Here is a 72,089-nt window from a genome sequence, read left to right as displayed (position 1 = left end):
TTACAATTCAATAGAAAAGAGCTTTTTAATTCCATTTAAATACCGGATTAAAAGATGTAAATTCTGGGGCACCTGGGTGGCTCAGTCGGTTGAGAGACTGACTCTTGGTTTTAACTCAGGTCATGATCTTGTGGTTTGTGGGTTTGAACCCCACATCAGGCTCTGCACTGAAGTCTTGGAGCCTGCTTGTGATTCTCTCTCTCCCTCTTCCTCTGCTCCTCCCTGGTTTGCACTCTCTCTCTCTCTCTGAAAAATAAATAAACATAAAAAAAATTTAAAGATATAAATTCATCTATAGAGAAGAGCTTTATTAGCTTCAGCTACACACAGCGAGTGTCAGGCAAAAAACATATATATATATACATATATATATGTATATATGTATATATATACACACACACACATATATATATATATATATATATATATATATATATATTTTATCCCAGTGTTTTTGGTTAACATTTTTGTTGGTGCTGGTGTAAGCATAAGAAGCTACAACTTAGGCGTTTGAATCCTCTCAGGTATCTTATGAAATGTCTCACAAAACACTCATAGACTCAACGAAATGAATTGTTTTTACCAATTTTGAAATACCTGTGATGCAAATACTAAGTGGGATCTTTTTGTGGTTAGGTCCATCAGCTGAGACAAACACAAGCACTGTTTCATCACTGTCTCTGATTTTCATTAAGTTAACAAATATTTTTTCTCAGTCTGTGACCACCCTCTTTTTGCTTTTTCAGCTTACTCTCTCTAATATGTCACCACCTACAATCCAAACATCTTAATAAAACCTGTGAAGAATTTATCCATCACCTTTCACCATTTCTCACCTTATTTGTTTTCTTTCCTCCTAACCCAGCTTTCCGCCCATGGTCAGCCATGATAACTAGTCCTGTGCACATACCAGCATTTCCTTGTGCCTCTCTTACTTGGTTTTACTCTCCTGACTACCGTGGCCCTGGTGAAATCCAACTCTGTTCTTCCTTGGTGCTTGCCCTGCACAACAGATATATACATGTCTCACTTTAAATTCATAATTATCTTTTACAGTTTATTTATTTATTTTGAGAGAGAGAGAAAGAGAGAGAGAGAGAGTGCATGCCAGTGGGGGGAGGAGCAGAGAGAGAGGGACAGAGAGAATCCAAGCTGACTCCACACTGTCACCACAGTGCCCGATGTAGGGTTCCATCCCCTGAACCATGAGATCATGACCTGAGTCAAAAATCAAGAGTGGGATGCTTAATAACTAAGCCACCCAGGTACCCCTAAATTCATAGTAATTTACCTCAAGAGGCCCATAAATGTTTTCAGTAATCACTCTGTATTTCCCAAGTCATTTCTTAGTCCTATTGTCCTAAATACCTATTTCATGTCTTCTCTCTCCTCTAGTCTCCCAATACTTTCTCCATCATCATCACTCAGATTTTATCTTGTAATTCACTGAGAAAATGGAAACTCTTAGAGGAACACTTCCATCAAGGTAGCCACTCAACTTAACCATTTCTATGCCCATATTCCCTACCTTTCTTTTGATAATACAGTTGAGTGTGTGCTCCTTGCTAACACCAGGTACTCCTCTTGTGCACTAGATCACAGCATTCTTGTCTACTCAATTACAATTCCCCCCTCTTATCTCATCCTCACATTTCCCTCTCTGTTGGATCATTGCCATTAGCATATAAGCATGCTATTATTTCTCCCATTTGAAAAGAATTCTTGCTTGATTACACTTTGTCTATAGCGAATACCCTGTTTATTTTCTACAATTGACAGTAAAGCTCCTCAGAAGAGTTTTCCAACCTTCTAGCCTCTCCTCTTCCATTGTCTCTTGGACGCTCCATTTTATTTTCACTCCCAGATGACTCTACTTAAAGAACTTAATCAAAGTCACCAATAGCCACTGTATTGCTAATTCTAAATGCCAATTCTCACTTATTTTATCCATCAACAGCATTTGACCTACTTGATCACTCTCTCCTTGAAACATCTATCCTCTTTTTTTCTTAATTTTTCCCCAGTCTTTCTGGACGTTGATTTTCAGTCTTTCTTGCAAGGTCTTAATGGCTCAGTCCATGGACTTTTCTCCTCTATCTATACTTGTCCCCTTGGTAATCTCATCCTGCACAGTATTTCTTGCTGACAAATAGGAATTCATAATATTAAGACAGATATAACATGATTGCTTTTTACTCCCTCCCACATGTTTATATAGTTCAGAGTCATTGTTGCTAATGCACTATTGTTTTGATCCCTTTCAACCCATGGACACTGCTGGTTTGTTTGTTTGTTTGTTTTGTTTTGTTTTGTTTTTCATTTTTTGTTTTTTTGTTTTGTTTTGTTTTTTGTCTTTTGACTCAGGGAATAGAAGAGATAGTGGTGGGGAAAAACAGAGGGAGGAAAAGAGAGTGAAATGAAAGGAGCCTCTTGGTTAAGTTTAGGAACTGAATTATTGCACTGGTAAAAAGGAGAGGTGGTTGACTTTTTTTTTTTTTTTAACCAATGACTTCATCTAGTCACAGTTACTAGGGGAAACATATCCTAAAGGTTCTAAAAGGATACAAAAGGATACAAAGTTATGAGATTACAAAATTACTAAACATATTCATATAGACAGGTTTGCTAAACACCAATGGGATAGAAATCCTTTGATCATGATAAACTGCTCTCATCTTTAATTTAGTTATACATTACAAAGTAATAAAAATCTATGATATTTTATATTCTTGTGGAAAAAAGATATTAGTTTATATCTTCACATTTTCCATAGCTGGTATTGTGGCCTTTGGACAATTCTAACACAATTCTCGTTTTAATTCCTTCTTGAGGGGGAGGGATTTACTTTAAGATTTAGTAAATGGCCCCATCCTCTAGGTTACTCCCCTTCCCTATTGCTCTGCTTAGTATGACAAGTTGAATGACTCTGGCCTCCTTTCCTAGGCTCCTGTCATAGACAGGTATTCATACAACGAGTAAACTTCTTCTGGGGCTTTTCCTACCATGTTTCCCAGTCCAGCTACTTCCTCAGTACTTCTCTTCAGCTAATGCTAATTCCAATACTGTAGCCTTCATTAACTCTACTGCTGCCTTTGTCAAGATGCCACTTATGCTGGCTGTCATTGGATTCCTTCAGGTGTCTACCAAATTCCTGTGAGCCAAAAAACAGGGAATCCTCATGACATATGTTTTCTATTGTCCTCACCATTGTTCTCTTGTGAGTGAGAAAGAGCTGAAATTGCTAAATAATTGATTTGCCCAAAGAAGTCCTTAACTGCCATTCTTAAAATTTTCAGCTTAGAAGAAAAGGGATTAAGCAAATTATTCCATGAAGACTCAGAACTGTTCTTTAGTCACTCTTTTAAATTGTAGAGGTTTTATCTAAACTCTTCTAACTAAAGTTTTTCCCCCAATTTTATTTTCTTCTATAACCATCCTGGGTTTATAACCCCAGTTATCCCTCATACATACCCATTACCTGGATTTATTCCTTCAAGTGTCCCAATGTCCAGAACATATCTGGACACTGGGTTTATTTAATACAAGTAGTAAAATATCTTCTCAGGCTGGGGAGATAAAAGAAAGTATATTGAGTTTGGGATCAAAGAAATCTGATTGTATTCCAGCTGTACTGTTCACTAACTGTATATATTTGAGCAATTTTTAAAGCCTCTATGATATTCCATTTAGTTTTGGCAAAATATCCACAAAGGTGGATATTAAGGCCTATCATAGAAGTGTTGTAAGGATTATGTAAAAATCGTATAGCAAACACTTGGCAAATGGTAATTATTATAATTATTTTGAAACCAAGTGAAGTGACATAACAATAATAAAAGTAAAGTTTGTTAATTTTTACTAAATTATTATGTATTTTAAGATTAGATATTTGCCTTCATTCAGACTCAATTCTCAGTCTTTCCCCAGTGATCCTGATTTTTTCCAACTTTATCTTGACAGATGTTAGATTTTGTTTCTGCTTCCTCTGTTTCAGTATAGTAAATTACCCTTTTGGTGTTACTAATAAAAATCTGGACCAGGACATATTTATAAACTTTACACTAAACTTGTTAGCCTTTTATTTTCTCATGCAGGAAAATTTCCCATATTTTAAATAAGACATAAATTATTTTTGTAACATTGGGTTTTTTTTAAAAACAATGCACATTTTTGCAGAAACTTTAAAAATTACATAATTGCATAAGGAAGAATGTAAAAACCAGTCAGAAACCAACTAAACAGAGGCAATCTATTAGGAATTTGACATATAGACATCTGTAAAAAATGCTTATGTTTAATCAAAATGTGGGTCTACCACACATACTATTTTATAACTACTCCTTTTTCTTAAACTTCTTAAGAAAGGGTGATACATCATGTTAGGAGAAAACCTCCACAGCATCATTTTAATGAATACATGATATTCATAAAATGGATGTACTGTAATTTATTTAACTATACTCATATTGCAGGATTGGCTATTTTCCATTTTTGTTATAATAAACAATGCTACAATGAACATTATACACATAAATCTTTATCCACATCCTTAATCATTTCTTTAGGATAAATTACTAGAAACAAAATTGCTGTGTCAAAGCATATGCATATTTTATTTATTTATTGTAACCCAGTTTTTAATCATAACGTAATAAATTCACTTTGGAAAGTCAGTAGTGAAACATAAAAAAATGAAGAATAAAGATGTTTTTACCTAGCATCACACATTTATTTATTTATTTATTATTATTTTTTTAATGTTTTAATGTTTACTTATTTTTGAGAGAGAGAGAGAGGAAGATGGGACAGGCAGAGAGTGGGAAAGAGAAAGAATCTCAAGCAGGATGCACCATGTTATCAGCGTGGAGCCTGATGCAGCGCTTTAACCCATGAACCATGAGATCCTGACCTGAGATGAAATCAAGATCAGACACTTAACCAACATCCAGGCACCCCAATAACACTTATAATATATATCCTCTTCTGGTTCTATTTCTGGGGTTAAAACTTGTTAAATACACTAGGTACACTAGATAACTCAGAAATATCTTTTAATTACATGTTTTGGAGTACATGAATGACCAAAATATATGTTATATGACTCAGAATGATGGTATAATAGCACAGTGACTTTTGGATGAGTCCTAACCCCTGGATAGCTTGTGTTTCATCCTAGTATTTTTATGGGCTCTCTCAATAATTGATAAAACTAGACAGACAACCAGAAAATATATGGAAGAATTAAACAACACCATCAACCAAGATGATCTAATCAACACTGATAGAATACAGCAACAGCAGCGGAATATATGTTCTTTTCAAGTTCCCATAGAACATATGTCAAAATAGACCAAATCTTGGGCCATAATGCACATCTCAACATATTTAATGTAAGTTAAATCATGCAGAAGGTCTTCATCAATAACAATAGAATAAAACTAGCAATCAATAGCAGATAGACAACAGGAACACATCCATTTACTTGGAAACCAAGCAACACATTTCTACATAATCCATGGTTTAAGGAGGATGTCTCAAAGAAATTTTTCTGAAGAAAATCACCAAACACATTGAACTTAATGAAAACCCAACATACCAAAAATTTTGGATACAACTACAAGAGTGATACAGGGAAAATGCCTAAATTAGAAAAAAGGAGAAGTCAAATTAATAATGAATGCTTTCATCTAAATAACCAAGAAAGTAAGAGCAAAATAAACCCAAAGCCAGTAGAAAGAAGGAAATAATAAGAGCAGAAATCAATGACCTTGAAAACAGAAACATTGAGTTTCACTGAAAATAAATGAAAGGAAAACAAAAACATAGTTTCTTGAAAAGATCATTAAAATTGACAAGTAAAAATGACAAAGAAATAAACAGAAAATATACAAATAATAGAACTGGGAATGAAACAAAGGATATCTGCCAACGTCAGAAGGAAATACTATGAAAAACTCTACATGCATAAATTTAACAATATAGATAAAATTAACCAATTGCAGCAAAAATCCAAATTTCCTCAATTCACTCACTATAAAAGGAAAATTTGAAAGTATCTACAGCTATTAAGAAGGTTAATTTTATAATAAAATATCTGGAAAGAGAAAATTCTAGGTTCAGTTGATTTCACTGCAGAATTCTATCAAACATTTAAAGAATAAAAACGAACCCTACACAATCCCTTTCAGCAAATAGGAGAGTAGGAAACACTTCCCAGTTGACTTTATCAAGTTAATATTACCCTTATAACAAAACCCAACAAATACAATACAAAAAAGAAAAATAAAACTACACACTGATATTCCTCATGAAGATACACATAAAAATTCTGAAAAATATATAAACAAATGTAATTCAGCAATATATAAAAATAATTATACACCCTGAGTGAAGTCTACGCTACAGAGGCAAGGATGTTTTAAATATTTGAAAATTAATTTATGCAATTTTCTATATTAGCAAAATAAAAAAAAAAGATTACATGATTATATCAATCAATGAAGGAAAACATTTGACAAAATTGAATATCCATTTATGATAAAATCTAACTCTCAGAAAAATAAAAATAGGTAGGAATTTCCCCAATGTGGCACAGAACATTTCCAAAACAAACAAACAAACAAACAAACAAACAAATACTAGTGCTAACATTATACCTAATGCTAAAAGACTGAATGTGTTCCCCCTTAGATGGAAAGAAGGCAAAAATGCTGGGTTTCACAATTGTTAATTTTTTCTAATGTTTATTTATTTTTGAGGAAGAGAGACAGAGTGTGAGTGGGGGAGGGCAGAGATAGAGGGAGACCCAGAATCTGAAGCAGGCTCCAGGCTCTGATCTGTCAGCACAGAGCACGATGCAATGCTCAAAGCCATGAACCTTGAGATCATGACTTGAGTTGGGGTCAGAAGCTTAACTGACTGAGTCACGCAGGTACCCCTGTGTTTCACCATTCTTATTCAACTTCGTGTTGGAAGTTCTAACCACTGCAATATGGCAAGAAAAATTAATGAAAGGCATATGTTAGAAAAGAAGAAATAGAACTGTTTTTTTTTTTTCAAATAACATGATTGTCTATGTAGACATTTTGTAGAAATTTACACAAAAACCTCTTATAACTAACAAGTGACTTAACCAAATTTTCAGGGTAAAAAATAAACACAAAAATTAATTATATTTCTGTATACAACCAGTTAGCATATGGACACTGAAATTAAAAATAACACCATTTAAAACCACTAAAAAATGAAATACTTAAGTGAAATATAACAAAAACATGTACATAGTTTACAAATTGAGAACTACAAAGTGTTGGGGCGCCTGGGTGGCTCAGTCGGTTAAGCGTCCGACTTCAGCTCAGGTCACGATCTCACAGACCGTGAGTTTGAGCCCGGCGTCGGGCTCTGGATTGATGGCTCAGAGTCTGGAGCCTGCTTCCGGTTCTGTGTCTCCCTCTCTCTCTGCCCCTCCCCCGTTCATGCTCTGTCTCTCTCTGTCTCAAAAATAAATAAACGTTAAAAAAAAAATAAAAAAAAAACTACAAAGTGTAGATAAAAACAATTTCAGAAGATGTAAGTAAATGGAGAGGTATACCAAGTTTATATATTGAAAGACTTAATAAAGATATCAATTCTCCCAAAAATGATATATTGATTTAATAGCAAGTTGTATAAAAATCTCAGGAAGATATTTTATAGATATAGGCAAAGTTATGTAAAAATTTTTATGGAAACCCAAAAGAACCAGAATAGCTAAAACGATTTTGAAAAAGAATTGTAAAGTGGGACAAAATCTGTCTACCTGATTTCAAGACTTAGTATAGCTAACTAACACTGTGTGGTTCTGGTAGAAAGATTGACACATAGATCAATGGGAACCAGCAGAGAACCCATAAATAGATCCACATAAATATCCTTAATTGATTTTTGACAAAGGTGCAAATGCAGTTTAATAGAGGAAAGATAACCCTTTCAAAAATATAGCATTAGAGCAATTGGACAGCTATAGGTAAAAAAAAAAAATGGTCTCAAATTAAATCTTACAAAAATAACTCAAAATGTATTATGAAATTAAAATATAAAACATGAAACTATAATAACTTTTAAAAATGGGAGAAAAATCTTTGGGATCTAGGGCTGGGCACTTGCCACAAAAAACATGATCCATAAAAGAATAAAATGGTAAATTGGACTTCCAAATTAATACTTTTTCTCTGTAAAAGACCCCGTTATGAGCATAGACAGGTAATAAAAAGATTAACTGCAGACTGTGAGAAAATATTTGCAAGCCACATATTCAACAAAGGAATGGTATATAGAATATTTAAACAACTCTCAAAACTCAACAGTTAAAAATAAAACAACCTAATTAGAAAATTGGTAAAGACAAACATTTCACTGAAGAGGACATACAGATTGCAAATTAGCACAAGAAAAAATATTCAACATCATCATCCATTAGGGAAATGGAATTGAAAACCACTATGAGATCTTACTATATGCATATCCGAATTGCTAAATGGAAAAAAAAAATGATGACAACATCAAATATTGGTGAGGATGTGGAAAAACTGGATCATCGCTCAGTATTATTGGTGAGAATATAAATGGAACAGCCACCTGGAAATTAGCTAGGCAATTTCTTTACAAACTAACCATGCAATTTCTATACTACCCATCAATTATACTCCTGGACATTTATCCCAGATAAATGAAAACTTATGGTCTCACAAAAACCTCTGCACAAATGCTTATAGAAACTCTATTCAAAATAGCCCCAAACTGGAACCAACCCAAATGTCCTCCAATGGGTGGATGTTAACCAGAGTGTGATATATTCACACCTGGGATATTCCCCAGCAATAAACAGGAACGAACTATTAATAAAATACGACATCTTCAATGAATCTTCAGAGAATTTTGTTGAGTGAAATAAACTAATCCCAAAAGATTATATAGAGTGATTATATTTATACAGCAGTTAGGAATGACAAAGTTAGAGAAATGAAGAGATTATCTGTTGCCAGGAATTAAGGAGACTGATGGGGAGGGAGTGCTTAGTGAGATGGAAGTAGGTGTGGCCATAAAAGGGTAACATGACAGATCCCTATGGTGAAAGAAATGCTCTGTATCTTGACTGTCTCAATGTCAACATCCTGGTTGTAATATTGTATCAGGGTTTTGCAAGATGTTACCATTGGGAGTAAATGTGTAAATGTAAATGGAATTTCTCTTGTCATATTTCTGAAAAATGCATGGATATAAAATGCATGATACAAAATTTTGTAAAAGTTTGATTTTTATAAAAACTAAATTCACAACATTAATATCCTATATAATATCACTTCTAAATTCACTAAACTTTCATGAGTGCTAAAAATAGCAGTTTTTGCAAATATATAGATTTTATCTCTGTTTCAACATATCCTTTATTTGAATCTGGCACCACCATTTTCTGCCTATTTGAACCCATATATTCATTTGTTAAATATTATTTCAGTATTCTCAACAATATAAATTTTAAAAGTTTTTAAAAATTATTTATTTATTTATTTATTTTGAGAGAGAGACAGAGAATGCCAGCTGAGGAAGGGCAGAGAGAGAGAGGGAGAAAGGATCCCAAGTAGGCTTCACGCTGTCAGTGTGGAGCCTGACATGGGGCTTGATCCCACCAACCACGAGATCATGACCTGAACTGAAATCAAGAGTTGGAGGCTCAACAGACCGAGCCACTCAGATGCCACTAAATAAATTTTATCATGCAGGATTTATATTCTTCATTATTATTTTTCAAAACTAAATTAAGTATATGCTTTTCTTGAATATATGTGCTGACATTTCTTAATTCTAATATAAATTACAAAATAATAACAGATCTAATAATAGTAATCTATGAGTCATTAAAATTATTTTGTCCATGAATAGTATAACAAGGAAAGTATAATGTATTACACACATTTTGAGCATTTTTCAGTATAAAAACTATATTAAAATATTTTGAACAAATGACCTTTTGAATGTTTAATGGGATACTCCATGAACATTTACAGTGGCTTTTGGTAGTCTGTCAAACAATTTTAATTAAAGTACTTACCTTAGTGGACAATTGTGTCATTCATAAAAAGCTAAAATATGTATTTAAGACATTTTAGGCATATAGTAATTCAGGTCTATTATGTAAGAACAACTAAAATAATAGTGATACTAGTCTCAGTTATAGTATCTTCGTTAAGGGAATACATAACTTTGTGTAAAAGGAAGTTTGCCTACAGTTTTCCCAGAAATAGTGACATGAACTTTGGCAAACATTATTTTGCAAATGCCATTCTTAAGAACAGTACCACCAGCAGTAACCTGACATTTATAACTATTCTAAATAATGCAACAAAAGCATTTTCAAGGTTCATGTGCATCTTTTCATATGCAGACTTTGCAGTTCTCTTCAATAATTTAGCTTGTTTGGACACATCTTACCGAATCATGTTTTTTGAATTGGAGACGTACATTATCTTGTGAGTCAGTCAGGCATGTGCAGAGAGTCCTAGTCTTGATTCTCTGTTTTATCTGACCCTTTTTTGGTTTCATTTGGCCTCTCCTACTATTCTTCATCAGGTGTTAGAGCCTTAGTGGATAAACAGATTTATGGACCACATTTACCTATTAGATATCTGCTCAATTAAGCAAGTATTCTGTAGAGTCTGTCTAGTACATTGGATGAAAATCTGAAGTCTTAAAATTTTGAATGTTAATATTTTAGACTTTTCTGAAACAAACCAGCCTCTCTTTTGGAACCTTGACTCAGACTCCTTTGTTACTGATTCACTTGACTGTGAATCTCACAGTTTCTAATTCTCCTCCTACTTTAATGGAATCTGCCCATTCATTTCCATATTCTAAGCATAAACTAATTCCTACAGTGGCTTGATTCACATTCTCTGACAATACTGAGAACTGAAAACTTAAAATAATAACTATAATGTGGGGGAATACTATTGTGTGCAACTATAGGTCACTATTAAAAATATTGACAAAATAATTACTCAAATGTGAAATATATTATTCTATGTGAGCCAGAATATATTATCATGATTAAATTTTAATAAGATGTGGGTTTTTTTGTGTGAAATTTCTTAAAGTTTATAGACAAATTCATATTTCTTATATAGTATTTCTTTGGTAAAGGTGAAAATTTCAGTCAGACAGACTAGGTGTTCATAACCTACTTTTCCCATTTAATAGCTATAGAACCTTAGGAAATTTCCTTAACCTCTCAGAGTGATTCATGTAAGCCAGTGCTCAGCATATAGTAAATGTTCAAAAAGTGATAGTTTTTACTTATATTATTGTAATTGTCAGTAAAACCACTATTTTAGTACCAGTACTCCATCCACTACTACTTAGATTAGAAGAAAAAGAAAGAATAAAACTCATAGAAATGTAAAAGATATTGATGAACATACATAACTGTAAGATGGACTAAGTTATTTAGTTGTTCTTATGTCCTTTGGTATTTTATGACTCAAAAGATTGAAATGCTCTTTTATCAGACATTATTCATTATTAAGCCCAATTTTTAAAGCATTTTTATTGCCCCAGCTCAGTACTCAAGGTATGTATGATGTTCTTGGGCTATGATAGTTCAAACATCTGACAGTTAATGTTACTCATCATCAAATGAAATTCCTTTAATTTGGGTTGCCATTGGTTTGGTAGATAACAAACCTCTCTTGCACTGTGAAATAATGCAGAAAAAATTTATGTTATCCAAATTTGGTTGAAAGGAAGAATTTTAAGTGTCATCAACTGCTTAAACATGATTGCTTTTAGAAAGAACATTAGCATTCAAATTCCTAATCAGAAAGACAGTGGATATTTGTAATAAATATTATGTTAATACTTGTACAAAACCCAAAATATTCTGTGGTATATTTGAGTGTGTAATTCCAGATGAACTTTGATCCCTGGATATATCTGTTTTCTAATGTGAACTTTCTCCCTTTGTTTCTTATTGAAATAAGTGGTAATTTTAAAATAATTGCATTTTATTTCTTTGTGTTGTCTGGTTGTAGAGGCTAAGACTTCCAATACTATGTTGAATAACAGTGGTGAGAGTGGACATCCCTGTCTTGTTCCTGACCTTAGGGGGAAAGATCTCAGTTTTTTTCCCATTGAGGATGATATTAGTGTTGGGTCATTCATATATGGCTTTTATCATCTCGAGGTATGATCCTTGTATCCCTACTTTCTTGAGGGTTTTTATCAAGAAAGTATGCTGTATTTTGTCACATGCTTTCTCTGCATCTATTGAGAGGATAATATGGTTCTTGTTCTTTATTTTATTGATGTGATAAATCACGTTAATTGTTTTGTGGGTATCGAACCAGCCCTGCATCCCAGGTGTAAATCCCACTTGGTCATGGTGAATAATTTTTTAATGTATTGTTGCATCCGGTTGGCTAATATCTTGTTGAGGATTTTTGCATCCATGTCCATCAGGGAAATTGGTCTATAGTTTTCCTTTTTAGTGGGGTCTTTGTCTGGTTTTAGAATCGATGAAATGATCTCTTCATAGAAAGACTTTGGAAGTTTTCCTTCCATTTCTATTCTTTGGAACAGCCTCAAGAGAATAGGTGTTAACTCTTCCTTAAATGTTTGGTAGAATTCCCCTGGAAAGCCATCTGGCCCTGGACTCTTGTTTTTTTGGGAGATTCTCAATTACTAATTTGATTTCTTTACTAGTTATGGGTCTGTTCAAATTTCTATTTCTTCGTGTTTCAGTTTTGGTAGTGTATATGTTTCTAGGAATTTGTCCATTTCTTCCAGATTGCCCATTTTATTGACATATAATTTCTCATAATATTCTGTTATTATTGTTTTTATTTCTGCTGTGTTGGTTGTAATCTCTCTTCTTTCATTCTTGATTTTATTTATCTGGGTCCTTTCATTTTTCTTTTTGATAAAACTGGCTAGTGGTTTATCAATTTTGTTAATTCTTTCAAAGAACCGCTTCTGGTTTCAGTGATCTGTTCTACTGTTTTCTTGATTTCGATAACATTAATTTCTGCTCTAATCTTCCAAATCGGCCAGGAGGAAGTCAAATCTTCACTATTCACAGATCACATGATACTCTATATGGAAAACCCAAAAGATTCCACCAAAAAACTGCTAGAATTGATTCATGAATTCAGCAAAGTTGAATAAAATGAATGCACTGAAATCGGTTACATTCTTATATACCAACAATGAAGTGACAGAAAGAGAAATCAAGGAATCAATGCCATTTACAGTTGCACAAAAAAAACATAAAATACCTAGGAATAAATCTAACCAAAGAGGTGAAAAATCTATATGCTAAAAACTATAGAAAGCTTATGAAAGAAATTGAAGAAGACACACACACACAAAGGAAAAATATTCCATGCTCCTGGATAGGAAGTACAAATGTTGTTAAAATTTTGGTACTACCCAAAGCAATCTACATATTAAATGAAATCCCTATCAAAATAACACCAGTATTCTTCACAGAGCTAGAACAAATAGTCCTAAAATTTGTATGGAACCAGAAAAAAACCCTGAATAACCAAAACAATCTTGAAAAAGAAAACGAAAGCGAGAGGCATCACAATCCCAGACTTCAAGTTAAACTACAAAGCTGTAACCATCAAGGCAGTATGGTACTGGCACAAGAACTGACACTCAGATCAATGGAAGAGAATAGAGAACCCAGAAATGGACCCACAAACGTATGGCCAACTAATCTTTGACAAAGCAGGAAAGAATATCCAATGGAATAAAGACAGTCTCTTCAACAAGTGGTGCTGGGAAAACTAGACAGAGATTTGCAGAAGAATGAACCTGGACCACTTTCTTACACCATACACAAAAATAAACTCAAAATGGATGAAAGACCTCAATGTGAGACAGGAAGCCATCAAAATCCTCAAGGAAAAAGCAGGCAAAAACCTCTTTGGTCTTGGCTACAGCAACTTCTTACTCAGTACTTCTCTGGAGGCAAGGGAAACAAAAGCAAAAATGAACTACTGGGACCTCATCAAAATAAAAACCTTCTGCACAGTGAAGGAAATAATCAGCAAAACTAAAAGGCAACCAATGGAATGGGAGAAGATATTTTCAAATGACATATCAGATAAAGGGTTAGTATCCAAAATCTATAAAGAACTTATCAAACTCAACACTCAAAAAAACAAATAATCCAGTGAAGAAATGGGCAAAAGACATGAATAGACATTTCTGCAAGAAGACATCGGATGGCTAACCAACACATGAAAAAATGCTCAACTTCACTCATCATCAGGGAAATATAAATCAAAACCACAATGAGATATCACCTTATACCTGTCAGAATGGCTAACATTAACAACTCAGGCAACAACAGATGTTGGTGAGGATGTGGAGAAAGAGGATCTCTTTTGCATTGTTGGTGGGAATGCAAGCTGGTGCAGCCACTCTGGAAAACAGTATGGACGTTCCTCAAAAAACTAAAAATAAAACTACCCTATGACCCAGCAATTGCATCATTAGGTATTTATCCAAGGGATACAGGTGTGCTGTTTTGAAGGGACACATGCACCCCCCATGTTTATAGCAGCACTCTCAACAATAGCCAAAGTATGGAAAGATCCCAAATGTCCATTGATGGATGTATGGATAAAGAAAAGTGGTGTATACACACACACACACACACACACACACACACACACACAATGGAGTATTATTTGGCAAGCAAAAAGAATGAAATCTTGCCATTTGCAACTATGTGGATGGAACTGGAGGGTATTATGCTAAGTGAAATTAGTCAGTCAGAGAAAGACAAATATCATATGACTTCACTCATATGAGGACTTTAAGAGACAAAACAGATGAACATAAGGGAAGGGAAACAAAAAAAACAGGGAAGGGCACAAAACAATAGAGACTCATAAATATGGAGAACAAACTTAGGGTTACTGGAGGGGTAGTGTGAGGGGGGATGGGCTAAATGGGTAAGGAGCATTAAGGAATCTACTCCTGAAATCATTGTTGCACAATATGCTTAACTAATTTGGATGTAAATTTTTAAGAAATAAAAAATAAAATTAAAAAAATATTTAAAAATACATTAAAAAATAATAAAATTGCAGGAGCGCCTGGATGGCTCAGTTGGTTAAGCATCTGACTCTTGATTTTGGCTCATGTCATGATCTCAGGGTTCTTGAGATCTGTGCTAGCAGTCCAGAGCCTGCTTGGGATTCTCTCCCTGCCCCACCCTTGCTCACACGCATGCACTCTCTCTCTCTCTCAAAATTAATAAATAAACTTTTAAAAAATTCCAAAATTTTTAACTTCAAAAATATTATTGGGGCACCTAGGTAGCTCAGTTGGTTAAGTGTCTGACTCTTGGTTTCGGCTCAGGTCATGATCTCACAGTTCATGACTTCAAGCCCTGCATGAGACTCTACACTGACAGTGCAGAGCCTGCTTGGGATTTCTCCCGCTTTCTCTCCGCCTTTTTCTGACTTGCGCTCTCTCTCTCTCTTTCTCTCTCTCTCTCTCTCTTTAAATCAATCAATCAATCAATCAATAAACATTTGAATAAAAAATATATTATTGCCCCAAGCCGATTCTTTCTGTTGCAGCATATTCATACCTACATTGACTGTTATTCTATTTAGAAAACTTACTAAATAAACATTTGTTGAATAACTGTTAAATTTGAATTGCTATACAAAATGCAGTTCTGTGTACAATGCCATAAGGTAAAGATAATTGTTATACAATCTGCTCTCCTTTCCAGCCACCATGTGAAGCTGAATTCCCTCCTTACAACTTTATTAACATATATTCTTGTCCCCATGTTCTCAAAGTTCGAATTTAAACAAGCCATCTCAAAAATAAAATTCTGGAAAACATATTTTGCATGTGATGGAAAGAGATGACTGCAATACTACAAAGCTATTGTAGTAGCTTTAATTTTTCACCAAATAGAAAGGTTGACTACCAAGGTTGCTGATTGCTCTGGTACTATTATGGTGTATTTGCCTTCAAGCTGCATTTTAGTGCACAAAAACGAACCACAAATAACTAGCAACATGAGTATCAGGATATGAAATGTCAAATTTAATTTCACAATTGACTCAACAATTTCTACATTTCTAGGGAAAGAGAGTTAAAGAGCTATTCAGTAGGTATTCCATATGTAATATGGAGGTAGTATGTTAGATGTTTGCAAAACAACCACTTCTCTATGCAATTCAAACATTGAAATATTTTTTTATTGAAAAATGATTAACATATAATAGTATGTTTGTCTTAGATATATAACAGTGATTTAAAATTTATGTACTTTACAAAATAATTAACACAATAAGTCTAATTACCATCTGTTACTGTATAAAGTTATTACAATATTATTGACTATATACCTATACATTATATCCCCATGACTTATTTATTTTATAACTAGAAGATTATACTTTTTAATCCCCTTCACCTGTTTTGTCCATCCCCCTCATTTCTCTCCCCTTTGACAAGCATCAGATTGTTCTTTGTATCTATGAGTTAGTTTCTGTTTTGTTTTGTTTTGTTTTGTTTTTATATAGATTCCACATATAAGTGAAATTGTATGGTATTTGTCTTACTCTGTCTCACTTATTTCACTTGGCATAGTACCCTCTAGGTTGTTGTCACAAATGGCAGGATTTCATTGTTTTTTGTTTGTTTTTTTTTTCTTGGCTGAGTAATATATAATGTATATAATGTATATTTATTAAATTTAGTTTACTTCCATATCTTGGCTCTTGTAAATAATGCTTTAGTGAATATAGAGGTGCGTATGTTTTTCAAACACTTTTCAAAGTGTTTATGTTTTCTTTGAAAAAATACCTAGAAGTGGAATTGCTGGATTATATGCTAGTTCTATTTTTAATTTTCTGAGGAACTTCCTTAACATTTTCTATAGTGGCCGCATCAGTTTACATTCCCACAAATAGTGCACGGGAGTTTCCTTTTTTTCACATTCTTGCCGATAGTGGTTATTTCTTGTCTTTTTGATAAAAGCTGTTCTGACAGATGTGAAGTGATATTTCATTGTGGTTTTGATTTTCATTTCTCTGATGGTTAGTGATGTTGGGCATCTTTTCATGTGACTATTGACCATTTGTATGTCTTCTTTGGAAAAATGATAATTCAGGTTCTCTGCTCATTTTTAACTCAGATTATTTGTGTCTTTTTGATATTGAATTATAGTGTTCTTTATATATTTTGGATATTGACTCCTTATCAGATATATCACTTGTGAATATCTTCTCCCATTTAGTAGGTTGTCTTTTCATTTTGTTGGTGCTTTCTTTCACTGTGCAAAAGCATTTTGGTTTGACCTAGTCTCATTTTTTTATTTTAGCTTTTGTTTTCCTTGCCTGAGGAGACCTCAGATCCAAAAAAACATTGCTAAGGCTGATGTCAAAGAGCTTACTACCTGTGTTTTCTTCTGGGAGTTTCATGGTTTCAGTTCTTACATAAGTCTTTAATCAATTTTGGGTTTATTTTTGTATAGAATGTAAGAAAGTGGTCCAGTTTTATTTTGCATGTGGCTGTCCAGTATTCCTAACACCATTTATGGAAAAGACTATATTCTCCCTCTTCTGTATTCTTGCCTCCTTTGTCATATAATAACTAACCATATAAGCAGAGGTTTATTTCTAGGCTTTCTATTTCGTCCCTTTGGTCTATGTATTTGTTTTTTGTTTTTTTTTTTTTGTGCCAGTACCATACTGTTCTGATTACTACAGCTGTGTAGTATAGTTTGAAATCCAGAATGAACATGTGTCAATGGGCAGCTAAAGTAAAGATATGTGTTCACTTATTTTTCTAGTCTAGAACAGAGACTTTGATATGTGAATCAGTGTTTTCCAAATATTTTTACACATAAGGATCATTTGGAAAACTTAAATGCAAATGCCTGGACCTGCCCCAAGATATTCTGATTTAGTGAGGACTAGAAATCTACTTAAACTGATTCTCTAGGAGATTCTGAGGAAGTTGGACTAAGGTGGAGTCTTTTAGACTATCCATCCAATATATTGTATTCGAAGATCTAAGATGTCATCAATTATAAGAAACATCTTTCAGTACTTCTAAGAAAAATAAATGTCAATTATACAATCTCATTGATTGCAAGATGCATCTTAATTTTAGGGAAATTAAACTGTGTTCATCTTAGAATTGTAATACCATATAATTTACCAAGTTTCTGACATCAACTGAATAGCAATTGATTCAAAATTAAACTGATAAATTTCTGGTTCTATCAACCAAACTTATTTTATCTATACCTTTTTATCTGTACCAAGAGTTTTGACAGGCATTCATTCCTGTTGTCTTTTGCTGCATAAAAACTACCCCCAAACTCAGGATGCTTAAACAATAATTTACTATTATTTTACTTGGTTTTTCTGAGTTGTTTGAGCTTAGCTGGACAATTCTTACTTGGGATGTGTCATACAGTTATAATTAATACTGGGTGGAATCATAGTAAAACTAAGACTCAACTGAGCTGGGCTTCCAAGATTACTCATTCACAAAGCTGACAGTTGATGGTAGCTATTGGGTTAAATAGAACTCAGCTGAGGATTTCAGCTGGAATGCCTTCATTGACCTCTTTGTGTGGCTTGGGCTTCATAGAATGGGTTTAGTTTTCTGAGAGGTAGCATTCCACAAGTAAATGCTCCCAAGAGTCTCTGTCTGAAGCTATAAGGCTTTTTCTGATTCAGCTTCTGGGCATTATGACCATAACATCACCTCCTCTGCATTCCTGTGGTCAAGAGTGAGTCACAGTTCACTTATAGTCAAGGGGAGTGTGGACACTACATAAGGGCTTGGCTACAGGAGGTATGCTTCATTGGGATACCATCTTTGGAGACAGCTATGCAGAATTTTTATATATTATCTAATTTAATCTTTTTTACAAATCCTAGAAGTAACTGTTAGTCAAATAGAGCTGATTCTTTGACAACTTACTGGAAATTAACACATTTTAAGAATAGCAAACCTTTCATATAGTCTGTTGGCTTAATCACTGACAAATTCGTTCTCTAAAAGGTTGCTTATGTATAGTGACCTGCTTAAAGCCAACATTTGCTTTCTCAGCCCATTTGGTCAGTGAAACTTTTTTTTTTAATATTTATTTTTGAGAGAGACAGACACAGAGCAAGTGGAGGAGGGGCAGAAATAGAGGGAGACACAGATCCGAAACAGGCTCCAGGCTCTGAGCTGTCAGCACAGCCTGATGTGGGGTTCAAACTCACGAACTGTGAGATCATGACCTGAGCTGAAGTTGGACACTCAACCAAGCCACCCAGGTGCCCCAGGTCAGTGAAACATCTTGAATATAGAAAACTCATTCTGGGGCAAATAGGTGGCTCAGTTGGTTAAGCGTCCGACTTCGGCTCAGGTCATGATCTCACGGTCCGTGAGTTTGAGCCCTGCATCGGGCTCTGTGCTGACAGCTCAGATTCTGTGTCTCCCTCTCTCTCTGACCCTCCCCCATTCATGCTCTGTCTCTCTCTGTCTCAAAAATAAGTAAACATTAAAAAAATTAAAAAAAAAAGAAAACTCATTCTGGGCTCCCCATAATTCCTCCACCTTCATACCACACACTCCTATTTCTTCATTATTGCGCCCTCCCCTTCCTCTATTCCCATACAACTAGAAAATCAAGGGTCATTTTAAAATTAAATTAGCACGCTTGATTGGGAAGGCATAAAAAATATCTAAACAGCATATCAACCAATTATTGCTGAGCTAGTATATGCCAATAGTGTGCTAAATACTTTATGTTTCCTATCTAATTGAATTTCCACAAAAAAACCAGTGAGGCAGACATTATTATCCCCATTTTCATGAGGAAATTGAGGTCAAGAGAGGCAAAGAACACTCCAAAAACTAAAAATGTGTTAGGGAATTATATCAGATGGTGTCTACATGGAAACTTAAGTACATCTGTCTCAAAATGGATATTTGAGTTTTGGCTCATTTGATGCTGAAGTATTCTTTCTCCTAGTAATTATTCAATATTTCCAGTTGTTTCCTAAGGCAGTTCTTGATTTATGATCACAAATTGTAATTATCAGGTTAGAAGAAGAGACTTGTCTTCCCATTGCTGTCGTGGCCAAGAAAATGTATGCAGCTCCTCTTAGTGCTGCGTCAGTTTGCCCAAATAATCTTACAAGAGGATGTAGAATTTAGCTTTGCTGTGTGTTGTTAGAGACAAATTTTGATATGCTAACATTCCATTCTTATCCATTCTGACACTTGTAGCAATATAATATTGTAATCTTAGAAGCTATGTTATGTGTCCATATAAATGCTGTGGGGTGAAATCTATGAGTTTATCCCAAGGATAATATAATCTAGAAAAATCAAAGACTAATCAGTAAAATAATGCCACAAGTTCTTATACTATGTTTTTCTGGATTTTTTCCTACATTTTCTTGCTTCTTATGGCTTTTTTTTTTTTGCAGCTTTATAGGACTGAGAAGAGTGACACCAGGTTTGGAAATAATATCCTATGAAGAGTTGGGTGTGTTAGTTAAGATGATAAAGAATTAGTTTTTTCAAGCAATTTGCTGGTGATGAGTTCAGTTTCTCTCTGGACAATGTCAGTTTGTCCCCCAACTAAGCTGAACTTCTTTACACATCAATCAATACAGGTCAATCAGGCAATCAACCACTTTTCTCTCTCTATTTGTGGTAGCCCATAGGTCCTTATCATGCCCCCAGTATTGTTTTAGGTCTTATGGAAAAAGTATACTGCAGTCCCCATCTAAAAAGTGACTGCCTGAGATCTGCAGCTGATTTAGAACTCAGAGATATTTACTTCCATGTCCTCATTCAGCAAATACTCTAGGCACAGCCATTGTGTGTAAACAATAATCACCTATGCCATCAAGAGTCTAGCCCTTTAGGGGAAACACAGACAAGTGAAGTAATCAAATGAAAGGAGGGTAAGTATCATACTATATGGAAAGTAGGCAGCAGCAGGAAAATACAAAGCAGGGCATGTCCTGCAGTATTTGAGGTCCAGAGAAGCCTTCCCCGAGGAAGTTACTCTAAAGCACAAACCATCATAAAAATTAAGAATGTATCCAGCTAAAAGGGGTTATCCAGAGGAACGAGTTTATGCAAAGACACACCAGTGGGTGACGGAAGGTAGGGTGGGCCTGAAAAACTGAGAGATGATCAGCTTGTCGGGAACATGCAAAGTGTGGGAGGAAAGTAGAAGTTAGCTTGGGCCACGTCATGTGGCTAGGCTAAGTATTGTGAACTTTATTCTGGAGACAGAGTGCCAATAAAACTCTTTTAAGTGAGGAAAGAACAAAAGGATCTTTGCGATGATTAAATAAATGAATTACTCAAAAATGGAGAGAGGAATAGTAGATAGGAAGAAAGATAATGACAAGATGAGGTGGCCTTGAAAAATGCTTTTGGGCCATTTAACAGATGACTCAAATAAAGACTTAAGGAGAAGAGTTATTCCTTCATTCATTAATTCAACAGGGATTTATCAAGATTCTACTCCAATGTCAAATTCTTTTAAGTCTTTAGGAGATATATGAATGGATAAGCCAGACAGCATCTTTGGCATTATGGAATTTATGTACACATGGGAATAAATGGCAGGTGTTGTGCTATAGGGAAAACAAAACATAATAAGGAGATGGAGACAAAGATGTTCCTATATTGTATAGGGTGGTGATGTACATATCCCACTCATCTTTTTTCTCTGCTTGTTTCTTGCCTGAGGAAAAAAAAATTATAAAGCTTGTTTCCTCATTCATTCAATAGTTATATGGTGCCTCTGTATATTAGGCATTCTGTGAAACTATGGGAGTGTCATGGCAGGTGTAGATGCAGGAAAGAATAAGCAAGCGGTACTTTGTAGACCATGTTAAGAGTTAAAGGTTTAGATGTTTTTCCTATGGACAATGGAAGACATTGTAGTGTTTTAATTGAGCATTCCATGTGATCGGATTTGTATTTTTAAGAAGAGCGTTCCGGCTTGAGGGAAAAGAATGATTTGATTAACAGATCCAGAATGGGTTGTTTTCAACTAAGGGGAAAAGAACAGATTTTCCCTTGCTTAGCTATTAGTAGTGATGGCCAAATTTCTTTCCACTCAAGGATAAGTAATAATGTTTTACTATAAATGAGTCTTTTTCTCCCAAGTAGAAAAAAAAATGCTTAAGCTAAAATGAAATCTCATATTTAAAAAAAACATTGTCATCACCCAATCCTTTGAATTCTTGACATTTTTTTCAGACCCACAAACACTTATGAGTACACTTTTTCCTCTTGAATGATAAACTTATTTTTTTTGTGAAGGCTTAGATTGAATCTGTGAACCATGTAAATTTACCAAAGAAATTCTGATGTGACCTTATGTCTCTAAGAGAGAGTAATATTGTCTTTAGCTATGACACTTGGTTGGCAGAAAACACTCATTTTATTATGAAAACACAGAAGACACACTTTTGTTTCTGCTGCTAACCACCTTATTAACATTTTATACAAGTGGAATGATAAAATATTTGTTTGTATAACATTATATAAGGAAGTATCTTAATACAGCTTTGGTCATATTAAAAATGCCTTATGTGCCATGTTGCTCAGATGGCATGTTTACGAATAAGTTTTAAAGCTCCATATGTACAAATATGAAATATGAAATCTTTCTCCAAAAACTAAGAATACAGCTCACTCTACATTTGCTGGTTTATAGTGCTAACATTTATCTGCATCTCCGTATTCCAAGATTTGCAAATGAGATAATTCTGTTGCAGTATGCCACCAAGTATAAACAGCTGGCTCTCTTTGGCAAGCAGAATATCATCTGAACATTTAATGTAGCCCTTCCTCTAGGATGCCTTTTATCATCAGAATTTAGGGACAGACATTTGCTTAACATGTTTCAAATGTGCTATTCTCTAAAGTCTTACAAGTCATGGCTTCTCTTGATAGCTATAATAATGAGACTGGTAAGGGCAAGATATTAATATTAGGCATTGTGACTAAAACCTTGTTAACCTATAAGAGGGACATTCAGGGAAGCCCTCTGAAAAGCTAAATAGGCAGTTTTATATAGTGATACTATCTTAAAGTATTCCCAAATGGAATGAAATTCAGTCAGTGAAGTTTTGAGGAGCCACAGTGTATCCAAAAACATAACGGGTAAAGAAGAATTTTACCACAACATGATGTAAAATATAAATAAAAGAACCAAGTAATTTCCTCTGGATCCCAGAAATCCATACATGGAGTATATTATTGTCATCCTTCCACAAGTGGAAATGATATTCATTGACTTACATTTATAAAGTTACAAATAACAACAAATGAGAAATCAAGACTAATTTGGGAAGGAAATTATATGAACAAATATAAGAACAAGAAGTCAGTGTTGACTAGCTCTCATTATACCCTGAAAATGGTCTGTAATATTTGACAGGAGGCTTTGTGTCTGTTTTTGTTCTTTCAAGGTCTAGGTCGGTGCTAACCAGTAGAACTTTTTGTAATGATGAAAATGGTCTATATATTTTTTATCCAATCTGGTGGCCACTGCCCACTACTGAGCGTATGAAATGTGGTTCATAGTACAACTGAGGAAATACATTTAAATTTTTATTTAATTCAACTTAAATGAATGAAAACAAATTTAAATGTGGCTATTGGCATCACTTTGGACATACATTTTTAGGCCATGAGAAAGATCTTTCCTTCTGTAGCCATAGGGCATAGGCAGTAATTCAGAGCTGGTTCTAAAGCCACTCTAGCCCATACTTTATAGTAAGGCTGAGAGCTGCATGAAACAGTGGTTCCAGACCCTGTTGTCTATTATCTCAGGATGGGTGACAAACTGTCTTGGGTGACTCCAGAAAACTATTTGTCATTCTAAAAGTTCATTCAGAAGTATTGGTAGCCTAGATGAGGAGACTAGGTTCGCTATCCAAATAAGCAATAATCATTATCTTCACTGAAAGTCAAGTGTTTCACAGGGAATATATGGTTAGAAGAAAGAAACTTATTGCTGATATTGTAGGGTATACTTTATGATGTTTCAAAATGTTTGTTTTTCTGCTGATAATTATGATTTATCTATCTTACTGCAAACACACTACGAATTTTGATTCATCTACATTTATTTTAACCCTGAAGGGTAAGCCTATATGACAAAGTGGTTTTTATTTATTATTTTAATAGTTCTTTCCATTTTAAAACAACTTAAATGCAAATTATCTATCTGAAATATGCATGTTAATCAAACAAAAGAAACAGCAAAAGTAACAAAAATTGTACAAGGAAGATAAGATTATCTTACAAATCTTAATTGCTAATATGTATTTGAGATACTTATCAATAGTAGAACTAACTTAAGCTAAAACCAATATTTCCTTTGTATGTACTATATGCCGGACACTATCAGTGCTTTTTTTTTTTTAATTTTTTAATGTCTATTTATTTTCTAGAGAGAGAGACAGAGAGAGACAGAGCATGAGTGGGGTAAAGACAGAAAGAGAGGGAGACACAGAATCTGAAGCAAGCTCCAGGCTCCAAGCTGTCAGCACAGAGCCTGATGTGGGGCTCCAACTCAGGAATCAAGAGATCATGACCTGAGCTGAAGTTGGACGCTCAACTAACTGAGCCACCCAGGTGCTCCTGTGAGTGCTTCTTATAGATTATTTACTTTAACAAATCTACAAAATGAGTGTTATCGCTATTTTCCAATAAGTATATCATTTTTCCAGTATCTTACTGGGATCTAAATATATTAATCAGTGCTCCCAAATCCACATAGCAGGTGAGTGAAATGACCAGAATCTGGATCTAGGTTTTCACAATAAATCACTTAAATGAAAACTTCAAAAGATCTAAAATAAAATAATCTCATTTGGTATCACAGACTGTTGGAATAAAAACTCGCTATAGTCAAAGAATGACTCTACCCAAGAAAACAAACTGACAACAGAAAGCCTGTATTCAAATACATATACATTAATACATATTAGACATTTTAATGTTAATATATAAGGATATGATGTTTAATGTTGATATAAGGGATACTATGTTTAATGTTAAGATATAAGGGATACTATATTTATGTGTATAATTTTAGCATAACACACCAAATCTGTGACAGTGAAATCAATTATAGTGCTGCAATAGTGATACTAGAAAATCTGAAGGGAACAAGAGATTGTTTGGGCTGCTGCTGTAATTTAAGGTTCTGATTTGCCTCAGAGAGCTGGAGGGCACTGTGTGTCCACTTGCCAACTTGGCCAGGTGCGTGACGATATCTCTGAAATCAATGCAGAACTACTTCCAGAGGAATTGAAAAAAATGTTTCCTCTATTCCTTTTGACAAGAAGTCATTACTAGTAGCCTTTGGGAAAGAGTTGCAGAAGCTTCATGAAAAGTACAAGGCCATTATTTACTTTTGATACTCCAAGCCTAGGTCTAAAGGAACAGATAATAAGACCTTTCACTTATAGTAAGTCTCATTGTGACTCTCAGCAATTTTAAAAACACAGAATTGAGCTCAGAACATGGGTTTTATTGTAGACTTGTTTTTCATCCATTTGGGGTTTCTAATTCTGTTGGTAACACTGGTCTTAATATAATGTGCATATGATATCACTGTAATGTCTTCTTTTATACGTTAATACTATTATAATGAGGGCTCACTGATTATTATTTCATGATTAGAAGATAACATTAGAAGGAGTTTTGGCATTATATATTTGAAACAAGGTTAAGGAGAAGAATGTAGGACATTTATACAACACATTTTTTTAAAAATAACTTTTCTTTCTAAGAGAGGCAAGTGACACTGTTTCATTGGTATATTGAAAATTGCTCTAGATTTTGATTCAATTTCTATGGGTTCTGGTTTTAGCCCTCAGTTTCGTCTGGTACTTACTTGTTAGTTGAATCATTTTGGGTACACTGCTTAATCTCTATGAGTGTGTTTACCTTTTTGTAAGTAGAGATACTAACCTTTCTTTGTGATAAAGATCAAATAAACAATTAATTTTAAAAGTAAACTGTAAAAACATAGACATGTAAAAGAGTGTTATTTTATGATTTAATGACATGGGAGTAGTATTTAAATTTAATAAAAATTTACACAGCGTTTTTGCTTTAAAATCTTATTTTTGTAGTTCTTCTGACCACTGAGCATATGAACATGCCTATATGTCTAACTTCTTCAGTTCTGAAAACATTACTGCAGATATTTAGGGCAGGGTGTTATTAAACATCAGGCTGATTTATTTCAACAGCTGAATAAATGCAAAATTGAATTTTGTGAAAAATTCAACCTAAAACCTGTTTAACCGAGATTACTATACATAAGAATAATTTTGGTGACATAAGATGTCATTAGTGATTTTATCCATGATCATTATTTAAAGGATTAGCAAGAGAGAAGTTTATTAACATCAGTAGCATTACATCAATATTTATTTAGTTTCTCCTTATTGGTTTATATACATTCAAAATACAGGGGTTAATCAGATCAATGTCACGTATAAGATGTTCACAGTATCTTTAGCATTGCAAGTGGAAATGTGGATGTTCTCAAAAGGTTGTAAAGGAGCTTGAGAAACTTCCATCTGCTTCTGCGTACCAACACCAATCATAAATCTGAAAGTGACTTAACAATAGTATGGGGCATGATAGAAAATGTAGATGGTAAATGTATGATTGTAAGCTCTACTGCCACCACTTTCCTCCAAGAATTTGGAAATAAGAAAACTAAGATTGGATAAGAGCAGAGGCAAATGGTTCTCATATTGGAGATAGTCTTGACTGAATGGGTTAATCAAAGAGGAAAAAAGTACCCAAGTAAATTCTGGAGAGGGAAGAGAGGGAAAGAGAGGGAGAGAGGGAGGAGAGGGGAACTCTGAGAAAGAATGGATGAGTCATTCTATCCACTTGTGTATCTTTGTAGTAGACTTAGAAGTACTAGGTCCCATAGTATGATGCAATTAGTCATCTGAATTGTATAACTAACTCTCCTTATTTTGATTCCTTTGTTTTCAAGATGCGCACCCATGAGAAGACTCTACCTGAAAACTATATTTACTGGTCTAGCAGTTGAAGAAGTCAGCTGGGTCCTCACTTATTCCTTCTGCCATTTGTGAGTATCATTTTTCAGAAGCCATTCTTGGCTTTCAGGTATTGGAGAGACCTAGTTTTAGCAAAACTCAAGAGCAGCATCTGAGCATGGTGGAATTACCAAGTTAATATCACTACGTGAGGTCTCTTGGTGACTAGTCAGCCATTTGACCTTCCTAGGACTACCTTGACTTACTCAGATGCTTTTGAAAAACACCCACATAAGTCTTATGCCATTTCATAGAAATCTAAAGTGTGTGTGTGTGTGTGTGTGTGTGGCAAGTGACATCTCAGATTGCTACGGTTCTTCTCTCATTCACATTTGTGCCACACTCTTAAGGGCAAGTTTCAACATTTATTTGCCCTCTCCACTCTCACTTACCTAATTTTGGCTCTCTCCCTCTCCATGATATGAGTATGTTCTTCTTATCCTTTCACTGCCTTTAGTCAAGAAAATTTTTACTGGATGAGCATTACTTCAAAGCTGTTTTTATCAATTATGTTCAAGGACATTAGTATTGATGATATGATTTAACATGAATATTCATTATAGCACAGGGTGAGGGGATGGGGCAGTGTAGCAGAGGAGAACATTACTAAAATATTCAAAACATTTGTGCATTTTTTTTAACGGGTGGGCAAAGCATACATTACAGACTATTAGTTGAGTTTTTGGTTTGATAATTTTTTTCTATCCCTTTCAGTCAGTTTCTCAAGTCATACATTTTTTAGTTATTTACACTTTGATTGGTTATTCACTGGAACCTAGGTGGCAGACTCTAAGGAAAGATTAAATTCTTGAAATTCCAATGGAAACTGTGTTAGTTTGGGGTTTGTTCTGCATATATGTTTCTGATGTGATCTGATTCTATGTCATAAATTCAACATTTCTTTTATAATATGTAACTCTATATTTTAATGTATGAAAGCTGGATAAAATTTCATATCATATATGTAACTCTATGTTGTAGTTTTAATTTTCAGGTATAGCTTTATTTAACTTGAAATTTATTTCTTTAACGTGAAATATCAAGAGAAATGATGAGTGTATAAATATATAAAGTGAATAAAAATAAAGTGTATTAAAGGGATATCAAGTTGTGGAGGATACCTCACTAGATGGGATAGCCATACAGTCTTTGCTGAGGAGGTGACATTTCCGTTGAGACATGGATGAATTTATGAACCAGCCATAAGGGGAAAAGAAGTCTCAGAAAAAGGGAAAGACACTCTGGTGGGGATGAGTATGGCTTATTTAACGATGAAGCTGAATGTCTCCCACAATTACTAAAGTTAAATACACTCCTTATTTGGTAGTCATCATGGTGGTCCTGTTTCCTTGTTCAAACCCTGAAAGAAACAGATGTAAGTGACTGAAGCAGAGTGAGTGAAGAAGAGAGAAGTCTGTGTCCTCGTTTGTCACCCGCACACTGACATGAAAAACTCATAATTTTCACGACATATTCTCCTAACTTTTATTTAGAATATACAATCAGCATTTTAAGAAACGTGAGACTAAAAGTTTGGATAAAATACAAATATCATTTTTAGCCCTACCATTTACAGAATTTTGATTAATCAACATATCTCAGAGATTATGCCATGATAATGTCCTGACTAAAAAAGCATTTCTTTAGCTTGAACATATCTGAAATATAGGTGATTGCTGTTAACATTATATTGTGCAATATGGAAGTGAGTTAAATTACTTGAGGCATCTCTAGAACTGAAATATTTTTATCTATAGTGAAGTAAAGCTTCATTCATCATTAGGAGAATTAAGCAAAGTGTTATAAAAGCATCTTAGCCATTAAAGGGATGCCTCTGCTATTTTTAGAACTGCTCTTTGATTAATTTAATACAGATACAACATTTCAACCACGCATTATTTTTTCCACTTTGGAGTAGTAATCGTATTTCTATGAGCATAGCCATGTATTTGGACTGCCAGCTGTAAATATTTTTTTTAATTCATTTTTGAGAATGGCATTTGTCATGGGTAGGACTAGTTTCTTCTTAAGATTCAGCAACCGTTCTTGCAAATGATACAGTCTCTCTTAAGAACTTTACCTTATCAAACATTGTTAAAATGTAAATAAAATAAATAAAGTGGAATTTGGATCCGTGGGGTGCCTCTAATAGCTTTTCCTCCTTGAAATGGAGCTAATATGAACTGCATCAAAACAGTTGATTTTTATAAGACTGCAGAAACTGACAGTTATTTTCCAGCACTACTCACCACTGTTCTATCTCATTTGAATTCCAGAATCAATGGACAATGCCAATACCTATGGATTACATGTTAAAAAGGGATTTATGAATTAGGGATGAACTGGGATGGTTATTGGTATTTAAAGGCATCATATTTCATGTTGAATATTAATAGGAATGAAAGAGCAGAGGAATACAGTTACCAAAAAATGAATAATATTTCAAAAGAGAGTATCTTCTTTAAGCCATGGGGTATAAGAATACATGTTAAAAGTTATTATAGTTAATTCATTTAGTGACAATTTTTATAACAACAAAGACTAGAGATGAGAATTTACCACCAAAGCTTTTTTATTATTATTCAATTAGGTCCAATCTTATCTGGACATTAAATAAAATGTTTGAAAAATTGTCCTATATTGAGACAGGGTGTATTGTTTCATTATTTGGCTTTATATGATTGCTAAAAGGAAGACTATATGTCCACGTTAAATGTAACAAAACATAATTTAAAATTTTAAGGATGTAAGCCACTCAAGAAAATAAGAAAATATTTTTATTCAACATTTGTGAGATGACATCATAAATTATTACTTTTACTATCTGTGTTAGTTAAGTTGGTACCCAGTGAAGGTGGTTGGGCCTCCGCTTCTTGGGATTAGGGTCCTACTTCCCAAATTTGCATAATACATAAATGGATCTTATTCATTCTCTTAAATTGCAAGGGGTTTGATCAAGCTAATAAACCAAAATATTAATATCTAGTCATGGATTACTGTGTAATGAGGAATAAAAGAGAATGCCAAGAAGACTAGAATATGTGTGCTGACTGAAAAGCATGTTATATTCCCAGTAGGAATGTCATTTATTATTTATTCATCAAATGTGTATTGATGTCTGATTTATACCAGACATTTTGCTAGACATTGGATGAAAAGTCAAGTAGGGCATAGTCTCTACCATCAAGGCGCTTATTGACTGGTTTGAAAGACAGCCAAATAAAAACAACAATTTTAGCAGAGTAAAGAGAAAATTCCAAATACAAATAAGGATCTGAAAGAGTTTCCCTGAGGGAGTAAAAGATGGTGAAATAGAAAGTAAGTAGAAGTTTGTTAGTGGAAGAAAATAATTAGGCCATCCTGAACTCTCTGGTTTCTGGGCCTGTAAGAAGGGCCTGGTGCTAAAATTTCTACAATCATTTATATTGCTTCATCTTTCTTTTCTTTATTTCTTTTTTTTTTCCTCATCTACTCTAAATCTTTCCACTCCACCCCTTACACTGTTCTTGATAATGTCATAACAATCTCCATGTGTTGAAGCCAGTAGTTACATCTCCATGTTATTCAAACTTTCAAACTTAGCAGAATTAGACACTCTTGCCTGCTCTTTTCTGTCTAGTATTCTTTCTTCTTTTGACTTCAAAGACAGATTCTCCTACTTTTTCTTTTACCTCACTACTTCCTCTTTCTTAATTTCCTTTACGAGTCTTACCTCCAAATGTTATACTGCCTTAGGGTCAGTCCTACATCCACCCTTTATCTTTTATCCCACTCATATTTTTTTCCTCCCCCCTTTTCTTTTGTCTCTCTGAAGAATGTGTGCTCCTCAGATTATTGTTGTTATATATTTTGTTAAGTCATTGATTTAGGGATATAAAAAACAATTCAAGAGGGACAATGTCAGGATGAGATTTGGACTTTTAAAATCTTCTTTAGCAATTTTCTAAATGGTCTTTTTAGTGTATATTTGTGATCAGAAAGAGTAAAGATAGTTAAATGATCTTAGGCATAAAAACAGGGATAAGTTCCAAGAGCCTTGGGATATTCCTACTATTGCTCTGGGAACACTTCTCACTGGAATGAGTCCAAAGTAAGGTGAAAGATTATTTTAATTAGGTTCTTTTCTTCCACATTTTGAACATTATACACCTTTATGTTAAAAGGAGATGACGTTAATAACTGTATAGGGTATCTTGGCCTACCTATATTCTATTCATGATGTTGATGTGTCTGAGGCATTTTGCTTTCATGAGGTAGAAATAGAAATATCATAGACCCATTGCAACATTTCAAGCGTTTTTATTGAGTGAAAATCTATAATGGTGCTAACCTGATTTTAAAGTATACTTTCTAGTCCTCTTAATAAGTCCTGAGATTGTTTGTGGAATGCTCATCATCATATGCATAACTCATTTTCTAAATTTAATGTTGTTATAGCTTAATATTTATTTTGAATTATCCATACCAATGTCACTGTAGCAATTCAAGGTATGTGGTAGCTTTTCCCAAGTTTCTAGGTAGAAAACTCCTATAAGTAGTGCCGTCTTTATTATAAGATGTAATGAAAATAGTAGAAAATAATTTCTGAACATTGATTATACTCTTTTAAGTGCTTTACTCTATGTATTCACTTAGCCCTCACAAGAACTCTACAGAGAAGTTAAACAACTTGATTATGTCACAGAGCTATGTCACAAGGCCCACAGTCTATCTCCAGAGCCTGTTCTTAGTCATGAAACTACACTATAAAGGGAGATTTATGCCATTAGAACTATTCAAAATCTATGCCATTAGGATTGAATATATTGTAGGGGTGCCTGGGTGGCTCAGTCAGTTGAGTGTATAACTCTGGCTTTCGGCTCAGGTCATGATCTCACCATTTGTGATTTCAAGCCCCATGTTGGGCTCTGCACTGTCAGTGCCAAGCCTATTTGGGATTCATTCTCTCTATCTCTTTCAAAAAAAAACAAAAAACAAAAATGAAAAATAAAAGTAAAAATAAAAATAAACACAAAAAATAATTGAATATATTGTAGTCTTCTTTTGTTATTATTATTATTTATTATGAATGATGAGGCTAAATGTTTCTGAGGCAGATAGTCCTAACTCACAGGAGGAAAACTTTACACAGGGGTTTATCCCTTACTCTCCTACCTATCTGAAATCCTTCACAGCTCATTGCACCCAGTCACTTCCAGTGCTAGACTATCCCCAACAGTTAAAACTTGGACATTAGAAAAGGATAAGCAGTATTGCATTTACCTACACAATTACAGAAGAGAAAATATCAACAGGCTTGGGTGAATCTGATCAATATTTATAGCTAAAATGGGATAATTCAGTCCCTCCTAAATAAATGCACATCAATGAAGATTTTATTCATGAAATATTTGGATAATTATTTCAACTCTACCATTTAAAATGTCTTTATGTAAAGGACATAAAAAGAGGCATTGAAAGTGGAAACAATTAACTGGAGTCAATTACTTGGCCATCTCCAGCAAGGGCAATATATTGTTAGAACAGTAAGTTAGCTAATTGCAGCTTTATCATATGACATGATCACATCTACCATTTGGGAGTCAAGTGATTTTTTTTTTCCTTTTACTTTGCAGATAATTATTATTTTTTTTTTCTTAATGAGACTCTATAAGTGTCCTTTATGTGCATCTCCATCCTCTCTGGTTTTATTACAGCATGTCTTGGTCTATTTCCCCTGTCTTATATTCTCCATTTGGGTTTTCTATTACAATATGATGAAGTACATATTAGAGCCTGTTATTGATTGTGCTTCCTTACTTACATGTCTTGTAAGGCTCGCATATTTGTTTTGCTAGTAATAATAATGAGATGGTAACTCAACAGTGTGCCTAAAAGAAAATAGTTTAATGTTGTAGCTCAAATTTAAATCTTTGGAGTTATAGTTGAAAATGAGCTGTAATATTTGCTGTTGCTTCTGCTTCGTGGTGAGGGGACAGTGGAGAAGGGTTTGGGTGGAGAGATAAATGAAAGGATCGGAGTATGAGGGTAAAGGAAAGCAAAGAGGGGGACATAAAAGTGCAATGGTAAAAGAGGAGTTTTGTTTTATTTTTGATATAAAGAGAAGTTTACAAGGTTAGACTAGAGGTGGGGTGACTGACACCAAACCTCAACCCCTGTGAGAGAGGATTTGGAGCCCAGGCTGACTTGAAACCTGTCATAAAGGGGAGCTGAAAATGGAGAAGGGGAAGGGTTTCCTGCCAGAGAGGGGGGAAACCGAATGGAGTGGAGCAGGGTCCAATATTGCAAACATACTTTGAAGGTGTGGTAAAAACCAGCGTCTTGCATGGGAAGGGTATGGTGGGCAAGTGGGCTGGGTAAGAGTTAACAAGGAACCGATGGGCAAGAGAAAAAACTCTCCTTTTTCTTCCTCATCCAATATCGGTTGTTCTGAAATATAACTTTCGTTGTGGGCATCTATTCTTTTTTGAACAAAAAATATATTACATGTAAAATTAGAAAATAAGAAAATAACCCTACAAAATATCTGAATTTAGTAGTCAGAGAGATTCAAGTGAAACAATGGAATGTATCCATAAATATGGAATAGCACACAGTGGCCAAAGGAAACTCAAGGAAACAGAGAGAGGGGAGAAAACATAACCAACATTGACAGACCACTCATGTGTGTTCAACATTCTAAGTCATTTTACCTGTTTGGTTTTATTTTATCCCGAGTATATCTCTGTGAAGCTTGTTTTTATTATTACAAATTTGTAGGTATGCCAATAACTGGTTTAAGGTCTTATTATTTTTTAAAAGATGGAAATGGAATTCTTACTCTAGCCTAGCTGATTCCAAAACTTATATTCTTTTTATTCTTTTTTGGCATTCTTGTTAAAATCAGAACACCATCCTTACCCTGAGAATAATTCCACTCTTTGAGGCTCATGTTCACCAATCATTTGATACCATGCACCACTATAAATTAAAAAAAATTTTTTGAGTATTCATTTCCTTTACATTTGTCATCTTTTTTTTTTGTAAAGTACGTTATGTGTATGACTATAAAAATGTAATGTACATCATGAAACATATACAAAACTTTAAAAGTATGAATTAAAAATAAATGCAATTAAGGGTGCCTGGGTGGCTCAGTCGGTTAATTGTCTGACTTTGGCTCAGGTCATGATCTAGTGGTTGATGAGTTCCAGCCCCACATTGGGCTCTGTGCTGACAGCTCCTAGCCTGGAGCCTGCTTAGGATTCTGTGTCTCTCTCTCTAACTCTGCCCCTCTCCCATTCATGCTCTGTCTCCTTCTCTCTCTCTCAAAATAAATAAATAAATAAATAAATAAATAACATTAAACATTTAAAAAGTTAAAATAAATATAAGTAAAAGTGCAAATATTTTCTGCTAGTATCCAAAATGTTAGCCTAGTCAGACTGAAGGGTAAGCACACCCTACTACAGAGGACACTTTTCTTCCTTCCTTCCTTCCTTCCTTCCTCCTTCCCTCCTTTCCTTCCTTCCTTCCTTCTTTCCTTCCTTCCTTCCTTCCTTCCTTCCTTCCTTCCTTCCTTCCAGTTTATTTATTTATTTTGAGACAGATAGAGTGCTTGTGCTTGACTGGAGGGGAGGGGCAGATAGAGAGGGAGAGAGTTGGGGCTCCAGGTCATCAACTGTGAGATCATGACCTGAGCTGAAACTGAGTCTGACGCTTAACCCGACTGAGCCACCCAGGCGCCCCGACTTTTCTAAAAAGTCATAGTAGACCTATATGAACATGAACTGCTGACGTGTGATTCGATGAAAGATATGATGCAGAGGTTATTCATTATTCCTAAGTCTTGGAAAGAACTGCTCATTTTATTGTGGATCTTTCTTCCTTCCTTATTTCACAAAGATAATTCGTTTCAGGTAATGTATTCCTACAGATAGTATAGTTAATTGGTTCCTTCCCCTCCCTCTACCCCCTTTTTTAAATTGTTGGGTGGGGTGGAAGGTGAAACCAAGTCTAACAGGCCAGTGGGCCAGGGATGTGATACGCAAAGACCGTGGCTGTAATTATAGAGTCACTGTGTAGAGCCTTATAAGAGGATGTCCTCACTGTGAAGCCTTCTGTTTTGTCAATACTTTTACATCAATACTTGGCAGTCAGTTCTGCTGCTTTAGGGTTTCAGCATATAAAACAGACAAAGTCACTAATATCAAATTGGAGCTACTTTGCATTTGCAGTTGACAAATCCTATTTTAGAAATATGCATGAGCCTGAGGATTAGATCAAGCTTTTAACATTTACATTTTTTTCCAGTGGGGAAGTCTCTGATCCTCTCCTAATTTACCTGTTGTTGATTTCCTGAATCTTTTTAAATCCCTTGCAACTGAGAATGGTCTCTCCATCAGAGAAGCAATTAACCAAATCCCTGACTAGAGTGTATGCGGCATCTGTTATAAAAGTATAAAAGGTTAACTTAAATCCCAGCACACAAAGGAGATGTCAGACCAGAACAAATCAGCATGGAGAATTACCTGGAGGGGATACAAGGTTAAGGTGGAGCATATGTACAGTTAAGAGGATGTTTATGACTAGTGGAATTTGTTTTTCAGACTGTGAAGACTGGAAGGTTAGAAATGACATGTCTATTATGAATCAACATAATTCATATTCTGCAGTTTTTGCCTGACAAAAGAAAATGTTCCTTATTTTTCCCTATGCAACTCCAAATCCAAACAAAGAGTTGCAGAGGTGTCAACCTTCATCTCATATAAATTCTTAGGTTTTTTTTTTTTTTTAAGAAAAAGGGAACAACTTTTAAAAGATCATGCATTGCCTGAGCTAGGTGGATTGGTAAGTAGCTAACAAAGCACTAATTTGTGTTTATATTTAGACAGGCCTCCTTCAACAAATTATTTTAAGATAGAATAATCAAAATTTATTAAAATGTTATAAATATAAAACCAATAATATGAATTAAATGAGCTGGGGTATTACAATTTTAGATAGAATTAGGTTAGTAGGTTAAAGATGGCCATAAACTATTTGACAATCCTCTCATTGAAAGGAGGGTTCTTGGTTCCCTCCACCTGAGTCTTGGGGGCTCTGTTAATGCCTTAGCAGTAAAACCTAGCAGAAGTGATGCTGTGTCAATTTCTGCACCAAGACCATAAGAGACTGGTTGCTTTCACTTCCTGTTTTGTGGAATCCTCACTGTTAGAGACCTAAGCTTCAGTGTAAGTTCAGCTATCCATCTGAAATGTATCTCAACTGTATGGAGAGACCATAAGATTACATGGAGAGATAGGAAGCTTGGTTGAATTCAGCCTTGGCAAGATCCTAAACATGTGAGTGAGGCTGTCTTGGACCCATTAGACTCCCCTAGGTATCAGTTGGATACTACATTGCCCTTGTTGACACGTGGAGCCAAAGAATTGTCCAGGAAAACACTACATCAGTTGCTGCCCCACAAAATTACAATGTATATTAAAAAGGGTGGTTGTTCTAAACCACTAACCTTTGTGGTAGTTTATTAAAGTAATGGAAAACTGGGATAGTACATATGACTAATTTTATTATTTTTAGAATTACTCTTTAAGAATAGTGGTATATTCAATTCAAGATAAGTAAACTTAAAAAGTAAATATGATACCCGAAGAAATGAAAATATAAAATGTATGTTACAGTCATACATTCTACTGAGGAAGTTCTTACCTTGATATAATTGAATTGAATGAAGCCATGAGGTCAGTGAATCAGAGCATTTGGATTTCTTCACCATCCTGATAGGAGAGTCAGATGTGTTTTCTTTAAAGTTATATATTCTAAATCATTGTCCCAAATCTTTGGACTTTACAGCCATCAATGTTGCATCAAATTGACTCTGCTATACATTTGTCATGGCTGTCAGCTGAGATTCTCTATACCTATAGATTAAAAATCATCACATAAAAAAATAAAAATAAAAATCATCACATAGACAGATCCCTAAATCGCTACAAATCTATATGGAGTTTCTAGGGTGAAGAATGGCAGCTTCTCCTTCCTTTCCTTTTCTTCTTCCTTCTCTTCCTTATCTTCTTTTCCAATCTTATTTCTAATCTCTTAATTTTATTCAATTAGTTCCATGGTGGGTCATGTTGCCATCTTTCTGGAAAATATTTCACACAGAGGTAAGATCCAGTTCTTTTCATTAATATTATTATTATTTAAAATTGAAATTACTCCTAAAAATCACTTTCCATGTTTCAGACTCTAATGAAGGTTTGATGTGGTAAAGATTTTATACCAGGTTGGCTGGGCTTCCAATGCATTTCCATCAAGTACTGTCTGGGTACTTCCATTACAGAAAACTTATTTTTTTCCTTTGTATTGCAGAGGAATTGTTTTCTCTACCCTATAACTTTTTTGTAACATGTTTTTGTATCCAAAGATTATTAATGGACTTTGTTAATACTGAAACAGAATTCCTAAATTCATCCCCAGTTGGCATAAAACTAGGAGAGGTAGATTTCCATTTTTATCACTTTCCTACTCCATATGTTGTTGTGAGTAAAGGTGGGGGGAAGGAAATCAAACTATTTAGGTGCTACACGGTTCCAGAATTGGATTAAGAAGTCAGGCTCAAATGAATCCAATATATTAGTTAGTACTAAGATTTGCCAATGATTTCAAGGATATGATCATCAAGAAATTGAGATGAAGAAAAGAGGACTGTGGCACCTTTAGGGTGGTCCCCAAGGTCCTTTTCTATCACATCAGGCCTGCATCCTTGGCCCAGAGTAATTGAAGAGCCTCCAAGTGAGACCTTGTGAGTTTTTACCTCACAAATCAGGAAGAGTATTCCATTTTCCATTTTATGCCCCAGGGTGTTACATAGCTTAGAAGACATTATCCAGGAAGGCAATCCTCATAAATCCTAGATCTTGGGTTTATTTACTAAAAACAACTCAAGCAGCAAACTTCTGCTCTTAGCTTTCTTTAAAAGAGGACTATTCCTTCTAGAAAATATCATTTGTCTATTTACCTAGAGGTTCAGTTAACAAGAAGATTAAACAAGGTCACCTGCCTACTTTTCTTCTCTGAGAGAAAGGAAATAACTTTGATAAAGTGAGTCATTTGATCATAGGCCAGAAGCTCTAATGCCTCCTGCCCTTCTCCTCTAAGTCTCTCTCTCTCTCTCTCTCTCTCTCTCTCTCTCACACACACACACACACACCCTCTCTTCTCTCACGCCTATCCTCTCTTCTCTCACACACACCCTGCCATCTCTCTATCATGCTTCCTCTTTTCTCTCACTTCAATGTACATGAATACTTTATTTCCTATGACTCTCTTTAGTGTCTATTACTTCACTCTTCACTCGCAATAACTCTGTTAAACATATAACACAGATACACTTGTTTACATTTTTTAAAATGAAAAGATATTTGTGATATGAGGGATTGCATTACATTTCTTTGGAGTGACAGTAACTTAATAGGCAATTACTAAAATCTTCAATGTGTTAGGCATTGCTCTGGATACTGGTGATTTAAACAGGGTTGGAATCTCACTGGTGTGTCTCAGGTCTACTGTTTACAATTATTCAAATAATATGGTATTTTAATATTGTTTTTCTCTTTCCCCTTTTTCAGTTGTTCCCTGGTCCTCTTCTCAGAGGTGTCTCTACTGTGATCAAGCAGCCAAAGTTTTATACCCCACTTAAGTGGTTCCTATGGCTCTGTTTCAATTCTGAAACTATATTCTGTTCATGCAGAAACCAGTCAATTCCTCTTTTGCAAATCTTGCCTACCAGCCACCTTTATCAGCCCAACTTATAGGGCTAATGGGTGCCCTGCCTAACCAATCCCCATCCCTCCACCCTCCCCCCCCCCGCCCTGCCACTGGAGCACCATTGTGGACCTTTCTTCCAGGCTGCAATTGTCTTACACACAACCCCCTGCCCAGAGCTCCATAGACCAAAATCCTATTAGCTGTGCTGGTGTCTAGGGGGATTATGTCCCTTGACTATCTGGCTCCTGAAATTCTGATTGTCTTTCATTGGCTAGGGGCTTTCCACTTGCCCTTTCCAAACTCTGAATTACCTTTATGCGGCTGTTTGTGGGAACCACAACTTTTGCAGCTCTTAGACCCTGAGTTGTTTTCCAGAGGAGAACCTGGAGAGAAGATAGGTAACAATGGAAACACCTCAGGCTCTGGTATCATATTCTCAGCTGTGCAAGCATGGCTCACACTTACTTCTGAGACAGGATTTGGGAAAAATGATGGGAATTTGATGAGTGATAAGGCACCTGGTATTCCTAGGTTGTTGTGGGTTCCACTTACCACCATCTGGTTGAAATTTACCTTTATTTAGTGGGAGATGGTCATTAAAATGAACCTAATGGTCATTTCATTAACAATGTTCATTTTAATAATTAAAAAAAGGATGAATGCGTGTTATGAAGCACTTAATTTGAGATAGAACCTGTTCAAAATATATTTTAACTAATCTGAGTACTATTGTGCAGATGACTAAACTGAAGCATTGAAATATTATCTAAAATTATGTGGCAGAAGAAGAATTTGACACCAGGAAGTTGGTCAATAAAACCTATACTCCTAATAATAATAATATGCCCACTCTCCACAATATACTTTTTCTCATTTGACCTAACAAAGTTGGTTCACTTTAGTAAAATTTGATATTTCAATGAACTATTTTTGAGACTTGGTTCATGTGCAATGAGATTTCCTGAGTAATGACTGGTTCCAGACTGATGCTGGATACATGTAGCAGATCTGAACCCAACCTTCAGTTTGGGCCCTAATGTATAACCTAAACAGAAAAACCTAGAAGAATCCACTCTAGATCAGTGAAAGCCTAAATGGACCTGTGGACCCATAAGTGAAAGAGTAATGCTTATTTTCGCAACACATTGATTTTTGGGGGTCCCTGGTTTTACAGTATTATCACAACAATACCTATGAAATATCTCAAATAAAAGATACATTGAATATATTAAAATATCAGCTATTTATCTAAGAGCTATAAAAATCCTTAATACAATTGCCGTTCCATAAAATAAGAAGTTTTGGAATTATGAATAATATTGTTGACATTAAGATAAGTTGAGAATGTAGAATCATCTAATGTCTATCAATTTAATGAGGAAGTTTTGGAAAATTTAATGTTTTCCTTTATGTCAAATCATGATTCTGACAGTCATTTCAAACAAATCTAGTTCCAATGATTTCTAAAGACCAAAAACTGTTTCAGAAATCATTAGAATTATTTAATGAAAAATCAGTACCATAATGTGTATCTCTTTGACAGTGTTTGGTAATATAGTTTACTTTTATTTAGACTATCAAGACAATACAGTTTTAAAGTTTTTGAACAACATACAAACTTATGTTACCATACTGGTTATTAAATATTTCGAATGCTGTTTTTGAACACAAACATAAATGGCAAATGAACTTTTCCTTGGGAAAGTTCACCACATTGATAGGAAGATAGATATTTAAAGATAAATTTAAATTAAGCAAGGTAGGAATGAGTATGGTGGCAGACATTATATGAAAATTAATTCACAGGTAAATAACACATACCTGAGTTCTGAATGGAACTGTCTTAGCCTATAACCTGTTTTATCTCAATTTTATTGTTAAGTTCAGAATGCCATTTTTTTACCAAGGAGAAATTTGTGAACAGATGTCTGAAATTTTCCTTTTGGCCTATCTCACTCTCATTCTCATAGTTTCCTGTCTGATTGGCAGGAGTGGGATAGAGTTTTTGTAGAGTTTGAAGCTTATAAAATTTGGAGATCTTTCTTAAGAAGAGGTACGTAATTTTTTTAGTGTAAAATTAGTTTTAAAAATTAACATCCCTTTAAAACAGAAAATAAAATATAACATATTAGCATGGCTTTGGAGGTTTGAGCAAGCTATCATAAATACTCAACATCGAAGAGCTTGCCAATTGCACTCTGCCATTCTTGCCCTTCTAGAATACCTGAAAACTCCTAGGAATTTTCAATACCTTTAATGCTGTACAAGGGGGAAGAGCACAGCTTGTTGGTAAATCTTCCTCTGCTGATTGGTGACACTCTTTCTTAATGTCTGCTTAATTTCCATATACTTTATTAATCAGAATTTCTTTTTCACCCACCCTACCATCATTCTGCAAACTTCTATTAAGTTTGTTAAATGCTTTAAGCACAATAATCAATATTCAAAGGTACATCTGACAAACTCCCTGTCCTCAAGAAGTTTAGAGTCTAAGGAAAAGTGCCATGGAAGTTAAAAATTATAATGCAATCAGTACTACAGTAAAAACATGATATGGGCATGAGACTAAGGACATGAAGGGAATAATAGACAATTAGGTCTAAGGAAAGACTGTGAGGTGATGAAAATTGTGAAGAATGGGGAAATTGGTAGGAAGAAATGGGTGGAGAATGTGGCTCAAATGCAAAAGGGTGAAAATCACAGAAGCAGAATACAGTTTTAGAAATTTATAGGGGTGCCTACGTGGCTCAGTTGGTTAAGGTGGCTCAGTTAGTTAAGGTGGCTCAGTTGGTTAAGCATCTGGCTCTTGGTCTCAGCTCAGGTCTTTTTTTTTTAAATTAAAGTTATTTAACATACAGTGTAATATTGGTTTCTGGAATAGAATTCAGTGATTCATCACTTACATACAACACCCACGCTCATCACAACAAGTGCCCTCCTTAATGCCCATCCCCCACTTCCTTCCCTCCATCAACCCATAGTTCTCTATCTTTAAGAATCTCTTATGGTTTGCCTCCCTCTCTGTTTTTATCTTATTTTCCCTTCCCTTCAGCTCAGGTCTTGATCTCAGGGTTTTGAGTTCAAGCTCCACACTGGACTCCGTGCTGGGTGTGAAGCTTACTTTAAAAAAAAAAAAAGTTTAGACACTGATAAAAAATAGTTACCTAGCATGACCAGAATGAAGTATATGAAAGGGGTTGTGCATGTAATTATGGAAAGCTGTAATGCCACCCCAAGGAGGCTGTACCTACTGCATAGAAAGTATAGAAATACTAATGTATTACAAATGGAAGCTTGACATAATTGTATTATATTTTAGAAAGACAGTTTTGGCAGCAATAGGGAGAGGAAATTTGTGAGATGAGGTTTGGAAAAGGGAGTGGAAAGACAGACAAGGGGACTGATTTGTAGCTGGAAGTTTTGATCCTGGTCGGTTTGGATACTGTGACTTGACTTATGACAATAGAACCTTTAAAATAAAGAAGGAGAATTTGCTAAGTTATATAATTCTTTGAATGAAATATCGCATGGTTTTAAAATGATTCCTTGCTTATAATTTTAACAAAATCAACTTTATATTTTGGTTAATGCTCAAAAGTGATACAAAACTACTCACAAACAAAACCTAGACTTGAAGAAGTTATACCATTGTAATGTTTCATTAAAAGAAAATTGTTAAAACTTTGTAAAACTGACCATATCCCAACATACATAAACGATTGTGACGATATGGTCAAATTGAAAGGCATGTTGCCTTCTAGTTGTCAAAATACACTGAGTTGATGTTCATTCTTTGCACCAAGGGACCAGATAGAAAAGAGGATGGGAAATGGGAAAAGAAAATGGTATGTCAACAGGAGGGAAGGACATGGGGAAAGATCTGGGGGAGGAAGGATTATGGGTGGATGAAAGCTCAGTGGAAGTATCTAGGACAAGTACATGGTGGGGATTCAATGGCTTAAATAAAAGGAATTTTAGATTATTGGGAAGGGACATGAAACACCAAAAGAGCAGAAGATGTAATGATAGAAGAATAATGGAGAAGGCAAAATTTCATCCTTTAAAAGTTAGGAGAAAAATCAGTAAGCTTTTTCATGTTCAGTGATGAAATATGTGACTGTGCAGAGCATATCATGCATTGTTTCCCATGACATGCTTTTTAAACATTTATTCAATGTGAATTTATTATCCTTTGGCCCCTTTAAATGATGCCAATCCACCCAAGGAAGCAAGTTCTTGAAATAATGTTTAATCCTCTGAGAGTTAGTGTAATAATGTCTGCAATGTATCAAGACAACTTCCACTTCCATCCTTTTGATTCCTGGTTTAGCACAAATCACAGCTCTAAACATTTGCTTTAAGATTAAACACTGGTTCTGCCTGCACAACTCATCTCTAATGACACAATTTGCACCTATCTTTCTGCTTCACCTTCCTTTGGAAAAGCTTCTAATATTCAATCTTTGGGTCCATGTACATTCTCTTCCAGTCCTACTGGACTTAACAGCTGGGACTCCTTTCCACATGAGGTTAGCAAATATAATGCACAAACTGAAATTTACAGAGAGTGAGACTATTGGAGAAAAGCCAAGGAATTTTCAGAAAGAATGCACAAGATGGTCTCTGCACTCAAAATAGCTTGCACTTGAGTGGAGGATATGTTTAATGCTAAACAATGTAAAAAGGCTAAAAGTGAAAATATCATTTTCTGAATTCCGATATAGTATATTGCAGTTTGGTAAGAAAGGCCACTTTTAGATCATGGGAGCACAAAACATGTTTTCTCAAGTCTGGGAGCAAGAGAGAGTGTTGGATAGTGGGGGACATGGTAACTGTTGTTCCAGCATTATGGTTGCAAGTAGAAGATACTCTTTAGGCTAAAGAAACTATGACCTTGGTGTTCATTATCAAGATATTAGAGTATGTTTTCATGGAAAAAGCAGAGGTTAATGTCAACTTCTGTAACTTATTCTGTGACTTTGAGTAAACCATTTATTTGACTGTTCTTAAGCTCAGATTTTTTTTTATCTGAAACAATGAAAATTTAATAATTATAAGGATAAAATGCAATAAGATAATTATGTTAACATAGAGGAGGGTTGAATAAATGAACAGGTAGATCTTATGTTTCCACCAAAACAGTACATTTGCAAGTAACTGATCTATTCATTCTTCACACCACGATACAGTTTTGTTGATAGTAAGAGAGACAAATTTTATTGCATCTCTTTTAGGCCATCAACTAGGCTTATGTTATACCTTCCTACTACTCTTGTCTGACTCCTCTTAGGCATGGACAGCACACTAATTTGTATAACTGAAAGTATGGGATTTATGGTAGTGAGACTTTATTTGAATTGGTATATATATATATATATATATATATATATATATATATGGTTGTTTATTTTATCGTGCTCTATCTATATCACATCAACTAAAGTGATTGATACCTAAATTTCTGTGTGATATTTTGGGTGTCATATTTCTTAAAGTTTTCTATTTGTGGTAGATAATATTTTCTTTTTATCAAAACATTTCCAATTAAATTTTAGAAAGTTCTTTAATTTACTAACACAATAAAATATGTAGTCATTATAAAGCAGTCTTCTCTAGATTAAAGCATTTGGGTAATAATTTGCTTTAAAGGAAGCCAATATAGAACCACATGTTAACAATGAGTATATGTGTAAGATAGGAAAATATTTACACTGCATATGTGTGTGCCTGAATTTTTCTTATAGGAACAATTTTAACAAGAAAATAGTATATTAAATATACAAAATGTGTTTTGGTTAATTGAATAAAAATAAAATAAATTTCTTAACTATTCTTATTTAAAAATCTTACATATGGAGAAAGAAGGAGTTGATATTGCAATATTCTCTTCTGGTATGCCTGATATTCGCCCATGAAATTACTGCTATGTTTCTTCAACTCAAAGATTTACAAAATGAATAAAAGAATTTGTTGAGCCACTGACCCCAAAGAATAAAATGGCAAATAAATATTACTTAACTATGCTTCAGATTAATGTTTTTTGAGCATTGATCATACTATGGATTTTACATTATTATCTAATTTTATCCCCACATAAGCTTATAAAGTAGGTACTCTTCATCATTCCCATTATACAACTGAGGCTTAGAGAGCTTGAAGTTAGTGGATTCTTTGGTCATGTGTATCCAGGATCTAGAATGTCAAGACAGAGAATTCTACTGATTTGGCTTCAAATACAAATGGCATTCTCAAATCTAGCTTCACTTGTCAATTTTTATCTACATCTGACATTCAGATGTTTCTGAATTGTTTCAGAACATAAGCCATTTGATCTCTAAAAATATAATTTAAATCACATGAACCTCCTGCTTAAAAGCCTCCAGTGGTTTGCCCCTAAAGTTGGGCTAAAATCTAAGCTCCTTAGTATGTCCCATAAGACGGTGTAGCATCTACTTCCTTACCACCTCTTTAACCTTTACGTGTACTATTCTCTTTCTTGCCACGAAGGCCTTATTTTAAATATTCACAGCTCATTCCTGTTTTAGGATCTTTACAATTGCTAGTCTTTCTTCCTATTTTTACCCTAGGCTGTTATAGCTGGTCACTGTTTTTCACTATTCAATTCTTTGTTAAAATAACATCTCCACAGAGAGTATGTAAGACACTCATTACCTACAATCTTAGCCAAAGTAACCTTTCCTCATTCCATCCCAATACTCTCTATCCCTTATATTGTTAAATTTTCTTTTATAGTACCCAGCACTATTTAAAATTATCTTGGGGCACCTGAGTGGCTCAGTCAGTTAAGTGTCCAACTTTGGCTCAGGTCATGATCTTGAAGCTCATGAGTTTGAGTTCCACATCAGGCTCTCTGCTGTCAGTGCAGAGCCTGCTTCAGATCCTCTCTCTCTCTCTGTCTCTTTCTCAAAAATAAACATTAATAAAAGAGGGACACCTGGGTGGCTCAGTTGGTTGAGCATCCGACTTTGGTTCAGGTCATGATCTCACAGTTTGTGAGTTGGAGCTCTGCATTGAGGTCTGTGCTGAGAGCTCAGAGCCTGGAGCCTGCTTCAGATTCTGTGTCTCCCTCTCTCTCTGACCCTCCCCCACTCGCACTCTCTGTGTCTCTCTCTCAAATATAAATAAACGTTAAAAAACTTTAAAAAAGAAAAAATATCATATATTTTCATATGTCCATCATTTGTCTTTTCCAACTTTACCAGGTGATGGCATTTATTTGTTTTGTTGTTGACTCTCACAGGTATCCAGAACTATGTCTGATATCAAAAAAAAAAGTGCATATTAAATGAATGAATAGATAAAATTTGATGTGACACTAAATAAATATGTTCAGAAATATCTTAATTCTTGGGCTTATATGGACTTAATATTGCAAGGAACCAAAAGAGACTCACCTAGTCTAGAAAACTTTGAAGGTTAGATGCTTCTGATCACATTAAATTCATATCTGAGCACTTCTAGGAGTGGGGAATGCATTACCTCCCAAGGTAAACCATAAATCATAAATTACTATCTTGAGGAGGTTTTGACTTCCAGAAAATTCTTACTCAGATTGAATTAAATCTGTACACTGTTTAGCCTATATTCATGGATGAGACTACTTACTGGGGCTGTGGAAGTCTGAAAGCTTCAATTATTTGATAAACACTATACTATACACTGTGAACCTTATATTTTACAGAATAACACATCATAAGCACATTAACTTATTTTTTATATGACATCCTTTTATTATTTTTTGTTTCTTTCTGGACCTCTCCCATTTGGACTGTATGTCTTCTACATTGTGGGACATGGAATTTGTGGTAAACATAATTGATTGTCCTGTAGCCTACTGGTAAATGTTTAACAGCCGGCTCTCTGAGTATAGTTTTGATATGAATGTTGGTTGATATGCTGGCTTACTTTAATGAGTAAGATGAAAGTAGAACAACAAAGGCCTAAGTCTTTGTTCTTTCGTCAATGACATAAGGGATTTCTTCACTGGATTGGATCATGGTTTTCGAACATTGCAAGTATATTTCTCAAATTTTTGAGTTGTTCAGAATGTAATAGCTGTAGACATAGACACACTTTTAAGTTTAATTACGATGCAACAGCTAGGGGCAGGGAAAACTTTTAAGTTTAATCTGGTTTATGGAAATTTTTCTTTTTCACTTTTTAAACTCTGGACCATCCACAAAACACAAAAAAGGACCCAACTTGTGTGTAGCATTTTCTAATTTCTGTGGTATAAATACTCCCATGGTCTCAATAGTGAGGTACCAATGTGACATCTTTGAAGGCAGAGTTGAGAAGAGACACACAGAAACATACCACTTAAATAGTATTTCCTCTCTAAAGATGTGATTGAAATAAATAGCCCCAAGAATATAAATAATAGAACAATGTAATATAATAATTAGGAAAACATGAATACTCAATACTTCTGTTTTAATATGTTCATATAATTTAATTTTTTTTTGGAATTTATTTTTGAGAGAGAGAGAGAGAGAGAGAGAAAACAAGTGAGCAGGGCAGAGGCAGAGAAATAGGGGAACAGAGGATCCAAGGCAGGCACCACACTGACAGCAGAGAGCACGATGTGGGGCTCAAACCCACGAACCATGAAATCATGACCTGAACCTAAGTCAGATGCTTAACTGACCCAGGCACCCCTATATAATTTAATTTTTAATAATGGCTCTTTAACTGGTTCACACAGTTCCTGAAAGTTTACCAGTCAGATTTTGTGAACATTCAGGAGCTGGCTGTCTAGTCTACAGCTGTTAACTGACCCAACCATCATTCCAACACCCTTGCTTTCTTGTCAGTTTTTACACAAGAGCCATGTCAGATGACTCTGGCCCATGAGATATGGGTCACAGTCAACTGTGATGCCCCTGGGAGTTTTTTTATTTTTGATAATGAGATTTGATCTTTTTTTTTTCCCCCATCCTACAAAAAAAATAAATGCAATTACTATAGCTGCAGCAGCCTTGATATTCTGAGAGGAGTACAAGTAATTTGCAAATACAGTGGCCAAGCCATGTACTACTACTGACCTAGTGGTTACCTAGTCAGTAACCACCTACTGTGGACTTTTTGCCATGAAAAGAAATTTGTTCAATTACTGTGATCAGCTCTCTGTCACTTGAAGGAAAAACAAAATTCTAAATGATACAGAACTGATTCCAGTATTCTATATGTTTTAGCCAATCTTGACTTACTGCTTTTCCTGTCTAGATACTACTTTTAATTTAGAAAGATAAAGATTTAATTCATTTTCTGTTAGCCTAAATTTTAAATAACCGGATTGGCCAAGATTTATTTGTTTGTTTGTTTATTTGGGACATGAATTGTGTTCTTACATATCCCAAGGCTATGTGCAGAACGGTTTCTTTTGTTCTCATTCTTCTTCTCAGTTCCTTTGTAGGATATATAAACCAAAATCTATGTGAAACTGTTTTGAGAAGTCCTTTCCTCAAATTCTATCTTATCATCAGAGAAAGATATTTCTATAAATATAACCACATTACAAATTTGTCCAAAAATATAGTCTTTTACAGCAGTAGGAACAAGATATTACAGTCTTAGAGAAGATTAAAATCTGTATTATATGGATTTTTTAAAGTAACAGATCCTAACATACGCACCTTGCTGAACTTAGGACATAGAGCAAAGAGAACCCTGCTTTTTCAATCTTGGAAGAATCAGTATATATTATGCCTTAACAAAATGGTTGAAGGGTGGCTTGTTTTAGGTTAGTGCTTAGATCATAACATAGGTCTGTATTGGCTATTTTTATAGCGTTCATTAAAATCCTATAAGAAAGGAGCAAATTCATGCTGAAGGCAAAAAAGGCTTTATGTTTGAGAGAGGAAGGTAAACAAATTATAACTTTGTTAAATGCTAAGAGAGAGGGGCGCCTGGGTGGCTCAGTCGGTTAAGCGTACGACTTCAGCTCAGGTCACGATCTCATGGTCTGTGAGTTCGAGCCCCTCATCGGGCTCTGGGCTGATGGCTCAGAGCCTGGAGCCTGCTTCCGATTCTGTGTCCCCTTCTCTCTCTGCCCCTCCCCCATTCATGTTCTGTCTCTCTCTGTCTCAAAAATAAATAAACGTTAAAAAAAACTTTTAAAAAAATGTTAAGAGAGAGACTTTATGCCAAAGTTACTGAGATTGTTTGGAAATTTTACCAGATGGAATCCCTAAAATGTCATACCTCAAATCACAGTTAATGTAATCAGTGTTAGGGATGGGGGAGTTAGCAGCAAATAAGAGCAGACATAAGTTAGCTGAATATTATCTTCCTTTACCAGATACCATCTGCAAGCACTCTTGTTAAACCATCTCTGGTTGAAGAGGACTTTTCTCATTTGTGAAATGCAATTTATACAAGCAAGGTACAAGGAACAGATAATCATTCTCTTCCCACTCAGAGGTATTAGAATCTTCTTCAATGCAAAACTGATGCCAATTATAGAGTCTATTGTCAAGAGCCAAATATTTCTAGACCCAAAATGAATACTTGGGCAATGTAGCTGGTGGTGGACATAATGAAAAGAAAATATACTGGAATCTTAACTGGTATAAGAGGGCTTCTGCCAAAGACAGTCAAAGCCTGATTGAACATTTTCTATGACTGTTCAAGTTCTAAGGCAATATTCCAACCACCAACATTTATACCACAGGAGGAGGGTTGATAAAACTATACATCTACCAAAAGAATAAATCTCTGTACTGACAATCACAGGTCTAGCCACATAGGAAATGAACAAGAGAGAGCTGGATCAAAGGTCACCAGTTTGGCTCCCCAAAGCACTCCTGTTTCTGCTGGGCTATCATGGCCCAAGAAAATATTCTTGTGCACCAGAAGAATTACTACTTTGTGTTTTTTCTCATCTTTTATTTTCCAACTTTATAATATTTATCTTAATCTCATCAATGTTGTATATTATATGAGTTTGGTATAGATTCCTGAACCATATATCTGATTTCTATGATTCAAGGATTTAATAACTGTTCATATTGCCATTTGACCATGAAAACAATGGGTAGATAGGCTTAGGCATGCAAAAAGTTAGAGAATACATACCTTCTTTTTTGGAAAATGAAAACTTGATGATGAAAAAAATCCAGTTAACCAAAAGATCAATCAAAATATGAAGAATTCAAAGATGTACTGAAAGTGATGAGCTGTCTGAGCACTGACATATTTAAATAAAAGACAAACATATGAACACTAGCTGAGATCAGTCATGTATAGGTTATAAGCCTACACAGAAAAAAAATGGTAAAATAAAATGGGATTGGAAATAATGAAAATATTAGGAAACCTAAGACTAATTTGCTCATCTTTTAAGAGCAGAGTACTAAAAGCACAGCTATTACATACTTAGTGTATCAAACATCTTAATATTTTGAATAATCTTTCCTTGTAACTTTTGAAAAATTTTGTAGTATCTAATATCTCATACTGAAGTAACATATTTTTATTCTTAGATACTTATGATAAAAATATGCTTACTTTCATCTGTACCTCTATGTCCATTTGCAACATTATTTATAATAGGCAAGACATGAAGACAATCTGAATGTCCATGAATGGATGAGCGAATAAAGAAAATGTGATTATTTACATACACACACACACACACACATGCACACACACACACACACACACACACACACTAATAATATTCACTCATTAAAAAAGAAGGAAATCTTGGCATTTGTGACAACATGGGTCAATTTTGGAGGCAATATACTAAGTGAAATAAGTCAAAGACAGATCTTATATGATCTCACTTATATGTGGAATCTAAAGAAACCAAAAAGATTCATCATGAGATGAATGGAGATGTAATGTCCAACATGGTGACAGGAAGTAATGATAATATATTGTGTATTGAAATGCACTAAGAGAATAGATTTTAAAAATTTCCACCATACAAAAAAAATGTAACTATGTCAGACAATAATGTTTTAACTAATCTTATTATGGTAATCATTTTGCAATATATACATATACAAAATCACTACTTTGTACATCTTTAATTTACAGGATGTTATATGTCAATTATATCTCAATAAAGTCTTACAAACAGTTAAAATTTGCTCAGTTAGATATGTTAGAATTTATATTGTAGGACAAAATATGGAATTGAGATTTAACCCTAGGGAAGAAATAAGTCACTGGATAATTTTGATTTGAGAGACATCATTCTGTCAGTGACAGGGGAATAAATTGTAGTTTGGTCAAAGAAAGCAAGGATGCAAGCTGAGTGATAATTATGGGGGTTTTAGACATGAGGGAGGTGAGACTTAGGATATACCTTGAAGGAAGAACTCACAGCTTTCAATTATAACAGAAAGAGAAGAATCAAGAGTATACTGTGAATTTTTTTGTCTTTTTAAAATTTTTTCCTAAGAAATGATGTGCCTCTTACTAAGATATTAATAATAAATGCTAATATTTATGAAGCATTTTATATATATATCAATTTACATGAATCGTACATTAACCCTATAGGTTGGTATTTTTATTATTTCCATTTTCAAGACAGAAAACTGAGGAAGAGAATAGTTATGAGTTAGCCACTGGACAATATAACCTATAATAAGTAACACAGCCAGAATTTGAACATTTGTAATCTCTTAATCACCATACTTTTAAACAGAACTGTATGGGGGCACCTGGGTGCCTCAGTCAGTTAAGTGTCTGACTTTGTCTCAGGTCCTGATCTCATGATATGTGAGTTCGAGCCCTGCGTCAGGCTCTGTGCTGACAGCGTGGAGCCTGCTTGGATTCTCTGCCTCCCTCCCTCTCTGCCCCATCCCTGCTTTCTCTCTCTCTCTCTCTCTCAAAAATAAATAAACATTTAAAAATTTAAATCATTTAAAAACAGAACTGTATAGAAGGAAAGACTGACAATGAAAGTTCAGGTTGCATGGTAATGATGATATAGCTATTAAACATGAGAGAGTAATAGATGAATTAATTAGGAATATTTAGATATTACCATTTGGTACACGCCATATGTAACAGAATGGCATTATGTGTAACTTTTTTGGCATCTCTTTGCCTGCCATTTCGGAGCTTCTAAGTGCTTCTAATACTCAGCAATCAAAATGTGTTTTCTTTACCCTAATGTAGAAACCATGAATAAGGAGTGCATGATCTCAGGCCATATCACTCTCAAGAAAAATGAGACTCTTTCATGTTTTGTATCTTTGCATCACAATTTGGTTATATCAACAAGTATAATTCAAATTGTAAAGTAGCACTTTGCTTAGCTTAAAAAAGCATATTCTTATACTTCATGTCTTTTCAATTTCAATTCTCATATTTACTCCACAATGTATATAATGCAGGTATTATTATTCTCATCTCAGAAGTGAATCTACTTAACCACAAATAGATTAAGGACTTGCCCAATATCAAACTGACAATCAGTTGCAAATGTAAGATTATATTAGTTTTTTAGTTCATATTGTTGTCCTTTCTAATGGCTTTAGACATAACGTTAGAGTTGAGAGCTGTGCTTGAATCTTACACGTCCAGATGGCAGCATCATGACTTGATGGAATGGAAATGTGCAGTAGAATATCTTCACACATAATTCCATGTAGCATAAGGATGCACCTGATGGTACTGACTGAAGTTGTGTTTGGTTTTGCATGTGTATAAAGAAGACAGGGCCACCCAAACTTGATCCTCGATCAGCATGCCACCACACCCACAAGATTCTCAGTAGGAAGAAATGCCCAAGTGGTTGGAGAGTTCAGGCATATGTACCTGCTTTAATTCCAAACCCCATGAAACTCCCAACCTTGGTGAAGTAATCTGGACTAGGCACAAGCACTGAACTTATTTTCCCTCTTCTTTGGACTTAAGCCAAGGGTTCACAGAATTTCTTCCCAGGAATGCATCACATCCTTACTCATGGCATTTCCACAGCCATATTCAGATTTTTAAAATCCACTCACGGTGGTCTAGGACAGTGTTGCTCAATTTTTAAGGCTATTTCCTTTTTTTGAGAAACTTAAACACCCAAGGCTTTTTAACAAACAGTACTCCACCCCCTCTGACCCTGGAGATCATGAAAAGAAGCATCACTATCCCTCTCTTTGGAAATCACTGACCTGTACTCCATGTAGGATTCTTGTGAACCTGGGCTCACATCATATTCCTACATCTTGACATCTTATCATGGTGATGGTGAGAAGAGACAGAGAAGGAAACCCTAAAGGAGAAAGGAGGTAAGTGAGATAATCTTTTTTGCTCCAAAGCCTACAGAAGTGATGACTTAACCTACTGATCCCACTTAGATGCATCCCCACATTGAGGACCTCCCCATGTAGCAGGAAGACCTACTCTCCCTGCCCACCTGTTAGAGGGAAATAAGCAATTCAAAAGCAAACATGTTTGACACAAGATTCCAAAATAAAAAGATGTGAAGAGAAAGCAGGCTAACATAGGAAAAGCACACTTAATGCTGAGAGTTAACATCTGAAAACCGCACACCTTGGTTCCTCAGCATCAATCAGTGGCCTTGACCCAGATGATAACTGGTTCTCCATGGGGTGGGAGAAGACTGGAGCAAGATAGCTGTGAGATTAATGGTGGCAAAAGTCCAGGTTCTACAAAAATGATGTAGTACCTGATTTTTAATTTTAAAATGCTAAGCTTTTAAATGGTTAAAAAACCTAGTTCTCAACACATATTGCTTTATTTCTTACATCTTTCCTTGGGGCACATTCTGTTCTTCATTTCCCTTACTTGTTCTCTGGTCTGCAGTTTTGAACAGCAATTCACTGCAGAGATCCCTGGGTTAAGTAGTGAGGGAAATCATTCCGACTTAAGCATGTTAAGTTTGGATGAGGGCACAGAATTCTAGAAGAAATTGAAACTTACAATTGTGCCTAATTGGCTTTAACCCTTCAACATATTGTGCAGAAGTACATTGGGTAATAATATATACTGTTGCACCGTGCAGATGTTAAAATGCAAAATCCTTTAAATGCAAACAGCACTTGTCACTCCATCAACTATTCAAATTGTCAGAGATGTATCAGCCAACCCTAACTACCCTCTGCAGGCAATCTGGAGCCAGCCTGCTGTTTAATAACCAGCATTTAACAAGAAATAACATGTAGATGTGGTGTGTGGTTTAAAACATTGTGTTAAGCGTCATTAAAACTCAGTCTCCTAAGAGCCTTATTAAAAGAGTCCTTTCCTCACCATAATAAAACATTTCTCGGTGACTGTTTCGATCTAGCTGCTAACAATACAAACAAAATGCCTCTTAATTTAGCATCTCACCAGAGGGCCATTGTGATTGTAGAACTGTAAAGGCAGGGAGAAAAAAACAACCCTAAACTACCCTTCCCAAATCCCACCTAATCAGTGAAACTGAAGCACTAGGAACCTTTGATTTCAGGATTTATTTTTACATTTTTTCCCCCTTTTCCCTTATATTCTATGCATGGTTATTATTTGGAGCTGTGCCTTTGTTCAGGACTGGGAGGAAAGATTGCTGACGACTTAAGAAATGGGCCCTGCATTATGGGGTCAGCAATCTGCAGTTGTTGGATGGGCTGATAAAGTTCTCAAGACAATGCATACATGAACCTTCTGTGAGAATCCATGTGCTCTTGAGGCTATGCATTACTTGAAAAGAGAATGAAATTTGCTCACCCTAGAATTAGTCTGAAGTCCTCCCATCCTGTTATTACAAGAGAAAATACATGTGTAATTGTGTCAATTAATAGAGATAATAATTCGTATCTTCTATGACAGAAACAGTGAAGAATCCAATTCTGTTTCAGATCTTTATTCTTTGAAAATGTGTATATGCCAATCTTCTCCACACAATTTTCCTCACTGCTTCACAGACAGTGACAGAGCTAACAAAGTTGGCAAATCACAATAATATTTTGATAGAGGATGCTAATAAATTAGATTTACAAAGGTTTCATTCTAATATTTTTATGTACTGAAAAGTTTTTTCTAACTTGCAGTATTTAAAGTGACTCAGTGGAAAAAGTAGAGGATTGTAAATAGTCAGTTGATTGAAACTGACCTTTGCTTTTTTTGTTTTGTTTTGTTTATTTATTTATTTGAGGGGGAGGAGCAGAGAGAGAGGAGGAGAGAGAATCCCAAGCAGGCTCTATGCTGTCTGTGCAAAGCCTGATGTGGGACTCAATCTCATGCACTGTGAGATCATGACCTGAATAGAAATCAAGAGTCAGTTGCTTAACTGACTGAGCCACCCAGGAACCCCAACCTTTGCTTTCTTTTGAAATGAGCACCAAGAAAGAAGAAATTATTTTATCTCCGTTTTAGTTAATCTTACCTATGAGATTAAGATGAGTTGCCAAGCATGATGCTCTTATTTTAATTCATGCTGTTTATCCAAATCCTGGAAGAAGAAATATTTGTACCCCAGATTCCCTAAATTTCCCTAAAACTTGGAACAACTCCTTGGGATTTGTAAAAATTCATAGTATTTGCCCCTTAAATATGTTGAAGTTCAGGAATATAGTACTTAAGATTCAATAAAACATATGAATCACACCTTTTAGTTAAGGGAGGGCGATTGATCTTTAAAATATATTTGAATAGTTGGAAATATTTGATACTCCTCACAAGCACCAAAGTTATTTCTAGTTAGGATTTGTACTTGGTTTTCTATGCTGTTTTACTAATATGAAACTGAAATATTCTGAATATAAGTTCTTAGGCCAGGCAAACTAATAAGATTGCTATTATTGTAAGTTTCCTCTAGAAACATTTAGATTAAACCATATGAAGTTGTCATTTCATAGTTCAAAAATCCTCAACAATTGGCAGTTTCGTGTGACTCAACTGTATCCTTCTGAGAGTACAGTGAATTACAAATTCATTTTAATATTAGTTTCTTTGAACATCAAGATCACGGTCCAAACAGCCTTTTCTCATGAAAAAATGACTCCAACACATATGTATTTCTGTAATATGTTCTTCTGAAAAGCTCAGAGGAGAGGGCCCAAAAAGCTTTTTTGGTGTGCCAAGTAATTCTTTAAGCCAGTTCAATTTGAAAATACATGCTGCAGCTGAAGAACGAGAGAAATGGGAGATTGAATTATTCACTTGTTAGGGTGACATGTCAAGAGTGTGTCCGATGTCCATTAGAGGAGAATGTTATGTTCTCTCTCTTTTATCTCCAAATAGGTAGTACTGTGAATTCACTACCTTTTCACTACATTAATATTCACTCAGGGCCGAATAAGATCCTCCAGGTGATTCCCAGGAGGCCCTCTGGGGACACAGCCATTAGTGAAGTGTACAATATAATTAGAATGTAGACTGTGAAATCCATTCACGCTGTACCCAACTGTGATTTCATTTTGAAATCTCTCCATATTGTGTTCCTATGTGGCATTTTCCTTGTATACCACTTCGTGTTCTCAGGTACTATGTATTTTAGCAATTTAGAGAAAGTATACAGTATTCTATCTTGGTAGAGAGTATGTTATTTAAAGTTAGCCCATCTAAACTTAGATTCATAGACCCAATATAAATTAGGTCATTATGTTTTAATTCTTACAAATAAAATTTCACATAGAAATTATGATAATTTTCCAAAAATTGAGCTTACAATATAACATGCTATGGTATTTTGATATTGATGTGCAATAAAAAAAGGTATCCATCCTAAAATGTGAATTTCCATTCATTTAAAACTAATTTTTTGAATGCCTACTCACAGCCTATACTAGGCATTGTAGATCCAAAAAATGCAAAGATACAGACTTTGTCTTCAAATTATTTATTGCATAGTGGGTAGATTGAAAAGCAAATGTAGACACCAACAAGGAGAAGTGAAAAGGTCAGTGGGACCACAAGAGAAGCACCTTTGTTTCAGCAGAAAATGCTTTTTTCTTATTGAGGCTTGAATGTTGGGAAGATGTCCTTTAGGCAGAAGACAGCAAACACAAGTACATAGCTGAAGGAACTTGGAATGTTTTGGTAAGTACTAAAGTCTAAATGATACAGGGCAGTGCATGTTGAGCAAGAAATATAAATTTCACTTTTCATGGAAATAGAGGCAATTGAAAAGTTTTGAGCAGGTGAGGAATGTGGTTAACTTAATCATGTGATTGATCTCTCTGATGACAGTGTGGATAGGTAGATTGAACAAGGGTGAGTCTGAGGAGTGAGGTGTGATTCTGATAGCCCTGTAGAGAGGTGACAGATGTCTGTACCAGTGCACTGAAATCTGATGAAAGGAAAAAGATGGATAAGAGAAATATTTAGGGAATGGAGTTGATTGGGCTTAATAATGGAATATGAAATGCAGAGAGGATAGGCAAAAGGATTTATGATGATATCTGACTTGAGCCTCATATTTGTTTCAACTATCATCTATATCCTGAAGACCATCGAATATACTTCCCCAGCCCATCCTTCTAAATTGTCTATTTGAGTTTCTAGTATTTACTTTAAAATTGTGGGCAGTTGCTCTCTTGCTCCCGGAGATGCTCCCCTTTTATTGTACCTTACCTCCTACACGTGGCACCATTACTTACCTATCAGCTCAAGCCATAAATCTGCTTGTAAGACTTACATCTCATTCTTCTTCACTCCTCACAGCCACTAAATTACCTAGCTCCATGATTTTTCCTTATAAATATTTTCTCAGATCTCTCCATTACTCTTATTCCCACTGCCATAAATTCCCCTGCCACTTTCTGCCATGAGTCTAATGCTGCCACATTCTTTCCCTATTCTACAGAATATCTTTATGTTTTCTCCAACTCTTGCTCATTAATTCACACTGAAGCCAAATGACCTTTCAGGAACATAACTAGACATTACAATTTTTTTTCTTTTCATGTTTGTTTTCTAGAGTGAGAGAAAGGGAGACAGAATCCAAAGCAGGTTCCAGGCTCTGAGCTATCAGCACAGAGCCCCATGCAAGGCTCAAACTCACGGAGCGTGAGATCATGACCTGAGCTGAAGTTGGACGCTTAACCGACTGAGCCACCCAGGCGCCCTGACATTTTTGAAATCTAATCAGATTTGGTCTCTGTCATCATCTCAAGCCAGATCTCATAACTTCTCCATATGTACAACTTCTATGACTGGGCTCTCTTTCTTGCTTCAGCGAAGTTATATATGTTTTTCTCTTTCTGAAATTCTCTTTTTCTGCCACCTCTTTACTTTACTCATGTTTCTCCTCATGCCACCTCTTTAGCTTTACTCATGTTTCTCAAGACAGCTTAGGTATAGCTTCCTCCAGACTAGGATAAGACCCAGGTAATAGGTTTGCATAATGTTCTGAATCATTACCTTTGTTGTATCACTGAATAAATATTCTTAATAAGGAATAATGCAAGAGTGTGAAATCGGCGTATTTTTTAGAGTTGGGATGTTCATAAGTAAAGGGATAAAGTTGAACAAAAGGCATGACAATTAACATTAAAGAGGTAAAGGATCTCTGGGGTTAGTTTGTTGAGTGAGTCAGATACAAGGGGATTAAAAGCCTTCAAGAAATCTGCAAGCATTGGAGTGGTAAAGCGTATGGTAAACCAGGCATCAAAGTTGGTAATGAATATGTAGGAATTCGACAGAGAGTGGAATAGATTGATTGTAAGGACATTAAAGAAGGAATAATTTTTGAGGAACAGTGTGATGCCATGATCTGGGAATGGCAGTGGACTACTAGTAGAAAGAAGGTATGGCTATTGGCTTTATAGAATTTATTTGATATGAGAAAGAGGGTTCACACTGAGGTAGGAAAATAAACCAGGGAGCTAGGTGTATGGACTAATGGGGGAAAGAAAGTGATAGGAAAGATATGAATGATGGTTATATTTAGTGAATGGCAATGGATAACAGTTAGAAAAAAAAAGGTTTTTTTTTACTATTATTTCAAAGTCTCTGAACAGAATTTTAGACTAAAATTATTCTGATGAAAGAAAAAAAATGACCCAACCTCCATGTGGTTGGGAAAGTATTACTTATATCCTCCTGTTGAATCTCAATTGCACCGGGAGGATGGAAGTTAAACAGGTCTCGATGTCTAAAAAGTAGAGAGTAAGACAGATGGTGTTAAATATCACTTAAAGCAGGAGTCCACAAGCTCTAGCCTGTGGGCTGAATCTGTCCCTATGGCTGTTTTTGTATGGATTCTGAGCTAAGAATGGTTTTACATTTTTATATGGTTGAAAAATACCAGAATAATTTATATTGACTGCTTTGTAATATGCTATACAATGTTCTAAATATTTGCATTAGTTGGCTCATTTAACAACAAATCTCTAGAGCAGGCACTATAACTAATTTTTAGATGAGGGAATTGAAACTTTGAGAGGTTAGGCGAGTAGTTAAAGATAGTACAGGCTGTGAGTAGTCCAGCTGTATTGAAGCTCAGAATCTTAATACAGAACCTGTGTTTTAACCTGGTTATGAAAAGTTACCCAACACCATGAGGGCAGTCTGTTAATGCAAATAAGAGAGATGCAGGAAACACATTTTGGTGTTAGTCCTAGGGTGAAGTTTCAGAGAAGGAAGGAAAGACTAGGAGAATAAGACCATGTTTCTACCATGATGATAGAGAATTAACTTTGAATCCCAATTAATCAAATTGTTTCCCCTTCCCCAAAAAGGAAATACATTCTTCTCATTTGATGAATTTTATTACAAAAATTTTACTCAATTATTGTTATTATTTACTATTCTATTTCAAATTCAATCAATTGAAAGTCTGTGGAAGTGTTTTTCTCTCATAGGCAACTTCATAGTATTCTTAATTTTGTCTCGGCTCAGAAAGCTAATATTTTTACTGTCTGGTTCCTTACAGAAAAGATTAACAACTTTGACTTACAGTCAGAATCTGTAAGTTACTCAACCCCAACTGAAAAATAAGAATATAAGAATATAAGAATATAAGACCATGTCTACCATCAATATTGGATAAGACAAATAGAATGTTTTTGCATTTTATCATGTCTAGACCTCTCTAAGCAGTCTTTGATTCATTTTTCTATCACTTCTAGTTTCTCTCTAACTGGGGGAACCAAACCAGAACATCTCCCAGTGCAGGGAGTTTGCTTTCTCCATTCGGGATTTGGCCAATGGGAAGTACATCTGTTCTTGCTATCTGAGGTTTCTTTGTTAGCTTGTTCCTCCCCCACAGCCAATATCAATTGTCCCCTGTGCATATATTCACTTCACTTCTGCCAAATTTTACCAGATGTTAGTTGTGTTATTGAGAAAGGAAGATGGACAAAATCCAAAATCCCAGATCAGCTATCTCCTGCCAATGCTTACCTTTATTCCCAGGGGATACATATATACAACTAAGTCCCTGTATAAAGCATCTCGCATTGACAATTTCAGTGTCAATCCAATTTTATCCCAGTGTGTACATGCTGTTATATTTGTATATAAGGAGATCTAATATAATATCTGTATTGTTTCCAAAACCAGGATTATATTGCTGTTAGTTCAATTTTCAATTTTCTACGTATCTATATATCTAATAGAAAATGAACTTGATGTTACTGATATAAACGGCAAACATCATCAAATTTAGACCATTAATTGCTAGTCCCAAAAGTCAGAATGCCAAGGATAGAAACTTTTGTGGAGCTCATCTCTTGTAAGGACCAGTCAAAGGAACATGGCCAGTCAGAGGCAAGCTCCCAGGAGAGAACCAGGAGAATGAATTTCCTGAAATAGCTACCTTTTCTTCCCCCAATTCCTCTTCAGGGATCGCTGTTGACTGATCCCATAACCAGAGGGCATTGGATGGAAAGCAAGGTAGAAAAATGTAGAGATTAAATTTGGAGAGACCTATAGAAGATATTCATTACTTCCCTTTTCTTATGCAGTCAATAAACACTTACACATGTTTTGTGCCTGTAATTGCACTAGACCTAGATATCCTGCAGTAAATGAAGCTCATTCATGCTCTAGTCCAGGGGTTATTCTGGTAGGTAGTGTAATGTTATAGAATGAAAAAGATCAAGGCAGTGCTAGTACCAATGGTTACAAAAGATATGTAGATTAAATACACAGTTAAGAATCAAAAATGAAGCATTGTTCTCTTTTGTTTTTATTTTCACAACAGATGGTTATAAAAAAAAACTCCAATAAGCTTAGAATACTGATTTAATAATGGAATATCAGGAAAGCTCATTTAGAATATGTAATCAGATTTCATCCTTGATTATATGTGCAAATACCTCCTAAGAAAATAACAGCTTAATTTTGGTTCAGTAGCCATTTCAAGATTCTGAACCTTATGGTTTCTAAATTTTTGTGTAGTATGATAGTCTAGAAAAGCAATCTGCATTTATAAGTTGAAAATTTTCTAGTCTTAAGTTGCTTTTAGGAAAATAAATAAAATTGCCATTGGAGTTAAGGAAAGTTTTTATAGAAAACCTATTACACTGAGGTATAACTCAAGAAAAATTAGTTATCAACCATTTTTGCTATATCTTAAAGTTAATGTAATAAAATGGATATCACAAATACTACCACTAAAGCTTCCATATTAATAACAATAACAATAATAATAATACCCTATAAAAATATAAAGTGCTTACTCAGAGGAAAAAAAAATCTTTTGTTGCTGTTACACTAGGTTCCAGGTTCTTAGAATATTTAAATCTAAACTCACTTTAGTTTTCCATTTTTTCCAAGATGATTCTGTGGACTAGAGATCAATAATTAATATAATGGATATTTGCCTCCTTGCTATAAGGACTTTATCATGTCCCTAAGGTTTTCTGTAATGAGATCTAACAAGAGACCTTTATACTGTTTGTGGTCAACTAAAATTCCCATAAATTTTTTCAGTGAATTTATTTGAAGCTAAATCTCTCTTAGGTATATCTTTTTAAAAATCCTTGAATGGAGATACATTGTATATCAATGTATCTATGTTACATTGATTTGTTTTGTTTTGTCTTGAGTTGGTTATTCTAGTTTATAATATACTTTATTCACCATCTGGCATTGTAACTATTCTTCCTTTTTGTGTTTGGATCACAATTTTGATGACGATAGACTCAATTCAGAAACCTGTGGTGTTATCAGTAGAGACATTCCTACAGGCTGACAGAGATTAATTAAGCAGCATTAGCTCTAAATTTATCTAACTGCATGGTTTTTAACCTTTTTTTAAGACATTCTTTTCAATGCATATTTTTAAATGTTTATTAAGCCCTGACTATGTGAAAAAAATTGGGTCAGGAGATGAGAATAAAAAATGAAAAAGCCATGATCTCTACCTCATAGGTTAGTAGGAAAACTGCCACATTTACAACTTCCTATGGTTAATGTGGTAAAAAGTTTGGAAAGCCCATAGAAATGATGATGCCTAGAAGGTTCAATAGGAAAATACCTGCATGGTTTAGGGGCTCACGATATATGGCTAACTTTTCTTATTAAATACTATGTCCAGAATTGCTATAAATGCTTTATATGTTAGCTCGTTTAATCTTCACAGTATTACAAAACCCTTTGAGATGAGTCTCAAGGTTACATTTTTAGACTCCATTTTGGAATATGGATTTGAGCACTGATGTATTCTTTCACTAGAGCCAGTATTCTGTGAGGCCAAATTTGAATACCCATAAGTACAAAATTAAGAGTGATTAACTTATTCTTGCTAGCAATAGGGAATATCAAAATATGATTTAAGAAGAAAAGTAACAATACAGTTATTTTTAAGAACAATTATTCTAGAGTCAGTTTGAAAAGTGGAATGGTTAAGGACATGGAAGGAGGCTGGAAAAATGGAGTTTTTGACTTCTGTATTGAGAGAAGGAGGGTCTGAACTAGGAAAAAATTTGGTCACTGAGTAGTTCCACCTCCATACTCATCACCTCGCTTATGAACTAGGTCACAGGAAATCCAAAAAAAAGCATTCTCTCTATTCACCTCTTATCCTGGGGACTCTCCTCCATTTGCTACCCACTAAAGTAACTTTCTTTGTACTGTTTTTGCAGACCTGACATTTTTTATTCCATGCTTGCTTATGACAACTTGCACTGTTTCTTGATGTCTTACACTTTACTCTCCTAAATGCAGATTTGATTTCCTAAAATCATAGCTCATTCTTTCCCACTTTTGCAACAGCTTTGTTTCTTGAGAAACTTAGTCTGAGTTAGAGTTTGACCAGGACACTTGAACTGAAATGGTAGGAATGTTTCAGTACGAAAGTTGATCCTTTTATTCAAAAATTTCTCTGGGCCTCAGAGTAGACTTTAAAGTATCTCCCTTTCCCTGCCCACTTCTTATAAGTCTCAAAGTCCAGTGGTTCTACCTCTGTAACACATGTTAATGGATCTAGGGCAACACTACCTGGGCTTAACTGAGAATAGTGTAGTCCTCTGTTATGCCTATTATAAACATCTCCTATAAATTTTCCATGAAGTTTACTTCTTTGGCAAATTTGCAACCTCTCCTGGAGTGGAAGTGGTTAATAATGTATTGGATGTTCTACTTTACACATTTATACATATGACACTGGAGGTATCAGCATGTATGTTGTGACTAAAAACCCATCCTAGCTAGCAGCCATCACACAGAGGGCACAACAGATTAATTCGCTATGATTTTTTTTATGTTTATTTAATTTTGAGAGAGAAAGGCAGAGCATGAGCAAGGAAGGGGTAGAGAAAGAAGGAGACACAGAATCCGAAGCAGGCTCCAGGCTCTGAGCTGTCAGCACAGAGCCTGATGTGGGGCTTGAACTCATGAACCGAAGAGACATCATGACCTGAGCCGAAGTCAGATGTGTAACCGACTGAGCCACCCAGACGCCCCTCATTGTGATGTTTTAAATTTAAGCGTTCCTAATATGAATTATTTGTTTAATTAACACCTTCTGCATCAAAAAGAGGTATTAACATATGGCGACATCTGTTGAGTCTGGCCTCCTGATGTGAAATTCAAGATTTCTGAAATTTAAACATGTGCACAGATATATGAACACACATTCAAAGGCTATAATTAGCATAGATCTCATTTAACCAAATGGTTTTGTGGATAAAAATGTAAAAATATCACAATGCATGATAAGCCCTCACTCTGCATAAGTGTGGTCTTTAGCTCCAGTATATAACAACTAATTATTCTGGTCACTACAAAAATACAGTTTGTTAGCCAGTTGTATTAACTTAAGGAATTAGCATTAAATTGAGAAAGCTTTATGAAAGAAGTGACTTTGTAAAAGTAGATAAGAAAATTTAGTGGAGAACTGGAAGGGTAATCTTTTGTACATATGTAGGGAGTCAGATTTTGATTTATTTGTCTCAGAATTTGTGATGCCCTTCTAAGATGCATGTAGGGAAAAATCAACTGTGGTATAAAAAATATGTAAATATAAACGTACATCTGAAGGAGGCTAGGGTGCAGTCAACTGAGTGTCCATGATTAGGGGTTTCAGCTTAGTTTTAAAGGTAAATTGAAGTCAGTGTAGAAGTGAAGATAAACGATTGTGACATATAATCAGGAGTGGAAGAAGCTGACTAATCCAACAGCTTTAATCATAGAGCATTTAGGAGGGAAACCAAACATGATGGCAGGAATAAAAAAAGAAATGCATAGACACAAGAAATATCTGAGGGAGAAGAGGTTGAAATAAATGAGTCATTGTTTCAATTCTTTGAAACTGTGAACATTTCAATAGTATTAATAATGGAAGAGATCTTAGGGAAGTAAAGAGGTTTTATAATTGGGATTGAGGAAATAATTTCTGTATAGAAATGTTAGGTTTTATATATTGGTGTGCAAGTAGAAATATTTTAAAGAGTCAAAAATAAAGAAAATAAGATTATCTCCATAAGTAAAAATGTTCAGACTATCTGGATATTATGGCTGACCAGAAGATGGACCAGATACTGCAAATTATTTTTCCATCTGTGTGACTTTTCCAGTTTTATTGTTAACATTGCCTTCTTTCAAGAATTCCCGGTGTGTGTGTGTGTGTGTGTGTGTGTGTGCCCACGTGCGTACATATGCTATTCCTGCTGTCTGGCCTCTCTTTGTTTGTTTTGTGGTACTGAGCATCGGCATTGGAAAACAGGCAACAGGTTGAGTGCTAAATAAAGAGTATAAAAATAGAAGTAGCAGACTCAATAATGTGATGAGATCTATGAGACTAGAGGATTAAGAAAAAAAAAGCAACTGTTTTTTCCCAATATTTGCCTAAAAAGATGTAATGGAGTAAGATATAATCATTTGCCTTATAATTATGATTTAAAAAGTAACCACCAATCTTAGAAAAAAAATTAGGGCCCGGTAACCACCCCATGACACCCTGCCTCCACCCAGAAGTGCTCATGAGATAATGAGAGATAAGCCTGAACGAAACAGGTAGGTTCAGACTTTGAGGATGGGAACATTCTTAGATGAATTGTGACAATCTTAAAAAACAAGTAGAGGCAGAGAGAGAAAGTGAATAAATGACTTAAAGATATCAGATGCTTACAAAATCATGTTTCTTAAATGTCTGTGGGTGAGATATTATTTAAAAGAAATGGCACTTCTTGCTACCCAAGTTTTAGCATAAATAAATTTTATTTTATATGCATGACTAAAAAACACATAACAGAAAATGAGAATTTTTAGAAGTGGAAGGGATAAAGAGAAACTCAGTACCTGAAAAATCTTGAAATTTCATAGTCTGTAAAAATATATTGTGAATTCCAGAGAACTGTTTTAACGCAATTAAAACAGAATAGAAATATTAACTCTAGAGAATGGGGTTGTGCTCTTTTATTAAAAACCTCAAAGAAGAGGTAATTATCTAAGTTCATTATTTTTTCTTTGTTTTAGTGCTGTTTTCTTTATTCTAATTCTATATCAAATAATGTAATTCATGACAATTTAGAAAACTCATTTTCCTCTGTTTTTCATTCTGGACATTTTGTGATAATTATCCCTCCTTTAGAGAGCCTTCTGTTCTCTTATTCAGAGACTCTTTTCAGCTTCCTCTTTGATTTTTTTTTGACATTGACTTGCATTTCCTTTAACACATTTTTATTTTCACTTTGATATTTTTTTATTTGATTAATAATAATCCTATGAAATTATTTCCTCAATGAAAGCTAGACATTCTCTGAGTGAATCAGTTTCCAGATGACTTGTGGGAACTATAGCTCCTGTTTTATGTTCACCATTATTTTTACATCTGCCCATTATTTGCCCTGGATGTGCCCTTCCCTTCTTAGAAACGTTGCTGATCAGTTGGTCTCATTTCAAACCTGTTCTCCCCTCCTCTACTTCTCTGCCCTCCATTGACTTTTAGAGAAATCTTTCTTTCTCCTTCCTGGTTTCCTTCAGAGGAACTCTCACATTTCATTTCTTCTCAAACTCAATTGTCGTCTAGTTCTTTCATGATAATCTTGAAGGCTCATCAAACCCAGATCTGAATCATTAGCAATTGAAAATGACTTTGACTTTCTTTGAGAGTTTCAAAATTAAACTTCAAAAAGAGAGAAAGCATTCCCATTTCACTCTCCTCGTATGCCTATGAAAATAAAACAGCAAACTTTTAATATCAGAACAAATTCAAACATTCTAATCCTGCCAAACAGTCCACAAAATATTTATCAAGTGATTAACTGATGTAACTGAAGCCTTATCTTTTTTCACTTTTTATGGCAGAGGGTAGAAAATCTTTCTTGCAGCTTGATGTAAGCCTGTGCCATGGTTCTGTTCCCAAAGGGAGAAAAACCATATGGTGGTGATGGTGGTAGGTAAAGGGTTCTTACAATGTCTTTTTCTTTCTTTGTAAAATGATTGAATGAGACTGAACATGAATATGATGCCTCATGATGTGGCATCCTCTCTGTGACCATGAGGCAACAGGCATGCAGATGAATAGCTGTACATTGATGATGGTGAAGCAAAAGATGAAGGTCCTGAGTCATGGATGGCATCTCAGAGCAGTTGAAATGCCACCAGCAACTGCCTACCTTTTTACATTTATTTTTGTGTGATAAGAATTTCATTGATGTATTGTCTGGTTTTCTGTTACTTGCAACTAAACCTAATCCTAACATATTGTTAAAAGCTTCATCCTCATATCTACATGCCCTGGCCTAAAAGCCTGGTGTGTTCTTTATAGAGGAGGACTCTTGTCCAGTATGTGTCCCTGATTCTGAGCAACCTTTGGGGAAAAAAGCTTGTTTTACTTCAGCTGAGTCTCTGGTTCAGACACAAATCTCTATGTTAAGAAAGAGGAAGAGGCATTGAACATTGGCAGGGTACTATCTTTTCCTCTAGTCCCCACTTGAATAAAACCATTTTTTGCTTATTGCTAAAATCAGTCATTCAAATTGTCTTCTTCTATCTCAATTACCGGTTCAGGAGACATGTTCAGACACATCTGAATCCCTAGTTTGTCCAAGTTGGGATGTCTAGTGCATATTTTGTAATATTTATCCAATTTATTTAATTAAATGTATTTGGAATGGCAGTATGTTATTCAGCACATCTAAAGTAGTGACATAGATAAGATGACCTCTTTTGTTAGCAGACTTTGAACTAATCATAAATCTCTCTCTATACTTCCAATAACTCATTTCCTTTCTCATAATTTGTAGAAGAATTTTTTTTTCTTGTAGTCATCAATCCTAGATCTTTAACTTACCATCATAGTTCTAATAATTTCTTTTCCTACCATGATTAACTCTTAATTAAGAGTTTTATACTCTTAATGTTCAGAATGTTGGCAGAATCCTTTTTTTTCTTACAGATTACCCAGATTACCAAAACTCTCTTGTTTTATTTCCTTTTCCATTTTAATCCATTTTGTGTAGTCTCCCAAAGTTTTTCTTTTCATTTAAACCATATTGACCACCTTGACATGATCCTTATCTTGAAAATATTCCTGCTTAGTATTACAAGACCATACGAAGCAAAATGTGCCAGACATAATATATATTACAAATATTATAATTTGATTTCAAAGTATTTATTTTAAACTTCTTATGACTGAAGTTATTGAAATTATTAGCAGTATACAAGGTGTGGTGACTCTCTCGATCAGATGGTGGTCCCCAGATGTGTGGCAATGATAAGGTGGAGGCCCATAGCATGGGCAGTAAAAGGATTCAACTGAGATACAACAAAGGAGATAGAAGTTTATTGAATACACCACAAGGGAGTGTGGTAGGCAGGACAGCAAAGGAGGTGCTGTCTGCAAAGAGGCAGTTCGTGGGGGCTGTTTTGAAAGGGGGAAGATGAGGAGATATGATGATGTATGGAATTTCCCCTTTTTTGGTAACTGTGCCTAGTTGTAAGTAGCCCACTGGTTAGTTAGGGTCTTTGGATATTTTGAGGTGAGTCACCTGATGGGTTTGTCTGTATTCAGCCAGGGAGTCGTTGTGGGCCCTTTTGCCCTTTTGCCTTATCAAGTTTCCATTGCTCAAGCCTGTTGTCTAAAAGTGACCTCTCCACAAAGTTTCATCTATTTTTAGAAAATTTTTAAACTTTTTTTAATTTATTTTTTTAAATTTACGTTCAAATTAGTTAGCATATAGTGCAACAATGATTTTAGGAGTAGATTCCCTAATGCCCCCTACCCATTTAGCCCATTCCCCCTCCCCCAACCCTTCCAGTAGCCCTCTGTTTATTCTCCATATTTAAGTCTCTATGCTTTGTCCCCCTCCCTGTTTTATGTTATTTTTGCTTCCTTTCCCGTATGTTCATCTGTTCTGTGTCTTAAAGTCCTCATATGAGTGAAGTCATATGATTTTTGTCTTTCTCTAATTTCACTTGGCATAATACCTTCTAGTTTCATCCATGTTGTTACAAATGGCAAGATTTCATTTTTTTTTTATTGACGAGTAATACTCCATTGTGTATATATACCACATCTTCTTTATCCATTCATCCATTGATGGACATTTGGGTTCTTTCCATACTTTGGCTATTGTTGAGAGTACTGCTATAAACATTGGGGTGCTTGTGTCCCCTTGAAACAGCACACATGTATCCCTTGGATAAATACCTAATAGTGCGATTTCTGGGTCGTAGGATAGTTCTATTTTTAATTTTTTGAGGAACCTCCACATTGTTTTCCAGAGTGGCTGCTCCAGCTTGCATTCCCACCAACAATGCAAAAGAGATCCTCTTTGTCCGCATCCTCACCAATACCTGTTGTCACCTGAGTTGTTAATGTTAGTCATTCCGACAGGCATAAGGTGGTACCTCATTGTGGTTTTGATTTGTATTTCACTGATGATGGGTGATGTTGAGCATTTATTCATGTGTTGGTTGGCCATCTGGGTGTCTTTGGAGAAGCGTCTATTCATGTCTTTTGCCCATTTCTTCACTGGATTATTTGTTTTTTGGGTGTTGAGTTTGATAAGTTCTTTGTAGATTTACGATAGTAACCCTTTACCTGATATGTCATTTGCAAATATCTTCTCCCATTCTGTTGGTTGCCTTTTAGTTTTGCTGATTGTTTCCTTTGCTGTGCAGAAGGTTTTTTTATTTTGATGAGGTCCCAGTAGTTCATTTTTGCTTTTGTTTCCCTTGCCTCCAGAGATGTATTGAGTAAGTTGCTGCGGCAAAGATCAAAGAGGTTTTTGCTTGCTTTCTCCTTGAGGATTTTGATGGCTTCCTGTCTTACATTGAGGTCTTTCATCCATTTTGAGTTTATTTTTGTGTATGGTATAAGAAAATGGTCCAGGTTGATTCTTCTGCATGTTGCTGTCCAGTTTTCCCAGCACCAGTGGTTGAAGAGACTGTCTTTATTCCATTGGATATTCTTTCCTGCTTTGTCAAAGATTAGTTGGCCATACGTTTGTGGGTCCATTTCTGGATTCTCTATTTGGTTCCATTGATCTGGGAGTCTGTTCTTGTGCCAGTGCCATACTGTCTTGATGATTACAACTTCATAGTATAGCTTCAGGTCCGGGATTGTGATGCCTCCTGCTTTGCTTTTCTTTTTCAAGATTGCTTTGGCTATTTTGGGTCTTTTATGGCTCCATATAAATCTTAGGATTGTTTGTACTAGCTCTGTGAAGAATGCTGGTGTTATTATGATAGGGATTGAATTGAGTATGTAGATTGCTTTGGGTAGTACCGACATTTTAACAATATTTGTACTTCCTATCCAGGAGCATGGAATCTTTTTCCATTTTTTTGTGTCCTCTTCAATTTCTTTCTTAAGCTTTCTATAGTTTTCAGTGTATAGATTTTTTACCTCTTTGGTTAGATTTATTCCTAGGTATTTTATGTTTTTTGGTGCAATTGTAAATGGGATCGATTTTTTGATTTCTCTTTCTCTTGCTTCATTGTTGGTGTATAGGAATGCAACCTATTTCTGTGCATTGATTTTATACCCTGCAACTTTGCTGAATTCATGAATCAGTTCTAGCAGTTTTTTGGTAGAATCTTTTGGGTTTTCCATATACAATATCATGTCATCTGCAAAGAGTGAAAGTTTGACTTCCTCCTGGCTGACTTGGATGCCTTTTATTTCTTTGTGTTGTCTGATTGCTGAGGCTAAGACTTCCAATACTATGTTGAATAGCAGTGGCAAGAGTGGACATCCTTGTCTTGTTCCTGACCTTAGGGGGAAAGATCTCAGTTTTTCCCCATTGAGGATGATATTAGAGTTGGGTCTTTCATATATGGCTTTTATGATCTTGAGGTATGATCCTTCTATCCCTACTTTCTTGAGGGTTTTTATCAAGAAAGGATGCTGTATTTTGTCAAGTGCTTTCTTTGCATCTATTGAGTGGATCATGTGGTTCTTGTCCTTTCTTTTATTGATATGATGAATAACATTGATTCTTTTGTGGATATTGTACTAGCCCTGCATCCCAGATATAAATCCCACTTGGTTGTGGTGAATATTTTTTAATGTATTATTGGATCCAGTTGGCTAATATCTTGTTGAGGATTTCTGCATCCATGTCCATTAGGGAAATCGGTCTATAGTTTTCCTTTTTAGTGTGGTCTCTGTCTGGTTTTGGAATCAAGGTAATGTTGGCTTCATAGAAAGAGTTTGGAAGTTTTCCTTCCATTTCTATTTTTTGGAACAGCTTCAAGAGAATAGGTGTTCACTCTCCCTTAAATGTTTGGTAGAATTCCCCTGGAAATCCATCTGGCCCTGGACTCTTGTTTTTTGGGAGATTCTTGATTACTAATTTGATTTCTTTACTGGTTATGGGTCTGTTCAAATTTTCTATTTCTTCGTGTTTCAGTTTTGGTAGTGTATATGTTTCTAGGAATTTGTCCATTTCTTCCAGATTGCCCATTTTATTGACATATAATTTCTCATAATATTCTGTTATTATTGTTTTTATTTCTGCTGTGTTGGTTGTGATCTCTCCTCTTTAATTCTTGATTTTATTTATTTGGGTCTTTTCCTTTTACATTTTTATCAAACGTAAAAATGATTTATCAATTTTGTTGATTCTTTCAAAGAACCAGCTTCTGGTTTCATTGATTGTTGTACTATTTTTTTGGTTTCGATAACATTAATTTCTGCTCCAATCTTTATTATTTCCTGTCTTCTGCTGGTTTTTGGTTTTACTTGCTGTTCCTTTTCCAGCTCTTTAAGGTGTAAAGTTAGGTTGTTTATCTGAGATCTTTCTTCCTTCTTTAGGAAGGCCTGGATTGCTATCTACTTCCCTCTTATGACTGCCTTTGCTGCATCCCCGAGGTTTTGGGTTGTGGTGTTATTATTTTATTGGCTTCCATGAAATTTTTAATTGCCCCTTTAACTTCTTGGTTAGCCCATTTATTCTTTAGTAGGATGTTCTTTAGTCTCCAAGTATTTGTTACCTTCCAAATGTTTTCTTACAGTTGATTTCGAGTTTCATAGCATTGTGGTCTGAAAGTATGCACGGTATGATCTTGATCTTTTGTACTTGTTGAGGGCTGTTTTGTCTTCCAGTATGTGGTCTATTTTGGAGAATGTTCCATGTGCGCTGGAGAAGAATGTATATTTTGCTGCTTTAGGATGAAATGTTCTGAACATCTGGACCAGTGTATCATTCAAAGTCATTGTTTCCTTGTTGATTTTTTGATTAGATGATCTGTCCATTGCTGAGTGTTGAATTGAGTGTTGAAGTCCCCTCCTATTATGGTATTAGTATCATTGAGTTTCTTTATGTTTGTGATTAATTGATTTATATATTTGGGTGCTCCACATTT

The sequence above is a fragment of the Lynx canadensis genome, chromosome B1 (genome assembly GCF_007474595.2).
Source record: "Lynx canadensis isolate LIC74 chromosome B1, mLynCan4.pri.v2, whole genome shotgun sequence".
In the NCBI taxonomy this organism is placed as follows: domain Eukaryota; kingdom Metazoa; phylum Chordata; class Mammalia; order Carnivora; family Felidae; genus Lynx; species Lynx canadensis.
This window is presented reverse-complemented; position numbering follows the sequence as displayed.